A 50,690-nucleotide genomic window follows, 5' to 3' on the forward strand; every position below is an offset into this window, starting at 1 on the left:
TTAATTTTTCGATGAGTATCATGAACCATAGTCAGAGCGCTTTGGGGTCGTCCCTTCGCACAGTGTTTTTGTAATAAAATCTTCATAAAATAAACAATTCTTTTTACTTTAAAAAGCGTATAAATGTTGAAAAAAATATGAAACAATTTTTCTTGGCCAATTTCAAAACATCAATCCTTTGAGTGGAATATCAAAGTTATCTCTCTTTGTTGACGTCTCGGGAAATCCTTAGTTACAACAAATTCTTGAATCTTTATAAATTATAATTTAATATCCTAAATGTGACCAAGTGTTTTCCATGAGGGTACTCCAATCTTCTTTGCAGAGTAACTGTTGTCTTTAATAGACATTAGGATATATGAGCCGATGGTAGAAAGTCAAGATATTCATATCAATTCAAAATTTACTTTAACTTGCACACACCGGCATTAAAAAACTGTTCAACTATAATCATTTACAACATTAATCAGAAACAGAAAAAAGGACAGCAAATTGAAATTAACCTAGCTGTTTGACTTCATATTGTGAACTTTAGTAGCGTCTTTGAGAAATTATTTGAAAAAGTGCAATATCGAAAGTGAGAAGTGAATTCATGCATTTTAGGTGGAAGCACCTTTTACATGTCTTATATAGAATGACGTAAAAATAAAGCAGCTATATATATTTTGCGAAGTTAGCACATTTTCTCAAGAGGGTCGTATATGCTCCCGGCTTTGAAAAATAGAGAACATCAAGAAACTTGTGTATCATAAAAACAACAACAGCCCAGAAAAAACAAACAAATAAAACACCCCCCCCCTAAAAAAAACTAACAACAATAAATAATAAAAAAAAAAACTTGAAGATGAAGAAGTTTGTTTCAATGTTGCTATAATTGCTCAAGACTTTTAAAATAGCTTTAAAAGCACAGTGTTATCTAATGCATATACATGTATACAGTGTGTAATGTATACACCATGATATTGAACACTTCTTGTTCAAGATGAAAAAGGATTGTCCTATCTCTAATCACCTGTGTAATCCCAGAAGTTTTGTACTCAAAAACGAACTTTGACCTTGAAACCACGTGATCCTGCCCCACCAGTTCTACATACTGGCATTGGTCTTGAAAATTGATAATATAAAGGGATTTGGATCGGGAACAACCTCAAACTAATTTCAGAACAGTTTACAAAACATTTTGATGTGTTGATACAAGCAGTTGGAATATTGAGCCAAAGGAAAAAAATCAGCTACCATCGAGTTACCCCCCAAAATATTGTTACGGTCAAAATATTTAACCACTCGTGTGTGGTAAATTGTTCGAGACTCAAACTCTAATGCATGTCAATTCTTTTTTAAAAGAATCGAACAAAAACAAATGAGGGCGAAGGGGTAGATTCGAACCCACAGTCGAAATTACCAAAATGACCTTGATAACCACTTCACTTTAAGACGCACATGTTTCATATATAAAAGTCAGGATTCACAGATTTCGGGCCCATAAGAAGTGAACCCCCTTTTTTATATGGAAATTTATTTGGGTTTTCAAAAACGCATTTGGAAAAGTTTACACCCTTTTGTTTATTTGATTAAAGCAGAAAATCCATTTTGATAAGAGATATACTTAAAAGACCTTTTAAAGTCATTTATAATCAGCTCTTTCAAAACCACTTAATTAATACGCAAATTATCTTCTTTTGTCAATATTTTTGACAATTATTTTAATAATTTGACCTAAAATTTTACACCCATATTTTTTTTGGCTGTTATAAACTGTGGATATATTAATCTCTTTATAAACAATGTAAAAAGCAAAATAATTTAAAAAAAAGAAAAAAAGAAAACTTTTTTTCGATATAAACTCTTTACATGTGCTTTACAGGAACATGCAGATAACAATGTGATATTCTGATTGAAAAAGCAGTGCTTTTTATACACATATTTCACAGAAAGATATAAATCATTGTTGTGACAATAAATTATCGCTCTTTCTGTTCTCTTAGTCAATTTTCTTCATATCATGGTTAAATTGAAAAAGATAAATTATTGAAGTACATGTAAGTAATAATAAGACTTCATACAATTTTCCATTTGAATCCGATGATTTTGTTGACGAAAATCATTGTTGAAAATTACTTTTTCTAACGAATATAAAGCAGAGGGTCATTACCCTTTAAGTGGAAATTAACACCTAACGTGGGTAACCCCCAACCCCCAAGACAAGGGGGGGTCCCGTAAGATAAAAAAAGCGATTTTTTGTGAAAATTTAGATTTTAAACTAAGCCACTGCCAATAAAACGAAGCTCATAAATCGGTATGTAACCTCCTCTGCATGTGATGAAAGATTGTGTAATCATATTGCATGAATTGTTGCATTTGCCCTTTTCTTCTTTGCAAGCTGCTTTTTACATGTAAAAGTCGGTCAATAAATATTTAGGTTCAACCTTTTTGAGGTATATATTATAAACCTTGACGCTTTTCTAGACACATTGTTCTAGCGAAATGATCTCAAGTTATTCAGGTAGTTCTGGATATGTACAGTTAAACTTTGTTTTCTCGAATGAATAATACAAAAGCCCCCAATTTAATGCCTTCACCGTATATTTGATGCCCCGTATTATTTCCTTTATTTTCAACTCAGTTGGAAAGGGAGGGAGGTCAATTTCATATGATGCTATATAGCTTTTGACTTGATCTTGAAACAAAAACATTTAGACAAGGTCAAGTACAAATAATTATCCAAAATTTATATGTCTAGTCTATCTTTACAATAGAGAAATATCAAAATTTAAACTTAAGTCAAATGCAGCGTTGGGGGGTGGGGATGGGTGGGGGGTGAACAAGGTCAAGGTCAAGGTCAGGAAAATCTTGTCCAAACTTGAACTAGGTTGGGGAGTAAACAGTTTATCAAAACGAAGACTGTTTCTGAACCCAATAGTGTGTCGATGCCTTGAATCAGCAAAGAAATATATGGCAAGATTGACCCAAAATCAAGGCCAATTAAAAATAGCAAAATATATTGACATATGACCGATGAGTTTAATGCACAGTCTTTCAAACATATTGGGGGGAGGGGAGAGGGTTACTCGATCTGCAAAAGGCATATTTCTTATGTAAGGATAGCTAATTAATACATGTACATTGAATATCATAAAATTGTCCAAAGCACAATGGGCAACTTTGAGCAGTTGTCTGTTGCAAGCACAGCATTTTGTTTGCTCTGTATTTTTGTTGCATTTGTAGCGACACTTGTAGCGACACTTGTTCATCATGGACAAAAATTGCCTAACATGTTCTTAAAAGATAGAAAAAAATATTCTAAAGCATAATCGCATTTCTTGAAACAGTTTAACAAAAGCGATTCTTTAAAAAAAAAAAGAACATCGGCTCAAAGGCAGATGTACACATCTGTTCTGTTTTCTTTGATATGATACAGTATGCCTCATATCAGTACAAATATTAAGTATTTTATGTATAAAACAGGTTGTGCCCTGCTTTGAATCAAGGTTTTGGGCCAGTCTTATCATAATTATAAACTTAGCATGCTTACTCTATTTACTTAATACCCAGAGGTAGATCAGAGTAACAAAGAGAAAAGAGAAAATGCACTTCCACTTTATAACCAGTTGTGCACCTCACCCCAAAGGAACCACTGACCCTGGGGCCACATATTTCAAAATTTTATCATTAAATGGTTGATTAATACTATAGAGCAGATTTCAAAGCATTAATTTATTTTCAAACTATGTGACCCCCCCCCCGACTTAGGGGCATAAAAAAAATCAATTTTGCTAGATGCACCTTTCTTCAACATAAATATATACATGTATACTTGGATCACTGGCATAAAGCCCACGAGCAAAGGAAAAGATTTTCACAGAATTGATGCATTTTCATTATATAATCAAGAACCCCGTCCTAATACCAGATCCCCTGACCCTGGGGCCATAAAATTCCCAATTTTGAAAAAGGCACTCTTGCTCATCATAACTATGTACTTAGTTAGTTTATTTAATACCCAGGAGCAGAAAAGAAGATTTTCAAAGAAATAATGCATTTTCACTGTATAATCTATATAGTCTTACCTAGCACTAGAACCCCTGACCCTGGGGCCATGAATTTCACAATTTGGGAAGAGGCACACTTGCTCACCATAATTATGTACTTAGTTAGTTTATTTAATACCCAGGAGCAGAGAAGAAGATTTTCAAAGAACAAATCCATTATCACTATATAATCAATAGAGCCCCGCCCTTACACCAGAACCCCTGGCCCTGTGGCTATAAAATTCACAATTTTGAAAGAGGCATTCTTGCTCATCATAACTATGTACTTAATTAGTTTATTTAATACCCAGGAGCAGAGAAGAAGATTTTCAAAGAATAAATGCATTTTCACTATATGATCAATAGAGCCCCGCCCTAACACAAGAACCCCTGACCCTGTGGCCATAAAATTCACAATTTTGGAATATGCACTCCTGTTTATCATAACTATGTACTTAGTTAGTTTATTTAATACCCAAGAGCAGAGAAGAAGATTTTTAAAGAAATAATGCATTTTCACAATATAATAATCTATATAACCCCGCCCTAGCAATAGAACCCCTGACCCAGGGGCCATGAATTTCATAATTTTGGTAGAGGACTCAATGCTCAATACATTCATGCCAACAGTTTGCCTGCTTGATGTCCCGGAGTAAAGAAGAAGATTTTTAAAGATTGCAATAATTTTAATGGTTTTGGCCCCACCCCCTAGGCCCCAGGGGGGCAGGGACCATGAAGTTCACAATTTATGTTCCCCTTTACCCATAGATGCTGTATACCAAATTTCGTTGAAATTGGTTCAGTGGTTTAAGAGAAGAAGCTGAAAATGTTCAAATGTTAACACACGACGGACGACGACGGACGAAAACGGATAGCAATAGGTCACCTGAGTAACTCAGGTGACCTAAAAAGTTGGGAGTTGTGATTGGTTTCGATCGACACCGCTCGACAAATCAGCAATTGTTTTTTGTAAATGACGATATCTGCGTTCGGGATATATTATGACTCTTTACTCTTGGGAATGAAAACGCACGTAAAAAAAACGATCTCATGTTATTCTATCGAGATATGGTGTTATCCAAAATCGTAAGATTTGAGCAAATTATGAATTAGAATCTATATTGAAGATGTAGATTTGCACATTAAATAACAAACGAAAATTCAATACCTTCTTATTATTCTGTCTTTAGAAACTTTCATGATTTAAATACGTTATTTATATCTGTTGATGACACAATTTGTGTGTACCTGTTCAAAATTCGAGATCACGTGACAAAAACACTGACTTGAACGAGCTTGTATTTCTATTACCTGGGGAAGTTTGTATATTTTTTTGACTAAATATGGCTTTAGAAGGTTTTCAGGACTTAACCCTTCATGTTTGATCTTACGAACTAATGTAGCCCTGTGCTGCCTCCGTAGGCCATGATTTGAACAATACTGAATCTTCACTACTTGAGGATGCTTTCATATAAATATGACTTTTTATGTTCTTTAAAAAGATATTTTTGTTAAAACTGGATTTCCTATCATGGCCCAACTCTTCCCTGTGTTTGATTTGAACAAACTCGAATTTATATTACCTGAGCATTCTCCCATATAAATATTATTAGTCATAATTGTGCTGTTATTGAGAAGTTTTCAAAATATATGTATCATCCGTTTGGAAAACTTCGCATTGGAAAACGTACTTAAACTGGATGTCATAATTGGAGGAAGGCATGGCCTGCTGTTTGAAAAATATTGAATTACTTTTTTTCAAAATGATACTCTGTGTTCAGTTAGGTTAAAGTTGGCCCAGTGGTTCTTGAGAAGAAGTTAAAAATGTGATTCAAATTATCTTAAAATGATTTTTCAATTCAACTTAGCTCAGTTGAGGTAAAAAAAAAGTACTTGTACTATATCTTTTACATTGATTGACTCTGTTTTTGAATTAAAGGGAAATCTGGAAGCGAAAATGGTTTCTCTCACCCTTTATTTCAGTTGAAAATTTTGATAAGGATCAACCAGCTAATACTCCTATGTCTATAATAAAGCAGTGAAGTCTCTAAAAATTTCAAAATTAGATACACGTAGAGTATCACTTAAGTGTATTGAATATTTCGTAAAATTAATATTGACAAATCCCCATCGGAAGCGATTTCAAATTTTGAGGTCTGGTATTTTTAAGGGGGGGGCAAACATTTTCTGTTTGGGGCACTATCCATCAAATGTTTTTTGAACAGCAATAAGACAATGAGGGGGTGTCTTGAAATGTAAATATTTATTTGGTACATGAAATATTTGGAGATAACGAACAGTTTTCATGCACGCTCAAAACTCCATTAAACAGTATATTATTGGAGCAGAGCATACGGACCTCCAAAACATCAGAGGTGGGATGAGGTGCCAGGGAGGAGCAAGCATCCCCTGCCGACAAGTCACAACCGCCTTGTGCTCCTTGTCCTCTTCGGGAAATAACGAAAAAATCCGTCGACAATTCAGTGTGCATATAATTGCCTAACAATTAGTATGAAAAACTTCAGTCAGCATTTGGCGTATATTTTTTTTGGCATATAAGATTTTGGATAAAATTCTGCTTCATATGAATACAAAAATAGGCCTGCTAATAAGGGGACGCAATCGATACCCATGGGAATTCCAATAGAGTTAGAACACCTGGTCTCCAAAAACCACATAGATATTGTTAATTAGAATCTAAAGCATATTTTCAATATGAATGTTACTTGTTTGTACAATAAGAATTTTTTCAACATAATAATTTTGCAAATCACCAATGAGAGAGTAAGTTAATTTTTACGAGTTCCATATTTATTGGAGAAAAAAAATATCTGTCAATAGTATTAATTAATCTGGGCTTTCATTTATCGTAGGGAATGGTTGCAAAAAATAGGTTTTTTTCTTTTATGTAGTAAACTATCAACCACATTATAATTCGAGAGCACCACTCCTATACTAGCATCCCCACCACCGATCCTCTTAAAATGAAATTAAAAGTTTCGTATGTCATTATTTGCTTGGTAGTAGGCAAAATAAAATCATAGCAATTTTCGCATTTTCAGCAATGATTACTGGTAACAGATTGAGACCGACTGCGTTTGATCTGACAACCAATTCAACAATTTAACTGAACATCTACTTTACTAAGTAATTTTATCTATCGCATAGTTGATTTAATTTATTGCAAAAAAGAACCCTATTTTTAACGCACTTAACAACTGTCGTTGCATGGAATATTCAACCCTCTTTTTCTTTACTTTGATGATTATTGATACTCTATTCAAAAACGATGTGAAAGGTACATAAAAGTCATATAGTTTATTGTCAAATGTACATGTATATTATTAAACAATGAAAAGTCTGTTGAATACAATATAATCATTTTATATAATTTTGAATCAATTTTTTAAAAGCAATTAATGAGAGACCTGTCCCAAATACTTCACCGGCAAAACAACCTTAAGTATTACACAATTACAAATCCGTCATTTCTGTCTTTGCATAATATGCAGATTTATTTTAAGAAATCTGCATAAGTAAAACCAGTGACTCATTGTCGACGACCTTGAACGTTTGTTAACATTTATTAGTACAAACATACTAATTATGATGGGTTTGGAATTTTATTTTTTTTTAAAGATAATTAATATATATAATTATTTATAAAACCATTTTTAGTTTCAGTTCTATTCTAGATAGTGTATATAAATAATAAATAATAAATGCATTATTTTAGCTTACCTGTTCTTAAATTTGTAGCTCTTGTATAGTGAAAACTCGAAAAGACAAAGCAAAGCAACAGATCCATGCATTGTAAAAACATTCCATTCATGGCCCCGCTTTCTTGTCGCCCGCGTGGCGCAGGGTAAGAGGGTTTTTGCTCAAAGAAGTTGATCCTTACGTCGCATTTTCGAATCCCGCTGCGGGACGTGTAGACCGGTCCTTTGGATGTGTCGCATTTAAGTGCTTCACTGCTCAGTGACACTTGAGTGCCGCCTGTGTATCAAATTAAGGATTTTTTAATTAATACATGTAAGCTTTCGGAAAAGCAAGTGAACATGAAATCTCACTCGTCCCTCAGTCTGTAAGTCAGTCAATTAAACCTTGATCGTAGCTTTTGAATAAGATAAAGATAGCGTGTTCATAAATCACAATCACTGTGACAAAATTTTTCTTTATGCAATAAGTTTTTACCTTTAAACTCTTTTTTTTTTTACTAAAATCAATTGTATATAAATGCACTTTATTATCTATGTTTTAGATTTGCTTCAAACATTGAGTTGAAAAAGTATGTGTTAGACGAATTGCATCTGGTTTTGGAATCGGTTAAATGAACGCATGCAATGGTAGACATGACACGGGGTGCAGAAAAACCCACTTAAAGGTATAACAGTGTTTCTAAATTATGAAACAAGACAAGGTCATATTACACGAAAAAAATCTCCAGATAAGCAATCCCATTGTCTTGACGAAACATGTTTTGCAGAACTAGAAACATATCTGAAAGTACCATTATCAATTTCAGTGATGCCATACAGACGATTTAGGGCAAATCCCCACCCCGTGGAGACGAATTAGTTCAAAAAGGTCATTCATCTCTATAGTTGTGTTGGACCACGATCCGTTCACATTGGAATCCTGATCCAAGTTGGCATAATTTCAGTTTACAGGTTTACCAACTAAACAGAAAAAGTGTTGTTTAGGTTTTTTTGAACATTCCCTTTTTATTCGCCAGACTAGATTTAATCTGCCTCAGATCTTAAAACAATATTTTCTATATTAGAAAAAACCGTAATTTTTTTTTAAGCTTTGATATTTAGACGGCCTTAAAATTATTTTTAACATCCAGAGGTGAAAAGGTACATTTTCCCTGGAAAATGGTATTCTTCTTACTTGGCTATTAGCATGCTACAAAAATAACATCCAGAAGTGAAAGATGGCAATTTTGCTCGACATTGTACCGTACGCAGAATGCTCTCTGTAAAATTTTGCCATTATTATAGTATGCCGTCACTGCTGCCTTCTGTTCGTGATTCGTAGCTTTTGCAAACCAATGAGATCAAATTTTTTAAATGTCTAGAATTTTCTTTGGTGTTTTGCGCTCTTAAGCTGGTTATGTAGAATCTCACAGAAAAAAGTTAAGGAAATTTTTCTTTGTTTGGGAACAGAAAATCAACTGGAATACATTATATGAAATTTATATCATGTTTTTATTCAATTTTATGCACAAATAATTATAATATACATAAATGTCAATATCATGCGCTAATGAATTTCATATATCCAACTTCTCATCAGGTTGGGAGGTGCTTAAATGCAGAGTGAGTACATTTAAACGCGAAACGTAAAATACCTCGCTAAAAACGAGTGTAGATTCTGGTGGCGGAGTAATTTTGCCAACGAGATACAGCGGGAGTTAAAAGCTCCAGTGATTGGTGAACCGCGGGGAATGCGCTGCAAGAGCGATTTTCTCCGAATCAAACGTCAGATTATGTATCTAAAAGTTAACATAATATTCACATAGAGATAAAGAACATTTTCAGATTGATACAACGGAAAAAATAAAATAATCGCGAACGTCTGGAAGAAAATGGACAAAAATTTAAATCAATGACGTATTTATTGTCCGGAGAGTATCCTTGAGTAAAATATGGAATATACCTTCAGGAAATAAAACAATCATATGTCGGAAAACCCTGAAGAAAGATTCTGCGTAACTTTAGATATTGACATACCTGATCAGCGTGACCGAAATGAAATTGAAAATGACGCGGGAAATCTGGCCTTATTACACCTAGAGGACAGAGAGTCCGCGATAGAAAATAATCCACAAGTGACCAACGATGACCAGGAAGAATGCCAGGCTACATTTTTCCTTGAGGATGAATTAAGTGACTCTGAAAATAAAAATGAAAGTAAAGATGGAGAGTGTGAGGGTCTGTTCATATCAGAAGATGGGTCGACAGAATGCCATGGCGATGGACAGGAAACAAATGGAAACGACGAAAACCCTTCTACTGACGACAATCTGGAATTTCCGCAGTTTCAGGTCGTGTATTCAGACGACGAAAAGTTTCCTGATGATGATGAATTGCCCGATTCTCTTGCTCCGTTTCAGGACAGAGGACGACGCGAATCCAAATGGAGCGCGACAATTTTGTTTGTGGCGTCAGAAGTTCAATTGATTATAGACCTTGCCGAGTTTTGTCCTCCTGAGGGATATCTCAAGGAGCCATCAAAGGTTAGAATATTTTTTCAGTAATTACTAGCATTTACGAATTTCGATCGTATCTTAAAAAACGTCTATATTTTTGGCGAATTATTTTTCTCTTTGGCGTTTTTTTCCCTTGCAATGGACCTCTCCTTCTTTGATTTGTTTTTATATACATTGATTGTGACTGATTTCTGATCACTTGTTTTTGTAAAAGCTGAAACCTTACTAATTGTACAAAATACTCCCACTCCAACAAATCCACAGGTTTTCTCACTATGACGTCGCATTTTAATCTCGTTATAGCCGATAAACATTCAATATGCAAATTTTTACGAGTTGAAAAAAGAATTATGAATGGATTTCCCGTAAAGTTTGAAATGAAATTTTTACATGATTTCACATTTGGTGTTTTATCTGGTGGTTAGTTATCAAAAGCAATTTTGTAATATCCGAAATATTTTACTAAAGAGCAAATTTATATAGCTTTAATCTTATTATAGAAAAAGAGTCAAAGTACGAATTTCCCCCTTCAATCAACTTATAAATGTGTTTTTAAAAAGAATTTCAAATAATTATTTGTGTTAGACCTTTACTTATAGAAAAAAATTCGAGTTTTATTGAATTTAATAATATTGAAAATAAGAATACTGTACACTTGAGAAGGACGTTGGAAAAGAAAAGAAAAGATCTTTATATAGACTTTACTAGCTTATTTATTTTCTCAAAAATGAACTGTATCAATTTGCCAAAATGCTGCATCAATCATAGATAATCATGTAGCGCCTGCCTTATACCACAATAAGATATAATGAATAAAAAAATTAACGTTCCCAAAAGATTGCTTTACAAGCAACCTCTTTCATACCATCAGAAATTTAACAAAGTTACCGATAAATGATGCAGTTGAAGTTTAGATCTAAAATAAGACCTATTTACCTCAAAATTTCTAAAATCTACAATTTACAGCGGGAAGCAAATTAAGGCTTCACTTTTAATGCTATATTTCCTCGTTTGTAATTGGTTTTCATGCCAGTGTAAGCGAAAGCGGGATTAAGTCTCTGTTGTTTTTTTTTTTACTGTAGTGCAATAATCACAAAATTCACCCCCCCCCCCCCCCCGATTTGTCATAAATTTACAGAGCTGTATTCAGTTCAACATGTAGATTTTGGAATAAGTTGGTGCAGAGGTTTGAGAGAGGTACCTGTCTCCAGATCAAGAATATTGTTCTAGATGGATATACACATGTATGCAATTTTGTTTTGTGGGTTATGCTGTATTCTTGAAGAATTTATTTACCTTCATATTTTTCTGCATAACTTTAAACAGATTAACTAATTGCTTTGCAAAGTCGACGTTTTTAACTCTTCGTCAAAATGGGTTTTGATCGCAAATTACACATCCCTATAATGCGAAAGCCTTGATTTAGGTATTGATATTGCTTAGAAATTTCACTTCATTTTAACATTATACATTCATGCAAATAGGAATGCAGCAGCGAGCTTTGTCTGTGTGTTTGTTAGTTTTCCTTCCTTCTATTATTTGTGATGAAATTGTGCAACAGTTTTATATCTTAAAATAACTTTTTTTGTTCAGTACTGTCATATCGTGGCCCAATTTTTAAGCCATAAATGTTTTTGAAAAAAAATAAGGTTGGACAATTATTGCAAAATCTGTACTATTTCCTACTTTGTATGTTTATCAGTTTATTTTTGTGTTTGAAAAGCAAGATTCTATATCGAATCCTCTCAAGATCTCTAAAGGATAAAACATTCCAAAATGTTTTGTAACATATAGGGACTTCTATTTGTCACCTATCAATTCGAGATTGAAATAGCAATAAATAGATTTGGTGAAGTTTGTATGCTCTATATTCTATAATAAATTCAACTGAAAAACCCAAATTGAAATCTGTTAATTTATAGTTATTGCAGTTAAATTAATTCACAATTTACATAATGGGCCAAAAGGGAACACATCTTGAATCAATTTCTCATACTTTTTGAATGAAAACAGAAAGAATACAATGCAACAAAAAGAAAGTAACAGTTAACCAACCAAACCACAAAGAATATTTCAAAACTCATATTTTTAATGAGTTCAATTTTACATAAATGTAACCTAATTATCTCGAACCTGATGGGGGAAAAGCCTATCCAATATTTCCGGATATCGAGATTAAAATTCAACAAGAAAAGGAGGTTGCAATTTTAACTGACTTCGATACATCCATGATATTCGATATATCGAAGGAAAGATAACCACACAAAAAGAAAAAAAAAACTGAATGTCTCGAGTGTAAAAAGTCTATTTTGATGGATGACCGTTTGGGCTAATATTTACATTAAGTAATACTAAGTAAGTATAAGGCTGACGCTATTCCGTTTCTGCTGTATACTTAGTTTACTTTTAATCTGCAACCGGAAATGACGGCGTTTAACATAATGGTGGTACTCGGACGGGAAAAGAGATGAATTTAACCATTGCATTGTACGTCCAAGGTTCTTCTGAATTGCATAATATTGATAAATGCGTCTTCGATTCTGTGTACAATCAGAGAACGTCTGCAAGTCGTAATCTGTAAACAGACTTGAAGAAACAGCGCTCTCGATAATGAGAAATGTATTCTTCTGGAAATTTCTAGGTCTATATCAAACATTTGGATAAAATGATGAGTAATTACACGTATATCTCTTTTTCTATCTGTTATCAAACAATATAAATTGATGCACCTGCAATCGCTTTCACACCTAATCACGTTTCAAATCAATCGTGTATATTTTTTACTTGAACATTTTTTGACTAAATTGAAATGTTCTTTTCATTTGTGTAGAAATGATGATTTGCTTTATTTCTTTTCTACTCATATACAGCTTAATATATTAAATATTAATGGTTTTCCATTTTGCATATATGCTGTCATATCTGCACACAGAAGACAAACAAGACGATGATACAATTTCAAGACAATTTTGAAACTGTATCGCCCCCATTCCATGTCAGCAAAGTATAAACTTAAAATCATAATTTCCTTAGTTACGGTCCTAGCATTTGTTGAGATTTGGTAGGAATAATCATTGTTTTCGAAGTTAAAAGTCCTATGTAACAGTTATTGTTAAAAAGTACAGTGAAAATGGCGTTATATGGTACATGTATCAAATGTGCACAATGAAAAACAATTGAACACATGTTGAAAATCACAACGTTACACATATTTAAACTTCATAAAAAATAAGGAAAGAGAATCGTCATATAGGAATTCTAACATGACGGTTTTAGTGAAAAAAATCTTTTCGAGTCCTACAGTAGTAAAAATAAAATCAATAAGTAAAACCCACTGATGATGTACATGTAATGTAGGATTTGTTATAACTTTGCATCAGTAAATAAATCTTATCATGAATAAGACATCGATGTTGAACGCTAATGATACAAAATCCAATAATGATACAATTTACGTCACTAACAGAAAGCATTTTCATCAACTAAGGAAACAAATTTTTGGCCAATTTAAGTTCACCCGTATATCATTTCTGAATGCTAGTTTACATTTATCAGACCTATAGTTATCTTGAATCCAGTGGGGAAAATGAGAGATATCTGATAATTCCATGTAAAATTCATAAAGAAAGTGGTTTCAGGAACCGCTGTCTAGTTAGTAAAGTATGCCAGGGCATCACCGATAGTTGGAAATGTGGGATAATTTGTATAATGGTCGAAGCCCGTTATGCATAAATCGTTGATGTCCCTGGCATACTCTACTTACTATAGAAAGTGATTCCTTGTATTTCCATTTCATCGTGAAATAAATTGTAAATTTAGATTTTAAAAATGTAGACTAATAGCTTTAGATCACACGAGGCCTCCCATGTCAATTTCAATAGTCCCCGCCCAATGACGTCAAAAAAACAAAGACAGCCGCATGAGATTTACTTAGGGAATCACTGTCTAGTTAGTGTAGTATGCCAGGGCATCAACGATAGTGGGAAACATGGGATAATTTGCATAACGGGCGAAGCCCGTTATGTATAATTTATCCCATGTTTCCCACTATCGTTGATGTCCCTGGCATACTATATACTAACTAGACAGTGATTCCTTGTATTTCCATTTCATTGTGAAATAAAATTGTAGATTTAGACTTTGAAATTGTAGACTAATAGATTTAAATTACACGAGGACTACCATGCCAATTTCAGTAGTCCTCGCCCATTGACATCAAACGCAAATGCAACCGCACCCTAACTTTCAAAGAGTTATCACACATAAAAAATTAGAAATGGAAATATGTGCATATTAGTCCTCCTTAGCGTTCAGGCACAGAGACAAACGCACGAGATTTACATGCATACTATATACAGGGGTTATTTTTCACCCTTTTAGAATTGAAAACAATTTTGCCCCGTTTTAGATTCGCCCAGTCATAGTTTTGTTTAAGAAATTATACTGTATTCTTTGAATTCGCCCAAAGGTGGATAGGGCGAAAGGGGCGAAAATAAAACGGGGGCGAAATTTTCCCTGTATACAGTATTAGGCCTCCTTAACTCCTGACCAATCCCTTGGCAAAATTTACATTCCAATAGCTATAGAATATGATGGCATATTTATGCCATCCACATAACTTTTTGTTAACGTCTTCAATCCCTAATAGGAACAAATTCAATGAAATTAAAAACATAACAGATATGTAGGCATTGAATACTCAGTTTATTTAGACATACTTCCCATTTATTACTATAAGTATGTTTAGTGGGATGTGTCCTAATTCATGACCTTGACTTTTGGTAAGAGTTATCTCCCCTTTTTTAATTAATAAAAAAAAATCAATTAAAAAAATTTTAGCCGGTAAAAAAATTGTTTTCAATTATCATTCTATTTTTAAAGTTTCAATGCATCTTTCCATCGCAGGATTTATTGATATTCAAATTATTTGAATTTTTATTTTGAAAAAAACGCTTTTCCCCATAGACTTCAATGCAATCTTTGTTAATTACATACCGCTTAATTAATGAAAATTTTGAAAATTTCTCCTGGGCAATCCTTTTCCACTATAAAATGCTTTAATATAATATCAGAGTATTGTGTACTTGACGGACATTTAAGGGTAGAGAATTTGGTCCCATTAGGGATTGAAATCCTTAACATAGTATATCATGTCAAATCAAGATAACTATCTCGTCAAGTCATAATAACTTTCTTGTTTGTCGACAAATGCCGACTTTATATCTTGTCCAGTCAAGATAAGCAATCGTATTTTTGCGATAGCTATATTCTATTTATGATGCAAGATAAGTTATCTCGTCATGTCAAGACAGCTATCGTAACAAATGTGATAGCGTATCTTGACTTGACAAGATATAAAGTCGATATTTGTCGACAAACCAGAAAGTTATCATGATTTGACGAGATAGCTATCTGACTTGGCATGATATGCTATGTTAACAAAAAGTTATGTGGATGGCATAAATATGCCACCATGATAGAATGATCAAGAAATTAACACTTGTAACTTTCAAGGAGTCACCACAAAGAAAAAAGAAATGGAAATAGGGCCTATAGCAATTTTAACTGACTTCGACATATCCTTGGTATTCGAGATATCGACGTTCGAGATAATGAAGTTTAACTCTACATCAATAGTGGCTTCAGTCTTTTATGTTAGTAAATGATTGAACAAAATAGATATTTTTTACGAGCATGCTAGCTAGTACATGTATAAACATTATTTTCAGGCTGTTCAACTACAAAGACCTAATAAACCCTCTATATCAACTTTCAATAAATATTTTCTCGATTTATTTTATGAAAACCCATTAACTGCATACGAGTTCGAACAGGTTTTTCAAAGCCCCTTGAGTGGGCTTTCCTATCACTCATTAAGATTGCTAATATTATATTTTACAAACTTAAACATACTTAATAAGATTGTTTATAACTATAAATAATAAACACAATCTCTTTATTTATTTGAAGCAGGATAAACAAATGAAACTATTCCAGAATAAAATTGCATATTTACATCCACTCAATATTTTCTCATAAGCATGTTCCTTCGCTTCCCTCAATCAAACCATATTTCTACTAGCTAGAACTGGATTTCAAAGCCACATTTATGAAACAGACCTTATCCTAATAAGACAATTTTAACAAACTTTATATGCTTATAAATATATGGATGAGAATTATTCAATGGCATCAACATATTTCATCTTGACCTTTCCTTTAACCTTGAACTCATTCTTTCCCTCAAATTTATGGTTATCTTAGTTTCATATACATGTGTGTTATATTTTTATTAAACTTCATACGTTGAATTCTTATTCAGGAGAGCTATCCAATCTCATTAACAATTTTCGACTTAAGTCTTTCCTTTGACCTTGACCTCAATCTTCTCAAACTTGTGTTTAGCTCAGTTTCAAAGATACTATTCCAGATATTTTTTATGTAAACTTTGTGAAAGTCTATATGTCCATTTTTTTTATCTGACCTTTCAAATGACCTTTGACTTTTATTATTTACTGAGTCCTAAATTCAGTTTAAACTACCCAGTTTTCTTCTAAATTTTCTTGTTACTCTTCAATGAACCCTCAGGTTGGGAGGTATCCATATCCTATGGACATATTTCTAGTTGTGCATTAGTTTACTGTTACGACCTTTAATTCTCCATTAACGAACAAAAAAAAAAAACACAACATTTTATTGTTCGATTGTCTTATCATATTAAAATTAAAATTAAATATCAAAATTTGATTTAATCATTTTGAATTTTGAGTGAACTTAGCTGCAGAACTGTAGCTCTCAGAAAAAATATATTGACAGACCGGAGAGCTACAGTGCCATCCATTGAAAGTAACTGTATATTTATTGCGAACAAAAATGTGCGCTGTTTCGCGATTTATTTCTCCACGTTGTTAAACTGTGATCTCAAAATATTACTAACCGTGTGTTCCTAACATATTCTTTCACTGTTTCCACAACAAAACATTCCTTATAATTGTTGGTAATTGCCCTCTGGCCCTGAAATTGAGATCATCGAAAATTTCGTCTGTTTATACTGCCATTTTGGTTTGCAAGATAATTCGATCCAACGCGCTTCGTGCAGATGTCAACCACGAGAGTACTTTATATAATAAGGATTTTTTTAAATCTATCTTTTTGCGATTGATGTAAGAATTTGGAAGAATTTTTCCAGAACTGAGCGCAACTTTTTGTGCGCAATAAATATACAGTTTTTACAATGGGTGACACTGTAGCTCTCCGGTCTTTCAATATATTTTATTTCGGAGAGCCACAGCTCTCCGGTCTGTCAATATCTTTTTTCGGAGAGCTACGGTTCTGCAGCTAGAGTGAACTTTGCCAGATGATAAAATCAGGAAAACGATACACTATTTATGGAACGTCTTTCAAACTGTGGAGGGCGAAATCTATAAGGAAACTGGTGACATACTGAAATAACTAAATGCAGAAAACTCACACCCGTGGAAATGATAATAAAAAGGAAAATGAACACGAAACTCAAGAAGCTAACTTTATTTTGACAAGTAATTACAAGAAACAACACTTTGTTTACCTATTTCAACACCTGCCATCAATCAATTGCTTTAATGCGGAATGTAATTTTTAGATCCCGAGCAGTGAAATGTATACATGTAAGTTTCTATTTCCTTTCGCCCTCAACAAGATGGTAACATTATCTAAGTAATATAAGCAGACAATCGATTCAAGAATGTAAATTAAGCAGAATTTAATGGGTCTGCCACTCGCCTTCAATGAAAGATGCCATCTTCACTGTCAATTTTTAATGTGAATGTTCGGTTTTAAATGTTGGAATTTAACTTGCTGTAAACACCCAAATGGTTAATGCTTATTGATGAGGCATAATAAAATATAAGTGCTAAATAGAGATGCAAAGAACAGGCGTGTATAATATGAATATTCTTAAGATATATTGCATAATATAGAGCACAACAAATTAAATTTCAAGACAAGAAATAATTATGTTTCTATAAAGATCAGACGAAGTGCACTTATTGTCCTTCTAAAATTCTTGAAAAAAAGGCAATGCGTTTTTGAGGTCATGAATAGAACGTTTCAAATAAATATAGATGGAGGGAAAAAATTTCTATACAAAGATATACACATGTAATCAAAATATAAGTAAAAGAAAGCATCCCAGACACCTATTTGTGTCTATGAATTGGAATTAACCAAGTCCACAAAGAAAAAGTTTTTAATGACTAGTTTAAATCCACTTTTCTTTGTATTTTTTGTTTTAAATTATTTATATTTGATTTAAATAAAGTTTTTAAATGCAGTAAGAACTAAAGGTACTGTGAGGACTGAGATCACTAAATGATACCTCCGTCCCCATATGATTATTAATAATTTTAGTTAAGTGTGAAGTTTTGCATTACGTCACAACCTATGATGACAGCTGCGCTCAAGGTAAATAGTACACGCCTCCTAACCGCAAGCTATACGACTGGAAGTTTCTTCTAATCCCTGATTAGTTGCTTGTGCAACATACTATTTCCCTGTCAATATTGATAATATGAGTTGACCAATCACACAGCGGCGCTGTGTACGCTGGATGCATCTGTCGAAAAAGATCGTGACGTAATGCAAAGCTTGACACTTAACTGAAATTACTAATATAATGGCAAAGTCCATGTTTTGGTCTGGGAGACCCGAAATAAGTGTCAGATAAAAAGGTAAAATAGGAGGTACACAATGACATTATGTAATAAAAGATCATAACATTTTATTCAGGAGGAGTTGCAGATAAGAGATGAATACCCCTCAATAAAATAGATAGAATGGCAGTGTCCATGTCCCAAAATATATATCGGATAAAAAAAGTAAAATAGGAGGTGCACAAGTGCAATATGTAACAAAGATTCTTTGAATTGAAACATATGGAGATACGAAAAATATTCAAGATCAAAAATCCATAAAACAATACAAAATAGGTGCAGAGCAAACACGAACCTCCAAAACATCAGACGTGGGTTTAGGTGCCATGGAGGAGTGAGCATCCCTTGCTGACCGCCGTGTGCTCCTTGCCATGATCGGGAAATAACGGGAAAATCCGTCGTCAATTCAGTATATAAATAATGGACTAACAATTAGTATGAAAAACGTCAGTCAGCATTTGACTCGATGATAAATTGTATTGCCTACAAGGTCATTATATCGACCGTAAAACTTACGAAATGATGGCTTTAAACGAGACTGCTGATATTCTTGTTTCATCAACTTCTTTGTCAATAATTTACCTCGTTTTAGAAAGATTTCATACGTAGAGCCTACTCCTGAAAAGTTAAAGTCATCACGTTTATCTTAGAGCTTGGTTGTTAGATTACCATTAACGTCTTTTTCAAGTAAAATTGATATGTATGTAATTTATGTTCCTTGTATATTAAATACATGTACAATGTAAGTCTATAAAGAAGCAGATGGAAGATTGAACAAAAGGGCGTTTCATTTAAACTTTTTTCGCTTCTTGTAGAATAAATCAACTTCATATCTGACCAGGTCAAGAAGTGTATATATTTTCATATTACCTGCTGCTTTTAGTCATCTGATGTACACAATTCTTCAAGGATTAACAATATATTTATCTAGATGATCTGACAAGAACAAAATGGTATCTACAATAAGCGAATGTTGAGATAATTTAACCGAGAGAAAAATTAAGGGAATGATAACATGGATTGTAAATAATGTAGACATAGTTTATTTTATTTTCAAGAATGTGTAGAATAGGACGTATTAAAAAATCACAAATAGGTAGGGGGAGGGTAAAACAGAGTGGAATGTAGTCTCCTTCTGAGCATGAAAAACTGATATATATTACTGCGAAACAAATTGGTACAAAACAAAGTAAGGTCTTATATTTGAATTCACCGATATTTATTCATGAAAAGTTGAAGCGTATTTGCCTTTCGCCATTTTGGACTAGGGTAACGCACTTGACCCTAGTCCGTTTCTACTCAGTGAGTATAATACATCATTATTAAATGGCTTGCATAATAAAGAATTATGTTGAGTTTCCTTTCTCTGTGGTATTAACTAAAATCCTATAGACTTCTATTTAACGTGGACATGAAATTAAAATTTGAACAATATTACGTAAATAACAAATTTTACTAAGCAATGAAACTGGAATAGTAAAATAAAGATGTGCAAAAACCTTCTCAGTGACCTTTTGATTTAAAGAACTTGAACCAATTGGAATTTAGACCACCTTGTTTCTTCCAAAACTTTGATTAGCAATAATTGCTCGTCAAAAAGGCTTTGGCTGCAGCGAAAAACACGCGAAGAGAAAACATGTCTGATGAACGATAAGTATTTTGGAACCTCTTTTACAAGGATGTAAAATATGATCAATAAAATTGCTTGAAATGTCTGATTTTGTTCTCGATCTTCTCCAAAGAGCTGGAGGGAACATATAAACCAACATTTGATATTGTTGAAGCGAGAAAATTTACGCTACGTGAACACTGATTTCAACAAATGAGGAATGCGAGCAATCTCCAAGACTTGCTGTTTAATTTTAAATGCATCGAATAAAATAAAAGACAAGTGAATTTGTTAATTGTTTATGTGGCCATAGAGAACGATTGCTTTGATTGTTCCGAAGGATAAGAAGCAAATAAAACGGGTAAAAAGTTCGACAATGAAGATCTAGAGGGCGCTGTGTTATTTTTACTTTCCAAGGTCAACGACAGCCATTTTATCAAAAAATAAACATTATAATTACCATTTAAGATACGCTTTCTATCTGAGAATATACGATCAGTATCCCAAACTTTAGAAGTAATTTGCACTGTTATAAAGATGTTTTTGCTTCCTTTATTCAAAAAGAATTTAATCTGGAAATTTTTACGGTAGCAGTAGGTTGTCCATATTTCCCGGACGTATATATACTATGTAAGAAATCACAGACGTGCGAATAGCATAGAACCTGATAAAAATGCAAATGTTTCGATTATAGACATTTATCATAATGAATAATGAGAATATCATTTTTAAATTTCTGTGAATGTCTTGATTAACAAAAAAATACCTGGTACATGTCCATGTAAAATATGAAAGTCTTAGCACCAATTGTTCATGGTCAGTAATTAAATTTTTTCAAAAGTAGGTCAAACTCGAAGTTAAGGTCAATGGGTCAAAATTCATACTTTTGGTTTCGTCACAAGAAATACACCTGACCAATTGTTCAAAAGGCATGGTCAATAATTAAAGTTTTTCAAAAGTAGGTCAATTTCGAGGTTAAGGTCAATGGGTCAAAATTCATATTGTTGGTTTCGTCACAAGAAATACACCTGTGAAATATAAAAGACCTAGCACTAACCATTCAGAAGTTATGTCCAAGGTTAAAAGTTTGTAAAAGGCAGATCAAACTCAAAGGCCAAGGTCAAAAATATTTGTACACAAGGGAGATCTTATCATTAGGAATATTCTCTTTATTGATAATATTATTTCATTACTATTATAGTGTAGATATATTTTTATCAATGGAGAAAAAGTTTTAAAACGTCATGCTTTGGGTCAAACATACTTTATAACTGAATGTGTATTTTGAAAACCATTTTAAAGAAATTATTTACAATTAACTGGGAAAATTTGCAAAGAAAAAATACTGAACCGAGACTGCCATATAAATATTTCTGTATCAATGGTTAAAAGGAGTTGTAACATGAAATTCGACTCATAGTATCTATAGAAGAATACTAGTAGCATAATTCTATCAAAAACGTAATATTCTAAGCGTTTAAGCCAAAAATAACTTGAAAAATCTCGTTGACCTCAAAATCTATTCCCGCGTGCTTCTGCAATTTCCAGAGAAAAGCTGAAGAGGGAAAAGTTGTTCCTATAAATATTCAAAATGGCCCATTACTCAATCAAAACATTAGAATAACTTGATAACTAATATCAAAAGCTGTCAAACCTACCACACCAGATTTCCTTCATTGTAGCTCCAGTAAATGGAAATCCTGTTTGAGATTTAGGTTCAGTTTTATTCAAGTTTTTAAAACAAAATCGGAAAACGATGAAAAAGCTGATAAGTTTGAAAACTCTGCGACGAAAAATGCACTTATTCTTCTTTCGCAGGTAGAAATAAAATTTATGTTATGTGATTTAGTAGGAAAATTAAAACCCTTACTTTAATACAATAAATTATAGAAAAAAATCAACAAAAGAATTATTTTACTAGAAAGAGAAAAAATATTGTATTTTGGAAAGAAATATACGATGCACCCAAGTAAAATTCCGAATAGGTCACTGTATTAACTTTCGCCATGATAATGTAATCCACGACTGTCATTGATGAAAAGGAAGTGTTGTAGACTTCGGTACTGTATTATTTTTGAGATTGCATTTATTTGCTGAAATCTTTTGCTTGTGGAAATCTACTCCAATATATTTCACAAAATCGAAGCGATGAAAAAATAACTTAGCTATAGACTTCGACCACCAGACAACAATACGTTCGTTGACTTTCAACAAAATAAGTCCTAATTGCCGAAACCATAAGAAAAAGAACTTTACACTGTCATGAGCCGCTTCCCTTCATTTGTCGGTAACAATTCCGACATAATTACGCGGTTTTTCTTGTTCATTTGTGTGTGTTTACCTCTTCGATCTTTCAAACTACAAAGCAAATGCAAAAGCGTTAACAGACACAAAACTTATTCTTGTAAAACAGACATGAATTGGAACAAAATGAATCCAAGAAAGACAAATATTTAATTCAAAAAGTAAACGATTTCTACAGTAATACTATTGTTCGAAAATACTCGATCATCATCAAAATAAACTATATGCATTTTGAATCTATTAAAGTCATTGACCATTTCATGCAAGCCAATCTCATGTTGAAAATTATACTTTGCATCTTCATTGTCACTTGTTTATTTACTTTTCAAGTCATTTGTATTTTTGGACAACCGGCGTTCGCGCCATTGACGGTTGTTGGCCGCACGTTAACGTTATCGCGAGATCTCGCGCGAGGAAGCAGGGTCGTTAATAACTAAATGTGTTTACATGTCAAACGCTAGATTCCTCACAAACGAGCATTTGTCACAACACCCCAGAAAACAAATCTGCTTCTTACCTATCAGTGTCACATAGGTCGACCGTTCTCCATTAACCCCTGTGACAATACAAACATACCAACACTATTAGAAAAAAAAAAGTTTGCAATAATATTTCAGAACAAAGGCCAAACGGAGCCTGACTGCAATTCCAACAACATGGATAATGGTGAAGCACTACCAAGTCCCTCAGACGACGCAACATTTGATGATGTTGGACCTTTGATAAAGATGGACAATTTGCAAAATGGAAGGGACCATAATGAAGATTCCAAAGAGAAAATGCTCCCTGAAAATAATAATGTAAAGAACAAAACTAAGTTGGAGCACTTTGTAGCACCTCCCAAGGAAAACTGGGGCGGAAGTGGGGACTATCTATTGGCGGCGATCGGATACTCCGTGGATTTATCTAATGTTTGGAGGTTTCCCTACTTAGCCTACAAAAATGGCGGCGGTGAGTTGGTTGCTGTTCATGCTTTGTTATACTCATTAAAAATTACGTGTATTAGATAATTTGTATAATAAAAATTTAGTGGTAATCTTGGTCTCCTTTTAAGAAAATTATACAAATTGGTCAAAATAAATTTAAACATTTTAAGTTTGTTGAAGATGAACTTCAACATGGTCGTTACAAACGCACTCTTCAAATTCTATAGACAAAGTAACAATGTTTGGATTTAACTCGAATGAACCATAAACGCGGCTAAATCTTTTATATAAAAAGATTTCTTTTTTCTAGGAACTCGTAGACATCTGTTACGAACGAACTTGCTTGAAAAATAAACGTTTGATATTATTAGTAACCTTACATTATAAAGTATTTGTAAGAATAAAGACTGACACTTGTATAGACAGTCTTGGATGTTGCAGGTGCATTTATCATTCCATATTTCACGGTTCTCATACTCGGCGCTGTCCCCGTCTTCTTTATGGAACTTAGCATGGGGCAGTTCAGCAAAGAGGGGCCCATAAATGTTTGGAACAACCTTGTACCCATGTTCAGAGGTAAACATTTTTGGGAAAAAATACGTTTAGACCAAAGATTTGAATAAAAAATATTAAAGAATTTGAGACGTATTTTTACGAGAAAATGGCTTGTACATTGTAGTCCCTTTTATATAAGAATAAATACGTTCGTACTGAATTGTTTTCGTGTAATTCTACGTGATTTCGGAATAATTTTTAATCACACTTGGATATTGTAGGTATAGGTTTTGCCTCTTGTTGGATGGCCTACATCGTCGCTTTCTACTACAACATGGTTATCGCCTGGGCGTTCTACTACCTGTTCTCTTCTTTCTCTTGGAACACTCCCTGGTCAAGGTGTGACCACGAATTTAACACACGTGACTGCTGGCAGTCAGACTGGGATACCAATCAAACACACTCAAATAGGACCTTTAACTCCAGCACTGCTATCTCTTCCTCTTACGAATATTTTGAGTAGGTACATGTTCAAAGCATCTGGCATTCTGTATCTGTTTAATATGTTTTATTATTTCCTGATTGTCATATAAGATTTTTTTTTGCATGAAGACGAGGCGTTCTCAGTTTACACAAGAGTTCGGGAATTGACAACCTCGGTGGAATCAAATGGGAAGTCGCTGGATGTGTGGCCCTTACGTTCATTATTCTTTACCTCAGTTTGTGGAAAAGTGTTAAGAGTGCAGGAAAGGTATTTTTGTTATTTGTTAGCACTAACTGTTAAAATTCACACTGTCTCAGTGAGACACTTTTGAATCAAGAAATTTTCAAATTTACTGAATCCAATTTCAAATGAAATTATTATTAACAAAAGAAACTTAAAACTTTTTTTATAAGATATGAATTTTCAGTGAAATGCCGAAAATTAAATTTATTCGAATGTAAAAAAAAGATGAGTGTTGCCAGTTTAATGTTTTTTTTTTTTTAATTTAAGGTCGTCTGGTTCACGGCCACAGTTCCTTACTTGATACTCACTGCTCTATTGATTCGAGGCTCCATGCTCCCTGGTGCAGGAGAGGGGGTCAAATTTTTCATCGTTCCAAACATGAGCAGGCTCGCAGAAGTTCAGGCAAGTTTTTGCTTTGATACTTGAATAAGTTAGTGTGATTTTCATTTTTTTTCTATTCAAACCAAAAGACACATCCTCTATTAAAAGAGAGTAAGGATATATGCAAAGACTTTAAGACCTGATTTTGCTCCGTACTCTCTTTCCCTTAGGTCTGGATAGACGCTGCAGTGCAGATTTTCTTCTCCATCGGCGCTGGATTTGGAACACACATTGCATACGCCAGTTATAACAAGTTTAATAACAATTGCTACAGGTATAAACAAAAGAACCATAAACTTCTGCTTTTTCCAAGTGATCTGGTGGAATTTCGTTTCCGGATACATAAATAAAATCCTTGTAGAAATGAGTTTTTTCATGATCTCTTAATCTAATCTCTTTTTTATCATTAACAGTATCTTAACTCCTCAGGAATGTTTGTCATAAAAATAGATTATTATATACAAAAGCTTAAAGACTCCTAAATGTTCTTAGAGGGTATACCATAAACACAACACATAGAAAATCTGTTTCTTCTCTCGAGTTTCAGTGTCTGAGTTGATACATGTATTAACAACAGTAGTTTTTTGCGTCACATATACCGGGTAGATGAAGTGTCAGATTTAAAATTTATAATTCTAGTGCTTCTAAGTACATCATGTACACCTAATCAGTCCATATATTCAAATCTTGCCCAATTTCTTATTTGCAGGGATTGTCTCATAACAGCATCCGTAAACTGCATTACCAGTATCTTTTCTGGTTTTGTCGTGTTCACATACCTTGGGTACATGGCTCAAAAACAGCAAAAAGACATCAGGGATGTCGCACAAGATGGTAAAATTGTCTGTTATAGATGCTTTATGTTTCCTTGTGACTTATAGATGCTTTATGTTTCCTTGTGACTTATTCTTTAAAAAAAATTAATTTAAATTTTTCTTTTAAATAAAAGTTCTTTTAAATAAAATCTTAAAATCTTACAACTTTCATAATTGCAGGCCCGGGTCTCGTTTTCATCGTCTACCCAGAAGCCATTTCTACACTTCCGGGATCGTCAATATGGGGAATTCTGTTCTTTTTCATGTTAATTACGCTCGGTTTGGATAGCGCGGTGAGTAGCATTGCTTTATTGATTGTTTTCCCATTGTTTGCGTTCTCTTGACTAAATATTTTGCGAATTATACTGTCTTTAATTTTATTTTTTGTTTTTGTAGTTTGGCGGCTTAGAATCTCCGTTGACGGGTCTCCGGGATCAGTTCTACAGGGTATTTAGACACCGGTGGGCACGGGAAGTTTTAACCTTCTTAATTGTCGTTAGTGCCTTCCTTTTCTCCATTCCATGTATGACTGTAGTAAGTACAGGCTCCAAAAATAGTTGTTACATAGACTTGATTCTTCTTCTGCGCGTTTTATAAAATTGCGCATGGATTTATGATTTACTAGAATGTACCGAGTATTATCAGCAAGTGTTAAAAAAAATAAATGAAACTCTCTTAAATATAAATAACACAAACATTTCTTTCTTTCTTTTTTAAGAAATCGGCAAAAGGTCTAGTAGATTTATGTTCGTATAGATAATTGGAATGCGATTTGCCAGATCGAGTAAATGTAGAAATTGGTGATTTTTTGTAATAATGTCACAAAGTTTGAGCAAAATATTGCATATTTTTGAACAATAAAGGAACACGGTCTAAAATTTGAACAACAAAGAATATTAGTACTTACGATTTCCTTATATGTTGTGTAGAGATTTTATATGATTTGTGTAATTTCTTTTAAAAATCTAAATAAGTCAAAAATACGTACCAATCCATGCATTAGTTGCTTTTTTTATTTTCTGATATCTGTCTAATCTATTTAACCTTTTGAGAGAAAAAGCACATGTGTAATACAACAAATATGAAAGGTTGCTTGAACCAAGAGAGAGTCAAGGCTTTGCAATGCGGTGCAGGTGAAATGCCATGTGCACCAATTTCTTCTCATTCAGTGCAAAACCATTTATCTTTTGTACATTTATATTTTTGTGTGAAATTCCCTACCAGTTCGGATGATAATATGAAAGATAAAAAGATGATTTCAGCACAAACGTTTTATCTATGGGAGAAACTTAAAAGATTCTACACCCAATTTTTCATAAATATTCTTACACTTAGTAAGTGTAAGGACAGACTTAGTAATAAATAGGTAACAAATATTAAATATATTTTGTAATCTGTACGATAATATCATTTTTTTCGGCAATTTATTGAATGAATTTTAAAAAAATATCCGGCCTTCTCTCTAAGCGCTAAAAAAAAAAACTGAGTGCTTCTTTTTCTTGATAAATATACTGTAACTTTTTTTTCTCTTTCTCTTAATTTTGTAGGGAGGTATGTATGTGTTTAAAATACTGGATACATTCGCTGCCGGCACTTCCATCGTATTTGCCATTCTATTTCAAGTCATCGCCGTTTCCTGGTTTTATGGTAAGTCAAAAGAAAATTATATTTAAAATATTCTCACTTAAATTAGAAAGACTTCATGAAAAGTATTTGTTATGTGGAATATTAAAGGAGGCTAACAGAATTTTAAAACGGTGATCCAACTTTTTCAGGGGTGGATCAGTTTTGTTCGGACATTTATCAGATGACAGGCCATAGACCAGGGCTGTATTGGCGAGTGTGTTGGAAAATCCTCAGTCCTACATTCCTATTGGTAACTAACCCCCCCCCCCTTTCTTTCCACCTCCGTCCCTTTCCTTTTCAGCGACCACATACAAGTGCTGAAACATTCGTGTTAAACTTAAAATACCCTTCTGATAATACCCTTCTCATTTTCTTTGAAATTTGATTGGTATATTATTTAGTTCATTAATCAAGTTTAAATTCTAAATATACATTCTTTTATAAAATCAACAAAGTAAATGTTAGCCTCTACTTAAATATTAAATTACATCTAAATTGAACTCAAGATATTTTTGGACGATTTTACTAGAAATGCATTGCACACATTTGATTCAATTTAATTTTTTTTAATATTCATTATAGATAATTGTGATATCAAGCTTTTCTCATTATCGACCACTGACTTATAAGGGCAGTATGGGCGTGTACACCTATCCTTCGTACGCTAACGTCATAGGATGGGGCGTGGCTCTTTCCTCAATGCTCCTGATACCAGGTTATGCAGTGTATCTCTTGCTGTCCACTAAAGGAACTTTTAAACAGGTACAAAGACTGACGTATTTCTCTGATCTCAAGAACTTCTCATGCAAAAGGTGATTAATTGATTGGTTGTACATGTATGTTGTTAAATGTCCCTCTAGAGAAATTTTCACTCATATGAATACGTCACTAATTGCCGGTGTTTCGATTGGAATTTGAATTAAATGTAGATAACGAACAGTATTCAAGCTCAAAAGTCCATTAAATATATCATAACTAAATTATATTTCAATTACGTATAAATTAATTACTCTCAGTACTTTGATGAGTTCCTTTAATCAAACATGTTCTAATGTATTACACAGAGATTGGCAAAGTGCATAACCCCAAAAAGAGATCACGAGGAAATCACAAGAACCAATGACGTCAAACGTTTCAGGGTGAGTCCTTCGAGCGTCCTTGGCAACAGATAAAATTGTCCAATTTTCTGCGCCGGTATCGTAAGAACAATGTCATGTTCTGATAAGTACCCAGTTCTTTGTGTTTGCGAGCACGCACTTTCCTTGTTCTTTCAGAATAAGAATTTTCATTCACAGTTGAACACTATGCATACCTTAATGATTTTTATTCTTCGTTTCAGCTGAAACATTGGATAACCGTGTGATGTGTGTTTGGACAAAGTTTTTACCAGGATTATATGGGCTGTAGAACTTGTATCGTGATATTGTTAAATGTGACTTCAGTGCAATACCTTTCGATATGTCATGTTTTTATTCTAGCGGGTATTCTAATTCAGGTTTATGTTATATGTGTTAAAAAAATTATGCCAGTGAAATGTGTGTAAACCAAACTTTTTATCATTGAAAAAAACAATAAAGTATGAATGTAGTTTTATTGTATATGATTATTCTTAAAACGATGTCGAATAAAAACGAACCCTATTGAAATATCTGAAATGAATGGAGTTAAGTCTCAAACCCCTCCCATTTGCAATTTAAAGAGATTTACATAAAGGAAAACAATGACATCAAATTTTAGAAAGCCTTGCAGCAAGCTTAACAATGGAGACTTAATTGTGATGTTTCACTGTTATGGATACCTCTAAAATTTCCTTTAAGAACTCTCAAAAATACATAAAGATTCGGGTCTGTCTGTCAGTAAATTTTTCTGTTTGTCCATAATTATTGAATGGTTAGTGCTATGGCTTTCATATTTCACATGTGTATCCCTTATGTGACATAACTCTCTCGAGATACCAACAAATCTGATTTTGTGCTAGGGCTTTTATATTTTATGTGTATATATATCATATGACGAGCCTTTTCTATGAGCACCAACATTTTTTTTAAATTAACCTTGATCTTTGAGGTTGAACTACTTTTGAACCTTGGCGGTAACTTGTCAATTGGGGGTGTTAGGGTTTTTATATCACCTGTATATTCCTTGAGACAAGATCTTCCTCTGAGTACCAATGTTTTGACCTCCTAACATTGACTTTTAAGTTTTACTCACATATAAGTAATGAAAACAAGAGGCTCATGGGCCCCATCGCTCACCTGATACCGTTCTTTACCAGATCCCCCCTTGTAATACCTATTTTGCCCCCCCCCCCCTTCCGGGTCATGATTTTAACAATTTAGATATTACATTATCCAAGGATGCTTCCTCATAAGTTTCAGCTTTTCTGGCCCATTGGTTCTTCAGAAGATTTCTAAAGATTTATCCTATATGTTTCTATGTAAAACTTGAATTCCCTGTTGTTGCCCGTCATACCCCCGGGGTCATGATTTTAACAATTTAGAATCTACACATCCCCAGAATTCTTCCAGATAAGTTTAGGCTTATCTGGCCCAATGGTTCTTGAGGAGATAATTTTTAAAGAATTTTCCAAAATATTTCAATGTAAATCTTGGATCCCGGGGGTCATGATTTAAACAATTTAAAATCTACACTACCACAGGATGCTTCCAAATAAGTTTCAGCTTTTCTGGCCCAGTGGTTCTTGAGAAGAAGATTTTTTAATGACCCCACCCAATTTTTGTCTTTTCTTGATTACCTCCCTTTGTAAGGGGACGTGACCTGGGACCCGTTTTACAAAAGCACTTACGACTAAAACCAAAAATTTCAGATAGTTGTATATTTTTGCAAAATTAATAATTCTCTTTGAAACTGGTTGTGTAAAAATTTCTTACCACTTTCCTTTTAAAAAGTATAATTTCCGATAAAATGTTATTTAAAAGGTTATTTGAAGAATTAAATTTGGTCTTAAGTCGTAAGTCCTTTTGTAAAACGGGCCCCTGGCCTTCATTTTAACAATCAACCCCCCCCTTTACCCAAGGCAATCTCTACCCAGAGTTATCGTTCCACTCATAGCGAAGCGAAAGATAACTCTGGGTAGAGATTGTACCCAACGATGCCTTGTAATAAGTTTGGTCAAAATTGGCCCAGTGGTTCTTGAGAAGAAGTTGAAAATGTGAAAAGTTTACAGGCAGACGGACGGACGAACGACGGACATTTGGTTATCAGAAAAGCTAATTTGAGCTCAGCTGAGCTAAAAAAAATGCTATTATACTAGGCATATTACTCATAAGTTATTAATGATAAAGCCACGAACACATTTTCCCCATTTAAATTCTGTTCATCAATACCTGTAGGATGTTGTCCTTGAAAAGTTTATGAATGTCAGATTTCCTTTGTGGGAGAGAATAAGATAGACTCTATATAAACTTTCATTTTGTAATGCATGATATATTTTCCTCAATTTCCCAAAACATTTTTCATTAGTTTACAAATCTATACAAAACAGTTATCCAGTGTACAATATGATGAAGAATCTGGGTCACATCATGAATATATTTTTAAAAATCGGATTAAAACTTTTCAAGCATTTGTTAAATGCAATGAAATTTTTTTTAACTCACTGATCCGTATCTGAAGTAACACGGAAGTCAGTTGTTACAAGAAGCAATTTCTAAAGTACACCATATAAAGAAAGGTATCCCTCTAACGAGGTAGGAATTTTCAATCAATTTACGTACTTTATATACTTACAAGATATCAGGCTTGGATGATTTAAACATGTACTTCCTAGTTTACGTATATAATTAGATGTACATTGAATTATTATATTTTGTGAGAAACGATCTCTGGTTTTCGGAGGGGGAAGGGGGGGGGATGACTTCAGCATTTTAAATTTAACACGCTCGGTGTTAAGCTCATTAGAGGAAAATTTGGAATATATGTTATTTTCTCTACCTACTGCATTTATTTTGTATATGTCACATGAAATCTTTCAAGGAGATGGTGTATTCAAATAGGGTGTGGTGTTCGATTCTAGCCACCCTCCCTCCTTACACTTCGATAAAAATGATGAAAAAATAAAAATAACAATGTACCAAAACACTCATCTGACCCTATCGTCCCCTAGCATACCCTATTTTATCCTCATCCAGCCCAACTTTTGAGGGGGCCAAGATTTTTAAAATTTCCTTTTTAGTGTAAAATACTGCAACCCCTAACCACCCGTTTTGGGAATAAATCGCACTATGGGTAGTTGAATATGTAGGCCACTGCTGGATTTAGAGCCCTCCCTCCTCATTTAGTCTAAATACATGATTTAATAAATAAATTTTTGGTGTAGTTGTGGGCCCCTGCCAAGACCCCAAACTACCCCTTCCTTTTCAAGATACCTGGATCCGCCACAGTAAGCAGTCACATGAAGGCTAATTAATCAAACGTGAACCACTAAGAATCTAACAGATAGTTTACCCTTGAACTATAATGAGATTGTTTAAAGCTCTATAAGATATTTACCAAATCGTGTCAACGAAGAGACAGAAATACCTATTATAATTTTTTAGTCAAATCAATAAATTGTATACATTGTGGTCGATCTAATCATGCAAAAATTGGCTTCATTTCTTTTTTAAAATCCCTTTTTTATACTAATTTCAAATGCCTATATTAAAAATACATTCTCGGCTACTGCTTGATTAAGCTTTGCGGACAATCTTTATTCTGCAGGATAGATTAGAAAATATTAAATTGATTATATTTAAAGATACATGTATCGACTCTGATATACATGTACAGTACTGCTTCGAAAAAAAAATAATATTTTGGATTTTTATTGGAAATATTGTTGACTCACAATTATTTAGAAAAACAAGAGGCCCGTGGGGCACATCGCTCACCCGAGCATTGTGGCTAGGAAAAAGTAGAAATTGGTTATAATTACAATACTATAGAAAAGTGTAAAACCAAAAGTTTGGCCCCGCCCTACCCCCGGGGGTCATGATTTGAACAAACTTGAATCTACAATACCTGAGGATGCATCCATATAAATATGAGCAATTATGGCTTTGCTATTCTTGAGAAGAAGATTTTTAAAGAGTTTTCCTATATATTTCTATATAAAACTTTGGTCGGCCATTGTGGCCCCGCCCTACCCCCGGGGGTCATGATTGGAACAAACTTGAATACACTACAACCTGGGGATGCTTCCATATAAATATGAGCAATTATGGCTTTGCTGTTCCTAAGAAGAAGATTTATAAAGAATTTACCTAGATATTTCTATATAAAACTTTGGTCGGCCATTGTGGCCCCGCCCTAACCCAGGGGGACGTGATTTGAACAAACTTAAATCTACACTACCTAAGCATGCTTCCATATAAATATGATGAACTATGACTTTGTCATGTCTTAGGAAGCAGATTTTTAAAGAATTTTCCTATATATTTCTATATAAAACTTTGGTCGGCCATTGTGGCCCCGCCCTACCCCCGGGGGACATGATTTGAACAAACTTGAATCTAACTACCTGGGGATGCTTCCATATAAATATTAGCAATTATGGCTTTGCTGTTCTTAAGAAGAAGATTTTTAAAGAATTTTCCTATATATTTCTATATAAAACTTTGGTCGGCCATTGTGGCCCCGCCCTACCCCCGGGGGTCATGATTGGAACAAACTTGAATTTACACTACCTGGGGATGCTTCCATATAAATATGAGCAATCATGGCTTTGCTGTTCTTGAGAAGAAGATTTTTAAAGAATGTTCCTATATATTTCTATATAAAACTTTGGTCGGCCATTGTGGCCCCGCCCTACCCCCGGGGGACATGATTTGAACAAACTTGAATCTCCACTACCTGAGGATATTTCCCCATAAGTTTCATCTTTCCTGGCACAGTGGTTCTTGAGAAGAAGATTTTTAAAACATACCACCAAATTTTCACTAATTCTCAATTATCTCCCCTTGGATGAGGGCGTGGCCCTTCATTTGAACAAACTTGAATTCCCTTTACCCAAGGATGCTTTGTGGCAAGTTTGGTTGAAATTGGCCCAGCGGTTCTTGAGAAAAAGTCGAAAATGTGAAAAGTTTACAGACAGACAGACGGACAGACAGACGGACGCCGGACAAATGTGATCAGAAAAGCTCACTTGAGCCTTCGGCTCAGGTGAGCTAAAAAACTTCTCAATCGTTGACCACCTCTGAGAGTTAGAAGCTGCTTTCAGTGCATTTTGTTGAGGATGCTTTATTGTATATGATCACAGAGAGGATTCTAATAATAATACCCTAAATTCACGCGAAACACCATTTTGTCAAAGATTTATTTTACAAAGGTTATACACGTGCTTTTACGTTCTTTGCGGTACTCTTATGTCAACACTTTCCTCTGGTTAGTCAAAAGAGACGAATATAAAGCAAACACGTCCAAGAAGGTACAATTCCGGAAACCATTCCCAGGTTTTATTATTACGCAAGCGGATTACTTGATAAATATTGCAGATGTGTTTTCGGGTGATGCAACTTGTTTGTTCAGTTAATTGATCTTCTCACTGTTCAATATCCAGGTCCAACTGGTTTTGACACCTTAATCAAAAATGTATCATGGCAAAGCAGACCCCCCGAGGCGACAAACAGGCCGACGAAACCAGTACGCTTATGACAATCCCGCATTATCTGAAACGGCTTCTACCCCTAGTATCTTCACAGTGGAGAGCTCAAGCTCACTTATACACAAGGACGGCGTCTCACTCGACTTGTACCCGGCGCTCCGGAGAAACTCATTCGAATCCGCTTTGGAGACAGGAAGTAGAAAAAGTTGGCGAGAATCAACGGAAAGAATGTCGGAGGATCCTGCCAAAACGGCTGGTACGTCAACAGACGCCCTCATAGCAACAGAAAATGGAGAAGGTTCGAAAGAATCTAAAGAAGAGAGGGAAACTTGGGACAACAAAGCTCAGTATATCTTAGCAGTCGTTGGGTAAGTAGTATTTTTATTGAGAGTGTAAATTCGTTTCATTTCATAAGATTTTGTTAGTCCGAGATATCCCACTTTCTTGCGTTTGTCACAGTTTTGGTATTTGACTTGCCAGGAAATCTTTCTTTCCCCGCACCTCAAATATCAAAAGCGTAAACAAAAAAAAAACGCCTGGAAAAGGTCAGATATTTGGACATAGGGTATTTTAATTAGTATTTTAGATGTAATCATTTATGGAAACAATTTTTTTAAACGGGGATATCCTGCTATCCCGCGATTCGTTTGATTCTAGTTTTTAATTTGACGGGGGTGGTGTTAATCTTTTTTCCCACCAAAACAGATACTATTGGCCTATATCACAAAGGAAATGACACAAATCCATAGAGTCAGAAAGAGAGTCGTAATTGAAAAAGAGAGATAACTAATATTAAATTGTATGATTTTTTTTAACGGAGGAATGAAATAACTATGAAACTGATTGAGCTAGACATAGAAAAATGCAAGTATGGAATAAAGTACAGCCAATTGTGTTGTAAACCATTATTCATTAAGGCCTAGGCTGCATGGGTACATAATCTCTATCTGATCAACTTAAAAAAAATTCTGAAGTCTTTATTAGTAAATAATTACTTCCCAATTATTTTTAGAAATAAATTTGGTCTTAATTTGTAAACAATGACCAGATGGCATAAAGTATAAAGACAGAGATTGTACATATGGTTTGAAAAAAAAGTGCAGGCGACTATACCCCGCTGGTTTGACATTTCTGCTAATAAGGCAAAACGGCGGGGCGTCCACGTGTGCACAAAATCAGAGACCCATTGCCGACTGTAATTAGTACATTTACTATGTATCCATAAATCATCACTACTGATAAGATGTTATCTAAATACTCAATATTACTTATTTATTAACCATGTTAATCACAAAAAAGATTAAAATTGCCAGCGTCAAAATTATGTCAACTATATGACATGGCTTCGTCTCTATTTTTTTATTGAATGAAAAACTCGTACTTTCTAAATATTCCTCTAAACTCTCAAATTATTTTCTATAAATATATAATCAAAATCGTCTTATAAACTAAATTTTATTTTGCAGATACGCTGTAGGATTGGGAAATGTTTGGCGTTTTCCATATTTAGCACAGAAAAATGGAGGCGGTGAGTTGATTAATAACTTTTTCATTTGTGCAATAGATATTAAGAAAAAAAACTTTGTCATGACTATACAAAGCAAAAAAGAAGGGAAAAACACGAATTTAAAGCTAACTGACCTTGAATAGAGGACACAGTTTTAAATGATGCATGATAAATGAACCTGTGAGTGGGCGATACCTGGGTATATGAATCTCGATCGGTGACGGTGTTAAATAAAAGAAAATTGAAGCACACGCATGGATTAAAGTGCATTTTGACTAAAATCAATTTCATAGGACATATTACATAAATGTCTAATGTAAAAAAAATATATAAAAAAATGGGGGGAGGGGAATCACACACAAAACTGCACATTCATCAAAATTAACTGAAACTGCGGTACATGTATATCCTATACTTTGTAAGACAACCTAGTTTGTAAATAAATTTTAATTACTGAAATTCACATTTATTATAGGAGGACTATAGAAGAAAAACAAGAACTATTTAATTAATTAAATTTTTATAAAATTATAGTAAAATATACTATAATACTTTCACAAAATATTTTACGACTAAGACTAAAATTTCACCACTCTGTAATTTTTAATTTTTCTAAATAAATAATTACAATCTAATTATAAAATATGCAATATTATAGAAAATTGAGATTTTCTCAGTTTTAGATATTAGTTGTAGAATGGGGGAAAATGTTTAGTCTTTTTCGTTTCTTTGTGAAAAGAGCCACCGGTGTCTTATTTTCTATATTTTTTCTTACTTTACAGGTGCTTTTCTCATACCGTACACAATCATGTTGGCGATTGAAGGCGTTCCCATCTTTTACTTGGAGCTTGCAGTGGGTCAGCGCTTGCGTAAAGGTGCCATTGGCGCCTGGAACCAAATATCGCCGTATCTTGCTGGTATCGGAATAGCTAGTGCTATGGTTTCCTTCTGGGTCTCGTTGTATTATAATACTATAATAGCCTGGTGTCTGTATTATCTAGTCAACAGTTTCCAGTCTCCCCTGCCGTGGGCTGAATGTCCTGGAAATGTCACGGAGTGTTCGGTTAGTTACTTTCGGGGACTCAGTATAAAAGAAACACAGAATTTCCATGATTCAATAAATTTCATTGTATAGATAGAAAAATCTTTGAATTCATAAGTTAAAGAACCTTTGCATTATCATACATCTTTAAATAGTAAATGCTCTCGATTTACCAATACTGCACATCAAAACACATATCTAAGAAACTAATTTTAGTATCATTTAACTATAATCCGGGTCTATACCTTTTCCCTCTGTCTTTTTCTTTGAAAAAGCATAAACTTTTCTAATCGAATCGCAATTTACTTTTTTGGTATAAAATATATATAAATTCTTAATTTTAGATGAGTGGCTCAACCACATATTTCTGGTACAGGGAAACTCTCAACATCTCACCTTCCGTTGATGAACGCGGGACCTTGAACTGGTGGATTGTGGTCAGTCTATTAGCAGCCTGGCTAATTGTTTTCCTGTGCATGGCAAAAGGAATAGCATCTTCGGGCAAGGTACTCACATATATATAATTTCTGAAATGGTCTCCGAGAACTGTACCTCTTTCGGTATTATCTCCAATAAATCTAGTTATCTGATATTTGAAATTCATTTATTTTAGGTTGTGTATGTCACGGCAACGTTTCCATATCTGGTGCTCCTTATTTTTTTCTTCCGTGGTGTGACGCTTGAGGGGTTTGAAGAAGGAGTGAAACATTTTTTCGTCCCGGATGTAAGCTTTTCAGTTCCCTTTATTTCTCATTAATTCTACAGGAATTTCTATTGATGGACGGCACACATAAATAAATCATTTGTAAATTGTACATGGATCATTGATGAATGTATTTAACAAATACAATGTTTTGGAATTATTTGTTTTTTAATTTAAAGATAATTTAAATGTATGTTTACTTATTTTTCAGTTTTCTCGTCTAGGAGATCCGCAGGAGTGGATAGAGTCCGCGACACAAATTTTCTTTTCTCTTGGAGTGGCTTTTGGGGGCTTGATCGCCTTTTCTTCCTACATGCCCGTTCGAAACAATTGCTACAGAGACGCCATCTTGGTTTCTGTCGTAAACTGTGGCACTTCCGTCTTTGCAGGAGTCGTAATTTTCTCAATTCTAGGTATATATTTCAGATTATAATCAAAGAATATGATATACATGTATTGGAGTTAATAGGTAAAGGAACAGAGCTAGTAATTTCAGTTGAACATTTTATTAAATTCTGACTCAACCTTAGGACAAAAATGACCATCGAGCAAAAACTACTGGAACAGTTATATGCATATTCTTTCTAAAAAACAATTCAATAAAATTATGCCAAACCTACATTTTCAGGATTCAAGGCAACACAGAGTTTTAAGGCCTGTAATGCCCAGAACGATTTGTTATTGAGCCAGAATATGACAACAGGGTTCCTGACATGTGACATCAAAACAGAGATACAGAAGGTAAAAAACCCCTCCCCACTACTCACGCACACATACAATACAGAATATTTCTATATATCCCTATTTATCCTTCAAGCTTCTGCAAATTAAAAAGTGCCCGATGAGTTTTTCACCAAATGAAAAATAATAAAAACACTGTATCTGATGTTAAAACTGGTAAAAACGCACCTTTTATGTCTTATTTATAGGGCTTATACAAATTTTGTTAATCAGTAACAACTTAAGCCACCAATCTATTGCCGTTTCTGTTAAAATAACTATTAACATGTTCGTTTTGTGAAATAAAGAATCCCGCAATGTTTAAGGCAGCGTGAATGACCAGTGAACTCGCATTTTCAAATTTAATTATTTTAGAATCTTTAATTTAAAAAAAAAATTCTGTTACATTTTAAGAGCGGATCAGGAACAGGACTGGCGTTCATTGCCTTCACAGAAGCCATTAACCAGTTACCCGCCGCCCCCGTATGGTCAGTGTTGTTCTTTCTGATGTTGCTGACCCTCGGGCTGGACAGTATGTTCGGAATGTTAGAGGGGGTCGTCACCTCCATCATCGACATGAACCTCGTCAAAAACCTCCGTAAAGAAGTGTGTGCAGGTAAAAAGAACTTGTTAATTTTTGTAAATACTAATTATCATTATCAAATTATCAATATAGAAATTTAATCCATTTCATGTTTGATTCTAATGAAATACACCTTTCCTCAAAGAAAATTTTCACGTGCCCGCAAAGTTCTGATCTATTTTGACATCTATACCACCATAGATTTAAGTACGCATGAACAAAAACTTACTGTACTGTTACTGTTGCTCTTTTTATATATCTAAGCTGGTTTTGTCTCTGGTTGTTAGATTTAATCCTATCGTTTTTACATTGCATTTTCCCTGTCTTCCAGCTGTCCTTTGTTTGGTTTCCTTACTGATCTCCTTCTGCTTTGCGGATTCAGCGGGCCCTTACATTTTTGTTCTGTTTGATGAATACAGTGGAAATATCCCTCTCCTTATCATCGCTCTTGGCGAACTCCTCGGACTAACGTATGCGTACGGACTAAAAAGGTAAGATCTCGTACTAAAGAGTAATTATTGCAACAGATCATGACACAGATTTGTTAGAGCTATACTAACCACCTTTGAAAAGAATACACTTGAAAAGATATTGAAAAAAAAATCAAATTTTACTTTATATTTTCAGTTGATAAATGCTTCTTTTTTCTCATTTCGAAAGGTTTGGTGACGACATTGAACTAATGACAGGACAAAGACCTAATTATTATTGGTTGATTATGTGGAAGTACGTATCTCCGCTAGTTATCATCGTCATTTTCCTCGCAAGTTTCATCAAATCAATGATCAGCAGCGCGACGTACGAGGCATGGATTCCCTCCATAGTAAGTTGTAAAAATTTATTCGAGGAAATATTTAGGAACGTTTTTTTCTGTATTTTATTGCTTTTCGATTGCTTTTTTATTTGATCTATCTCTCCATTAAAATTGAATGGAAATGATGACGTTACACAATGTTGATGACGCAGTGAGCTGTTTCTCTACCGTGTAAATTTCATTTTATTTTCAGGCGGATAATATAACAACAGAGTGGCCAGCATGGTGTAAGTTTATAGCAGCAATGTTAATTATCAGCGCCATGGGGTGGATCCCCCTAGTAGCAATTGTGAAAAAATTCAATCTTGTAAAATGGGAACCGGAAACGCCAGCGGAGTTTCCGGAAGAAGAACTTGTTGCCGAGAGGGGAATAAAACCTCATATACCATCTGACAGAGAAAGGAAATGGCTTTACTGGTTAGAGAAGTTGTAAGAAACGGGATTGGTGCAATATAAACTGTCTCTGTGTCCACTTTTAGATAATATTCAATGTAAAATATTTTAGCAAGTTAATTTAACAAAGTTGCATAGATTATGATTTTATACTTTTATATGCAGAAGACCTTTTACAGTACTTCCAGTTTATAGAACTATTATAAAGTTGCATCAATTATTATAGTTTTTGTACTTTTATACGAAAAATTGTTTTCAAGCCACTTCGAACATTTTTATGAAAATTGCTTTTATAGGAATTATCATATTATGCAATACTTTAGTTTTTATGACATTGTAACATTAAAATATTTTATAGTTTTATCTATTTTGACTTATTAATCGCGACATAGAACTGGATTATAGATTGATTCTTCCGCTAAGCACAATCTTTGAACATTTCTATTTCTATCTGTTTTCTTTGTGATAACTCATTGAAAGTTAGTTGAGTTGATTTCTTGAAAATTCTACAGGAATGTAAATTTTCGCTCAGCGAAAGGTAAAGAGCTAAGGAGGCCTAATATGCATGTAAATCTTGTGCATTCGTCAGTGGGCGGGGGCTATCGAAATTGACATGGGAGGCCTCGTGTAATTTAAATCTATTAGACAACATTTTTCAAATATGAAATTTATTTCCCAATGAGATGGAAATGCATGTATAAGGAATCACTTTCTAGTTTGTCGGGTTTGCCAGGGACAACAACGATAATTGGAAACGTGGGATAATTGATTCACCCGTTGTGCAAATTATCCCACATTTCCAACTATCGTTGATGCCCTGGCATACCCAACCAACTAGACAGTGAAATCTCGTGCGTCTGTCTTAGTGACTGGCGTCAGTGGACGGGGACTATTGAAGTTGACATGGTCGATATCGTGTAATTAAAATCTATTAGACAACATTTTTAAAATCTAAATACAATGAAACGAAAATACAAGTAATCACTTTCTAGTGTGTTGGGTATGCCAGGGCATCAACGATAGTTGAAAACGAGGAATAATTTGCATAATCGACGAAGACGGTGAGTTCTTAAATAGTATTCCTTAAATAGTATTCAAATTACCAATATATCCTATCTGCAAAAGTACATCTGACATGTCACAAGGTTGTACAAGGTTGCAAATTTGCACTCTGCAAAGTCAGTCATGTTTCAAATAATGGTAAGCAGATAAATTTTCAGGGGATTGACTACAGGTACATTGTATATTGCATGCACTTTTAAAAGATCAGTAAAAGTTTGAGAACAGAGGAGGCGGATCTAGGGGAGAAAAATCAGACCACAAAGCATTTTATATCTCTTTTCTGCATTAAAAAAGGGCCTTTTTCTTATTTGAGATAAACAATTTTAATCGTGAATCAAGAAATTTGGATGCAAGCTTGCACTACACATACATGTAGGCATTAATATCATTAATAAAGGCGAAAGTAAAAGAATGTTCTCAAATCGGTTACAAGGCCACCACCCCTCCCTCAAATATTGAAGAATAATTTCTAAACATGCAGTTTCGGTACAACTTGCTGCTTTTGATTGGTCCCCATCATTTCGGTCCAATCTAGATGAACCTATATGGTACTAAATTTTTAAAAAAAAATATTAAAACAGCTTCTTCAGTGACTGTAGTCTTTTTGGAAGTTGCACCACAGGCACCTGAAGTATGGATAATACCCCCTCCCTTTTTTTAATGAAAAAAAAATGTGAGAGTGTATAATACCTCGAAAATATAAAATTTCCCAGTCAAACACATCTATATGTCTCAGAAACAAAAGCTGTAAACAAACAGGGATGCCCCACTTCGAGACAGATTTCCAAGGTAATAACAGTGTTACCTATCATACTTTTGCAAACACTCTGTCTGGAAGATGTTCTTTTACTAGTCTCTCTAACCTAAACCCCGCTATAAGCGTTTGATATGCCGTAATCGGACGATTTATTAATCGGATACATAGATTTTCTCCATTGACAGCTTTGGAGCAGGTTTTGGAGTTGCTTATCTGTTTCGCCTTATCTGATTGGTCAATTGTAATACAGTTTAAATATCTAACCAATCAGATAAGGCGAAACAGAAAAGCAGCCACAAAACCTCCTCCAACGCTGCTAATGGAGAAAATTTTAATGGAGAGAACTAATATAGGCCCTTGGCCTGCTGTTCAATCCATATTCATATTGTACTCTTTGTATATTATGAATAAAATACTTCTTAAACTAATGGAGAAAATTTTATGTATCCGATTAATAAATCGTCCGATTACGGCATATCAAACGCTTATAGCGGGGACAACTTTTGTTTCTTACCTTGTGTATTTTTATTATACCGAATAGGGCCATTCTTTAAACGTGAGAAAAACTACAATCTGATTGCATATAACAACATATAGATGAGTTTGACAGGGAAATTTTATATTTTTGAGGTATTAAGTACCAGTCCATATAAAAATCATGCAAAAGGTGATTCACTCAGGTTCTCAGAATTCAATGATTTTCCACACATAGATTTCTCTTGACCTATGATCCACAGGCACCTGACGTTACTTATTTTTCTTTTAATATAAAAAAAGTATTCCCATACCTAATTAATAAACCAAGGTCCACAACGTCGCCATCTTGGATTTTTCTAGGTTTGCCACATCGACTTGTATTTTCGTCTGAAACTCCGTCAAATAAATTCCCTGCAACCATATTCTTTCTGTTACCAGTCTTTTGGGGTCTAAACTTACGGACACTGCAGCCAGAAGGGCGCATCACACTTGCAATTATTAAAAATCCCTCGTCAAACTCAATCTACTGCTTCAACAATCCGAGAAATCGCCAAAGGGGGGCCGGAAGTTTACACTCGACTTGAAATTCTTAGGGAAAGCCCTTTTTTGATTGGTCAATATATTTGTACGATTATTTTTAAAAATAACCAGCGAAAGTTTAATCTTATTCCAAAAACAATCATTCAGACAATAATACAATGTAATATACATGTAAGAACATTCATTTTATTTTCCTCCAAAATAATTTCGATATAGCATGATTAAATCGATTATATTTTGTAAATGTCGAAGATTGGCCTGCATGATCATGCTGATCAATGAACATTTTCGAGACAAAATATTGAGTTGATTGTAAGTCCCTACTTACATGCACTAAATATAATAAATATAATTAACTAGAGCAAAGCTCGTTGCAAAGCAACGAGTAGGTCTTCCGTCCTGCTTAACCGGAAGTAGTTCTCATTTTTAACAAAAATGAGAAATAACGCCCAAAAATGCTTTGAATCCTCTAAAGCGATGTTAATTAATTCAAAAATAAGCTATTTTTTTTGCTACTTCCGGTTTGACCGGAAGTGACGACTATGCACGAAAAATTAATTTTTAAGCTCCCAGAGACATATGTTGCCCAAAAACTTGTCAAAAACGGCAAAAATACGCGTTTTCCGACTACTTCCGGTTTGGCCGGAAGTGACGACGCTGGAAGTATTTTGACGACTCCATTAGATTTAGCTTGACATTTTCAACAACTTTGCTTCTTTGATGTATAACAAATTCTCAATACTTTTTGAGATATCTGGAAAAAACTTTTGGCCCCTCTAGATCCCTTAATTTAGGGGTCAGCCCTTTTTCCGACATATCATTCGAAAGATCTTCTAATTCTGCACAAATCATGTTCTATATATTTTAACAAAATATTTTTAGTTTAAAAGATAAAAAGCAAAATATGAGTAATTTTTGGTTCTTTTAAGCGTTCTAATTTTTGACCCCTATATAGCGCCATTTTGAATAGAGAAATCGAAAAACAAAAACCGATGTGCACAACTTCAATCCTTCTTTTATCTAAAATCAGTAGAATTTCTGCTCCAGCTTAGCCGTCTCTGAGCCTTTGTCTGGAAACGAAAGCCTATAAATTTTCGTTTAAAGGGAAATAACTCAAAACCGGAAGTGACTTTTTGAAATTTTAGTCAGCTTTCTGATAGAGTTTATAAACGTCTATAACCTCTGAAAATTTGAGCGAAATCCGTTGATAAATGAGTGAGATATGAGGCCTAAAAGTTGCGGTCTAGGAAGCAGAAGAAAAAAAAGAATAACTAGAGCAAAGCTCGTTGCAAAGCAACGAGTAGGTCTTCCGTCCAGTTCTGACCGGAAGTGACGTCAACAAGAGAAAGGAATGAGTTAAGACGCCTTCAGTGTCTCTAAAATTTAAAAAATTTCAATTTTACGTCAAAACCTTCAAAATAAGATCATTTGGCTACATCCGGTTTGACCGGAAGTGACATCATTTGACGAATTTAGACAATTTAGGCATCATTTCCGGCCGACGTCAAAGTCACAAGTACAAAAAAACTTTCAAAAAACTCGCATAAAACCATTTGTTCTATTTCTTTTGACGCAAGAGAGATAGTTTAATTTTTCGACTACTTCCGGTTTACACCGGAAGTTATTCAAATGGATGCGTTTTGTTGACGATTGTTAATGTGAACATAAGTTTTACTTGCCATTATTCAAAACAGTTAATTTTTTCAAAAAATCTCGAAAATTAATGTCACTTCCTGTGTCGACCGGAAGTGACGGATGCAAAATCAAAAGATGCCATGCATAATTGAAAGAGATGTTTTATCATCCCCGAAAATATCGTGATTAAATCTTGAGTGGTTAAGGAGGAGTTGCTTGGACAAAATGGCAATTTAAAAAAAGAAAATCGGACGGAAAATGTGACCGGAAGTGATTTTACCAAAAATAAAAAAATGGTCTGGAGATATTATAACAATGCATTATTCCTGAAAAAATCTTTGAAATCAGTCAAGTAGTTTCCGAGAAATCACGTGTACTATGAAAAGGGAATAATAATAATAATAGGAAACATAAGAAAAACAGTAAGGTCTTCCGAAGGAAGTCGGAAGACCTTAATAATCTTTACCAACAGAATCAGTAGAAGGTCTTCCGTTGGAAACGAAAGACCTTAATAAAACTGTCATTATTGATGCGCTGTTTGAGCGCTATCCGTGGAGAAGATTGACTTTGTTTATTTAAAGTATGTGCACATGCGCACGTGTGTGAGGAGGGGGAGGCACACTAAAATTATTTCAGGGAGTGTTGTGATCTGCAATTTTATGTATTGCAATAAAGTACATGTAGTGGCCTGGCAACATTTTTATTGTCCGAACCATTTTTTTCTTGGTGACAGATTATACATATACATGTATAAGCTAATAATTGAGTTCATTACCAAGACATTGTGTTCATTACATAGCCTTTTATCAATGTGACCCTCCCCTTTTTCAATTAAGCATATGTCAGGTATATATGTATATATATAACTGGATGGTTTGCAGACTATAGTTTTTGAAAACCGTTCAATAAACTCTAGATGATTTTTTTTTCAAGCACCCCCTCTTTTATTCAAGATTGTTTCGAACGCAACGATCTGTAGGCCTATAGATTAATACACTGCATTTTACAGGTATATTTACAAGAAGTGTTTTATTTTTCCCATTTTGAATCTTTTTTCATTTCAATAAATCGAAATATTCATTAAAATGTCAAAGTAATTATAACACGCCGCTTTAGATCCACCACAAAACTGACAAATACGGAATTCCCATTAGCATATTGATGTAAACTTCCGGCCTCCCTTTGGCGATTTCTCGGATTGTTGAAGCAGTAGATTGAGTTTGACGAGGGATTTTTAATAATTGCAAGTGTGATGCGCCCTTCTGGCTGCAGTGTCCGTAAGTTTAGACCCCAAAAGACTGGTAACAGAAAGAATATGGTTGCAGGGAATTTATTTGACGGAGTTTCAGACGACAATACAAGTCGATGTGGCAAACCTAGAAATATCCAAGATGGCGACATTGTGGACCTTGTTTTATTATTAGGTATGGGAATTTTTTTTTATATATTAAAATAAAAATAAGTAACGTCAGGTTTATTATTAGGTATGGGAATTTTTTTTATATATTAAAATAAAAATAAGTAACGTCAGGTTTATTATTAGGTATGGGAATTTTTTTTATATATTAAAATAAAAATAAGTAACGTCAGGTGCCTGTGCTATGATCCACGTATGTAAAATAAATAAAAAATGTTTTGGATCATGGTTACTATGGAAACCTGGTCAAAGTAATTTCCTTAGCAACCAGCCAATTTTTTTAGGTGAAGGCACTGAAAATAACTGTTCTTTAAAGCCTGAAATTATTATATAAAAACTTTAACAATAATTCTCATTTACTGTCATGATAAAGACACACCCTTTATTATACCCCCCGCTTGAAAAGTGGGGGTATATAGTAATCGGTATTTCCGTCCGTCCGTCCGTCCGTCTGTACGTCCGTCCGTCTGTCCGTCCGTCTGTTACGCTTTGGGGTACCCATCTCTTATCCGCAACTCCTCTCATACCACTGAATGAAATTTGATGAAACTTTCACAGAATCTTTATTACATGTTGCCATTGTGCACCTCCTATTTTACTTTTTGATCCGACGCATATTTTGGGTTTCCCGGCCACAGGAAAACATGGACTTTTTCACCAGTTATAACCATATGGGAGGCGGGGGGTATCATTTAGTGAGCTCATCGCTCACAGTACCTCTAGTTTGTTTAAAACACACAAGACATTGATATTTTATCTGAAGCTAGTACTATGGTAGACATTAGAATATATGTATGTTTCTGCATTTTTGCTGATTCAGCATTTTCCTTGATTTTGACAATATTCAAGGTCAATTTAAAAAAAAATTCCAAGCTAATACAGATTTTGCATGACTTTCACATAAAAGTAGAGAACTTTCTTTTTTACAGATTGACTTTGAAAGCGTGGGTTTTTTTAAAAATTCTATTCGTTGCCTAGCAAAAAATTGGATGTTTTGATAACTAAAAAATGAAAAATGGTAAAGGGTTGGGTCAAAAATCTTATAATTTTTTATCTTTTTGTGGTAGATACAATTTTTAAGTAAAAGAAAATAACTCTCATATAATTTTAAAATGAAATAATAATTTATAATCATTAATCTCCATGGCAACAGAAAATTTTCCTTAGCAACAACGCAACAACAGTTATTTTTTGGCCTTTTTGGTATAGATTTTGATATATACGAATAGATTTTTTTTCTTAAAAATGCGATTTGGCATAAATGTCAATTAATTTGGGTCTGACAAAGTTATTTTGATACTTTATTAATCCATGGGTACAATTCTGAACACTTAACGACCACTTTTGTATCTACAATTTACTTTTACATTCAGGCATTTTTTTCGCTAAATTTTAGGGCTGAAATGAGATCTTACACAAAAGACGTTATAAATGAAAAATAAATAGCTTTAGATACAATATTATTATGTAACAAAACATTTGTATGGATGACAAGATTCCATAATCAAATTATACTTGGGTTGCCATGGCAACTTAATGCACAATGACCAGAAAGCAAACTATCTGTGACCAAAATATTTGAAATTTTAGCTTCCATTAATAATTACCAGTAATACTTTTGCTAGCATTGCAATAAGCAAACACTCCAATTCTTTAAATTTTATAATTTTAGAAACTGTATTTCATTTATGGTTACCATGAGTGCACTTTGAAGCTAGTGTTTCTTAACAACTGTGAAATATAACCAAATTTTGAAATTTTCTAATGTTTTGGGTGCCAAAAAAAAAAAATTCTTATCATTGAGATTAATTCATCATTTAAAAAATCTTATTAAAAAAATTCTACAGCTTTACATTCTAGGAACATTTCATTGGTGTATAAATGCTTTTCTGTTAACATTTTGTTTGGTATCTGCCTGTCTGTTTGTCTGTACACTTTTCACATTTGTAACTTCTTAAGAACCATTTCACTATAACTTTCCACAAGAAGAATTCAAAGTTTAACGTATGAATGTATAGTAAATGCATGTCGTTTTAAGTCTTCTTCTTCTCGAGACCAGCAAAACCATGATTAGGCATAGAAGTATCCTCGGGTTATGGAGATTCAATGTTATTCAAATTATGACCCCTGTGGGGAGGGCAGGGCTACAACAGGTGGTTAAAATATACAATTGGAATACATAGGAAATACATGTATCTTAAGAAATCTTCTCAAGAACCGCAAAGCCATAATTAGACATATACAGAAGTATCATCAGGTAGTGTAATTTCAAGTTTCTTCAAAACGTGACCCCTGGGGTTGGGCACAGACACAACAGGGGCCCAAAGTTTTACATAGGAATATCTAAAAAATATCTTATTTCTTCTTTAGAACAGCAAAACCATTATTAGTCATATTAATACAGAAGTATCTTTACGTAATGTAGATTAACTGACACCCAAGGGTATTTAAGGGCCACAACAAGGAGTTTACAAAAGTTTACAAAAGAATATATTGGGGAAAAAGTATTTTGAAAATTCTTCCCCTCAAGAATAACAAAACTGTGATTAATAATATTGAAATGGAAGCATCTTCAGGTAGTGTAAATTCATGTTTGTCCCACACAGACATTTCAAACTGATCTGATTTCTGTTCTTTCAAGGCAAATGTGCTTAAGTGAGTAATGTGGGCCTGTTGGCTCCTTTTTCTACAAATAACGGACTTTTCTCTCCTAAAAGTGAAAAAAATAAATATGAAATCAAAATGCATATTGAAAATGACAGTACATGAATAGATATCTTGAGTATCGCTTTCAATAATAATCACACAAATGATTAGACGAAATATTTTTACATAATTATCAAATTAAGAAATAATCAAACATATATTTCTTTTTCCTTTACAAAGACACAGAGAGTAATGTAGTGCATATTGAACTAATGTAGTTCTCTGGGGTAAAATATTGAAAAAAAATACTATTGTGAAATATAAAACCATAGCACCACCTGTTCAAAGATTATGATCAAGGTTAAAGTTTTTAAAGGTAGGACAAACTCCAGGGTCAAGGTTAAAGGGTCAAGGTTGATGGTTTTTAAAGAAAGGCCTAAGTTCCAAAGATTACATATATGGGAAGTATGAAAGTGCTGGCCCTTACCGTTCAAAAGTTATGGCCAAGGTTTAAGTTTGTAAAAAGTAGGTCAAACTCCAAGGTCAAGGTCAAATTTGTTTATATCTGATGAAAGGTCTTGTCACAAGGATTACATATGTAAAGTATGAAAGACCTAGCCTTTACTGTTCAAAAGTTATGTCCAAAGTTCTTTCGTAAGTGTGAAAATGTCCAAGGTCAAGGTCAAAAGGTCAAAATTGTTGGTTTGAAATGAAAGGTGTTGCCACAAAGAATTGATATCTAAAATATGAAATTCTTAGTACATGTATCTACCGTTTAAAAATTAGAGCCAAAGTAAAAATTTGGATTTTTTGTGTAAAATAGGTCAAACTCCAAAGTCAAGGGGTCAAGGATCGATCTTGATATCATATGATAGGTGTTGACACAAGGATTGAATACTGGAAATATGAAAACCTTTGTTCTAACCTTTCAAAAATTATGTTCAAAGTTGTATTTGAAAAGTAGGTCAAACTCCAATGTCAAGGTCAAAGGGTCAAAGTTCTTGATATCCAATGAAGCGCCTTATCACAAGGATAACACACATTTATATGACGTTTGAAAGCCCTTACTGTTCAAACGTTTTGGCCAAGGTTAAAGTTTTTTTATAAGTATGAAAAACTCCAAGGTCTAGGTCAAAAGGACAGAGTTGTTGGTACCCAATGAAAGGTCTTGCCACAAAAAATGCAGATGTAATGCATAAAAGTCCTAGTACCTACTGTTCAAAAGATATGACCAAAGTAAAAGTTTGGAATTTTTGTGTAAAAATGTGTCAAACTCCAAGGTCAAGGTCAAAAGGTCAAATTTGGTGGTACCCAAAGAAAGGCCTTGTCACAAGGAATACACATGTGATATATGAAAGTCATAGCTCCACTAAATCAAAAGTTATGGCCAAGGTTAAAGTTTTGCGGACAAACACACAAACAGACAGAGAGACAGCTAGACCGACGGACGGACACGACAAAAACTATATACCCCGAAACTTTGCTTACGGGGGTATAAAAAAACTGGAGTCATCCATCCCAATTTTCTTCAGGCCAGCAAGCTACAGATATGCAGCAAGGAACTTATATTGCCTTGCTATATAAAGAGATATCTTTTCAGTTGCTAGCCCTCTCAAGCAGCGCTAGCAATTACGATAGTCTTTTTTATAAGAGTAGTATAAGCATTCCCGCTAGGGCGGAAGATTCTGATTGGTTGAGAGAAATCATGTGATCAGTTCTGAGGTTGAGGGGATAAGTGGGTCAACTGAGTGGAGTGCTAACCCTAACCCCCTAGCCCTAACCCCCTAACCCTAACCCTAACCCTAGCCCCTAACCCCCTAACCCTAACCCCCTAGCCCTAACTAACCCTAACTATCCCTAACTATCCCTATCCCCCTTAGCCCTAACTAACCCTAACCCTAACCCCCTAACCCTAACCCTAACCCCCTAACCCTAACCCTAACTAACCCTAACCCTAACTAACCCTAACCCCTAA

General features: G+C 34.1%; 1 protein-coding gene across 1 annotated transcript; it reads left to right on the forward strand.

Moving 5' to 3' along the window:
* The first annotated feature begins 9,419 nt into the window (after positions 1–9,419).
* Positions 9,420–40,354, forward strand: LOC134234721 (uncharacterized). The gene is given in 27 exon segments (XM_062716779.1): positions 9,420–10,269; positions 23,463–23,796; positions 24,213–24,347; positions 24,548–24,785; positions 24,879–25,017; positions 25,261–25,395; positions 25,545–25,648; positions 26,084–26,208; positions 26,370–26,482; positions 26,586–26,723; positions 27,737–27,836; positions 27,965–28,065; positions 28,398–28,577; positions 28,880–28,954; positions 29,042–29,056; positions 33,966–33,971; positions 34,375–34,787; positions 35,886–35,947; positions 36,709–36,989; positions 37,313–37,474; positions 37,582–37,692; positions 37,883–38,084; positions 38,300–38,412; positions 38,806–39,007; positions 39,306–39,465; positions 39,635–39,797; positions 39,982–40,354. Coding segments are annotated over 27 exon segments (4,605 nt in total). The 5' UTR covers positions 9,420–9,711; the 3' UTR covers positions 40,222–40,354.
* Positions 40,355–50,690: the final 10,336 nt, after the last annotated feature.

Source organism: Saccostrea cucullata, unplaced genomic scaffold, assembly GCF_032062105.1.
Source record: "Saccostrea cucullata isolate Sc308-1 unplaced genomic scaffold, CSIRO_AGI_Scuc_v1 ctg3618, whole genome shotgun sequence".
In the NCBI taxonomy this organism is placed as follows: Eukaryota; Metazoa; Mollusca; class Bivalvia; order Ostreida; family Ostreidae; genus Saccostrea; species Saccostrea cuccullata.